Below are 72089 nucleotides of genomic sequence, written 5' to 3'. Positions count from 1 at the left end.
CATTCAGCCACATTTAAGTACATAAAATTTCAAATCGTGCTAAATAGAATAAAATCGTCTAAAAAAATTAAAAATATTCAATTTTCAAACCGTGTTATATCAAAACCGTGTACAAAAAGACCGTGTAAAAACAGACTTAGGTGTATAGCGACTTTGGTGCACCATTTACATGAAATCGGACGAAACTATATATGGGAGCTATAAAGAAATCTGAACCGATTTTCTCAAAACTTGGCAGACATAACTCTAGGCTCAATTCAGTACGTTTTGCCAAATTTCGTGCAAATCGAAGGATATTTAGGGACTTTGGTGCACCATTTACATGAAATCGGACGAAACTACATATCGGAGCTATATCTTAATCTGGACCAATTTTCACGGAACTTGGCAGACATAATTCTAGGCTCACTTCAGTTCGCTATGCGAAATTTGGTGCAAATCGAAGGATATATAGGGACTTTGGTGCACCATTTACATGAAATCGGACGAAACTATATATAGGAGCTATATCTACAATCCAAACTTGGCAGACACCATTCTAGACCTAAATGATTAGGCTGTACCAAATTTCGTGCAAATCGAAAGATATATAGGGACCGTTCACATTAAATCGGTTAAATATATATATGGGAGCTATATCTAAATCTGAACAGATTTTTCCCAATTTCAATAGGGTTCGTCCTTGGGCCGAATAAGTGACCTATGCCAAATTTCATCCAATTCAGATCATAAATGCGACCTGTACTTTGTTCACAATTTAACATGGACAGACGGACGGACGGACAGACGAGCAGACGGACATGCATAAATCGACTCAGAATGTGATTCTATGCATATTCTTAAAAGGAACCATGGGTCTAACTCGATTATTTTTGCTTGTTACAAACATATGCACAAAGACATAATACCCTGTACCACAGTTAGGTGAAGGGTATAAAAATTCAAATTTTAAATATGGTTCACCAAAATCCAAATTTAGTACCAACTAGTTCACATTAATATAAATTTTCATAACTACATACCTTAACACTCATAATTACGAATTTCCAAAACTTTCCACATACCCCTATATTGATCCCAAATTTCAATTAGTACAATCCAATGGAAATTTTATTATTATCATGATTCTAGCTTTTTTGGGTCACCTAAATTCAAATTGTATCAAATTTAGTACCACTTTGTACACATTACTACAAATTTTCATTACTACCTTCATTATAGAATCCAGATATTTATTTACCACAATTCTAAGCTCCTACGGTAATATTAATTCCAAATATTGAATATTCCAGCTTTATCGGTTCATATAAATCCAAAATGTATCAAATTGAGTACTTTTCGTACACATAAGTACAATTTTCCAAAATTACTGCTTCAGGATTCTAGCTCTATCGGTTCTCCAAAAATTCAAATTGTACCAAATTTAGTACACATAAGTACGAATTCACAAAACTACCTACATTCCTCAATTATACATTCCAACTATTCCAGTTCTAAATCCAAATTGTATCAAATTTAGTACCATTTAGTAAATATAAGTACAAATTTCCAAAACTACATTCATAAACCCACCACCTCCTTTTATCGATCCTACTTCTCAATCTCAATTCGCATTCCAAATGTCTAATCTACACTCCATTCAAATTTAGTACGTTTAGTGGAGTTCTAGTATGCATTCCTAAAAAAGTGACCCTCACCCAAAATTTCAAGATTCTAGATTCAGGCGTTTCGTTTGGGCGTTTATGAATCGTTAAGTCAGTCAGTCAGTCAATCACTTTATTTTTTTATTAGTATAGATAATGAAAGTTCTATCGTGATGAAGAATATAATTTGTGTATGGGGTCACCGAGAAATATTTCGAAATGCTGCTATCGAAATGATAAATTCAATATCCACTCCACCTGATAGTGAGTGCCTTCATGCGACATTGGACATTCTGGAGATTATACAATGAAATCCATTTTTCCGATTCGAAGCATTAATGAATATTTGTCTCAGTCAACTATTTGTATAAGTCCGTTTTGCACTTGTAAGCAATTTGCTACCTTAATTCCACACATCATCATCATCGCATAAAGATGTCACATGCAAATGCATTAAATGACTCAGAGTGTCAACAATAATATTTTGTTAAAAGTTTAAACTCTTTTTGTTTTTATGCAAAAGAAAAAAATATGAACAATATCTTTTTGTGACGCTAACTAAGTTTTATTGTCTTAACTAGGTGTGTGAGTTTGAAGTAAAGCACCATCCCGCTGAGGAAGAAGATATTTGCTTTGATTAAAATTTGCATTGTTTGTTATGCTGAGACGGCGACATTCAAATTTGCAAATTAGTGCCACGCTTTGTAGTTTCTTTTAGCAAATACAAAATAGCAAAAACAACAATGTGTTATATTATTATTATTATATTGTAGTGGTAGCAACATCGTTAAACCGAAACGACCTTATCAATTATAATCACAGCCGCAACCAGCAGACAATTAAAAAACAATGTAAAATTTATATCTGATGTGCAATTTTTGTCTTTTGTATGTTTGACACATATTTGATGGAAATCGAATGATAAGCTATGGGTAAAATTATTACGCTATGAAGGAGAAATGTATTTTGGATGGGTATTTTTGGTTATTTGTATTTAAAAATTCGTCCAAGAACTTGATTATATTAGTTTCGGAAAAATAAATTGACCGGCATGTTAATAGTCGTAACATCGCCCAGGAGCTAAAAATCGACCATGTCCTTTTTAAACATTAAAAAATGATTTATTTTTCCCCAAAGTAATATTTGCCCAGAAATACTCGAAAATTGTTCGTCGAGTAGCGAATGTAGATTATATTAGGTTGGGGAAAAAGAAATCCATTTTTTTTGTGTAAATGGTTTAAAATAATTATAGTAGATTTTTAGTTCCTGGGCGATTTTTCGACATTTACGACCACCGGCCTACCTGCGCATGGTGCATATTTAACATCAAAAATTCTTGAACGGAATTTGAATGGAATAATTAGCTGTTACATTATCGGAACCATAAACACCATTCACAATTTTAGCCGCTTGGCTTGCATTTTTTGTCAAAGAAAAACTGTAAAATGCACCGAATTTTCTCCTTGTTCACTTCCATTTTCAACGCCCTGTAACTCACAACTGAATGCACCGAACAAAAAACACTGCGAAATGTCACCCTTCCAACGAGCATAAATCTGAACTTGTTTGATCGATACTTTACGAGAAATCTATCAGTACAGCCATCTGCCGAAAAAAATAATGCATGTTTTCCCCCAACCTAATATATGACTATAAAAAGACTCAGTTAGGACTAGTAATAGATGAAAACATATTCAAACAAGACAATAAATAGAGTCACAAATTAATAAAAAGTTACTTGAGAAATATTTGAAACATGACATGACTCGAAAAATACCCTTAAAACATTCGAAAAAGGTCAACAATGACCCGAATCTAAAGCCGTCCGTCTTCCCACTTTTGTCAGGACAACTGAGTCAATTACAATCAGTATAATTAAAAAGACTCGAATGTTATTTAAAATTGCGAATGTGATTTGTGAACGCCAGGTTAGGCGTATTTAAAAACTGGAGTTCTTCGTCAATGTTTCGCATTAGCCCACATGTACAGGGCTATCCATTTCGTGGTTTCAAAAGTATGGAACTGGAATTTGACATCAGTCAAACTAAGTTGTTTAACCATATTTTTGATTGCTTAACCATATCACTGGAGCGGTTATAAATATTGTAATGCCAGTGCATAATAGTTTCGCTGAAAATATTGCTGCTGTAAGTTCTACATTTACATCCATATAAAGTACAGATAACGCAAAAAATGAAACCAACTGACATTTACAAAGTCGTAGATACGTGAAATAGGTGCTTGAACATCCGACGGAGGACGGTAATTTTTCAAAGAAAATGTTCTTCGGCGATTAAGTAAATTTCTTACTCCGTGGGTATATATATTTTTTGGGGTTTTGAAAATCCTAAAGTAATTGATGAAAGAGCTTTACATCCACAAAAAGTCACCGTTTGTGCGCTCTTTGGTCCGAAGGTGTAATTGAGTCTTACTTCTTCGAAAACGACTGTATTCGTCTGATCGGAGTGTTATGGTCATATGATAACCGACTTTTTTGCCTGCTATTGAAGAATTCGACTTGGAGAATGTGTGGTTTCAATAATATCTTGCAGCATGCCACACAACGTGAGCAAATATAGCTTTATTGCCAGAGACATTTTCTGACGGAGAGATTTCTCAACGTGGCGATATCAACCACTAGACCATTCGACTTTTGTTATGGGGATAGGCTAAAGACTGCGTTTATGCAGATAAACCTTCAACCCTTGAGCACTTAAGAACAAATATTCGGTATGGTTATGGCTAGGATGGCATTCAATATGTGTAAAAAATGGACGAAAATCACCTCAAAGGATCAATGCTTGTAACATTTCGCGAGGAAGCGATTTAAATGATGTAGTGTGTCAACGTTCACACATAATCTCAAACGTTCAAACTTTTTATAAAACCGTAAAAAAACTGGTAAAGAAATTTAAGAGAGCACAAAACAAAATGGCTTTCTCTTTGAAAACTTTTTACTCGAGAAATTTGGTCGGGAATGCCTACTTCTGATTGGCTGTTGTGTTGATTTTGAAGTATTGCCATCAATTTTGGCATAACACTTTGTGTATATTCAACAGAATTTTGCAAATTTACTATTAAAAAAGTACAGACTATATGAAATTTGTGTATATTCTGTGAAATCAGTGATCTCTATGTGTGAACCTATCTATGTGTGAACCGACTTACAGCCTGTTTTTGTAAAATTCTAAACGAACGAATACGTGTGACTTACGACCAAATAAATTACATATTTTTCAAAACCAAGAAGTTTGGTCGCATGTCACTCGAATTCATTCCTTTAGAATTTTACATATGTATACAAGCTGTTAAATCAATCCATACACATCTCAACCTGCATTTTTCATTCGGACAGATTTAGAGCCGTTTGTTTACTATGGGACAAAATTATGTAAATCTATTTAAAGCAAACCTCAATAAATAAATTGGTGCACAATTACTCTAATTAGCTCGGTCGATAATAATTATGGGAGCTTTGCTGTAATTGCACCGGTTTCTACAAAACTCAATAATGCCATCCTAGGCTCAATTTTAAACGTGTCAATTTCACAAATATGAGCGGTTTGGTGAACCATTTTTCCAAAATCCGAAGAAAATATCGATGGGAGATATATCTTGACACACGTTAGAATATACTAACGTTACCCAATTTCAATAGGGTTCGTACTTGGGCAAAATAAATGAAGTGTGCCCAATTTCATACAATTCGGATCATAAATGTGAATTACACTTTGTTTACAATTTAACGTGGACAGACGGACGGATATGCATAAATCGACTCAGAAAGTGATTCTCAAAAGGGTCCATGTGTCTATCTCGTTTCATTTTGCCTGTTACAAACATATGTACAAAGACATAATGCACATAAGACACATGTATAATATTTCTACGACCCGAAATTTCTAACCCGGTTATCTGTTATTTGGCCAATCTATATTGTTTCAATGGGTGGCGTAGGGGATGAAAGATACCAAGCAACGACTCTGATTGGCTTTAACAATGCGAAGTCCAGGCTTATCTTGGTCCCTCTTTCATCTCAATTGTGGACACTGTCCTCCCCGCAGTGTCACCTGCGATCTACTTTCATCGACCGTTGAAATAGTGATATGAAAGAGTTCACCCATAATAACTATATAAAATGGGTTCAGACGTCGGGTTAATTGCCAGCACTCGGAAAACCCCTCCTACTATGAAAAAGCAAAGAAAAAGAAAACAAAACGCCTAACTAATGTTGACGACCCCCGCAAACGTATAAATGGCCACGATCTGCGAATCTGCACTTGGAATGTGCGCACCTTGTACAGAACAGACGCAGTTTTCGCTTTGGCGGATGTACTCAAGAAGAACAAAGCCGATATTATTGCCTTACAGGAAATGCGATGGAAAGGAACAGACGTAAGTAAATCAGACGATTACGCACTGTATTATAGCTGCCATGAAAGGAAACATGAATTTGGCTGCGGATTTATGGTTAACAGGAGAATAAAATACCTCATCTCCAAATTCACTCCAGTATATGAGCAAATTGCTATAATCGGTATAAAAGCGAAGTTCTTCTACTCCAGTCTTATTTGCGCCCATGCTCCGGCCGAAGACAAAGATGAGCAGACCAAAGACCTATTTTATGGGGGCCTAGAAACAGCATATGATCGCTGCCCTGGCATTACAATTCAGCTAGGAGATTTTAATGCAAAAATCGGAAGGGAAAATATCTTTGGCCCCACCGTCGGAAAATTCAGCTTTCATGAAAAAACATAAGACAACGGTATGAGGTTGATTGACTTCGCGGCAGCAAAAAACATGGTAGTTAGCAGCACAAGATTCAACCTGCATTTCTTCTGATCAAGCAACGAGAAGTCAAATTTATCATGTAGTTATAGACGTTCGATCGATCAGAGGAGCCAATATCGATTCGGACCACTAGCACTCGTCTTAATGTTGCAGCAAAGGTGTGATCTAACACAACACGGAAACTCGACGTCGAAAAGCTACAAACACAACAGTTAGCCTAGGCCTACTCCGCTCAACTTACCCACATGCTTGACGAAAGCACTTCCTGTGGGCAAAGAATTGCCCACTCACTACATACTGCAGAAAAAGCAAAACTGGGGTACCAAAAACCAGCACCAAGAAACCAATGATACGATCAGGAGTGTCGCAATGCTACTGATCTCAAAAACGCAGCGGATAGAGCAACCCTGCAGACAGTAGCAACACGTAATGTGATGGAGAATTATCGGGAGAAAAGGAGAGAGGAGAAACGTGTTTTCAGAAAAAAGAAGAAAAAAAACAAAAACGTTAGCGTGAGCAAATCGAGATGTACATGACAGATACAGACAGCATGTTGAGGATCTGGAAGGAGCATTTTGAAAAGCTTCTGGTATCAAATAGTGGCGGTGAAGAAGATACATAAAAGCAATTAATCGGCTCAATAACAATAAAGGGTTACCAGCCGAACTATTCAAGACTGGTGGTCAGATGATGGTCAGGAGCATGCACCAACTGATTAGTAGAATTTGGCTAGAGGAATGCATGCCCAATGATTGGAACCTCAGCATCCTGTGTCCCGTGCACAAAAAAGGAGACAAGAGGATATATGCCAACTGTAGTGGCCTTAGCCTTCTTCCAATCGCATATAAAGTGCTATCCAGTGTGCTGTGTGAACGTTTGAAACCAATTGTCAATGACATTATTGGACCATAATAATGCGGCTTCAGACCTGGCAAATCCACCATTGACCAGATTTTCACTCTGCGCCAAATCCTGGAAAAGGCCCACGAAAAACACATCGACACATACCAGCTATTTGTCGACTATGAAGCCGCATTCGACAGCCCTATCCATTCAGAGGTGTTTATAGCCTTGTCTACGTTCGGCATTCCTGCAAAATTAATACGGCTATGCAGGATAACTTTAAGTGGCACAAGGTCAGCAGTTAAAGTCGGAAAGGACCTATCGCAGTCCTTCAATACCGAACGAGGATTTGGACAAGGTGTCAGTTTGTCGTGTGATCTTTTTAACATCCTTCTGGAAAAAATCATACGAGACGCAAAGGTGAACTGAAATGGCACTCTGTACACCAAACAACAAATGCTACTCGCCTACGCCGATGACATCAATATGGGTCGCACATTGCCACCTTTGAACAAATTGAGAAGGAGTCTGCCAAAGTGGGTCTGGCAGTAAACGGCAAGAAGACCAAGCTGATGGTATCAACGCGCAAGACGTCCAGTAGACTCGAACCAACTGTGGAACATGAGAACTACAGGTTCGAGGTAGTTAAAGATTTTATATACCTTGGTACCGCCATAAATAAATCGAATGACATCAGTTTTGAAATTCGGAGAATGATTGTGATGCTACTATGGTCTAAGTAAGCAGTTTAGAAACAAGGTCACCTTCCACCAGGCCAAACTCACGCTTTACAAGACGCTGATACTATATGGATCTGAAGCATGGATACTTGCGGAAGCAGATGAGCCAGCTCTTGGGGTGTTTGAAAGAAAGATGGAAAGGCTTAGTAGAAAACAACATCTTGGAACGTGGTCTTTCAAATTGGAAGAGGTGCGCACAAGACCGACGCGCTTGGAAATCTTTTTTAAGCTCGGTCTATGGAACAACCGTTCTGTAACAAGCCAGCTAAGTAAGTAAGTAATATTGACATAAAGTATAGAATTTGATTAGAATATTGAAATTAAGGAGAGAGTAACGATGGTGTATGAGGCTTAGAACAGAATGACAAACGGCAAATAAAATCCAGTACATGCATCAGCAAATGAATATGAAATTATGTTGCAGGATAAAATCATCTAATTTAAAAATACGGTTTTATAATATCTGGAAAGGCAGAGTATGTGTGTGCGTGTGTATTGTACAATATGAAAATATATATTCACATCGTTAATGTATAATACAACCGGACAGGTTAACATATGGATGAACAAGAGCTACCGCAAATGTGTTGCGAACACTTTACACAACCCCAACGAATGGTGAGCTACGTTTTTGAAACAAAACAAAAAATACAAATAATTAATTACATATTGCTAAATATATTTTGTGTGCGCTTATAAATAAGGCGAAAAATGGCGCTAATGTTTGTTGTTCATATTTATGAAACATGTATACGTATGTATATATGTATGTACATAAAAATGTATTTCATGTTAGTTGTTAATTTTTGAAATTAAAGTAACTCCAAGACAAGAAGCAGAGACGATGATAAAATAATAACCGTTGTATTATATATTTAATTGGCAGATTATTTACAATTTTTAAATACTTTTGAAAAAGTTGTTTTATTTTCTATTCAGATTCAAATATTCGAAAAGATCTACATCATCTAATAATATTTGAATATTTCCAAATATGGACTTGTACATTTTGATATAAAATATTTAATAAAAAAGCCTTATTATTGAATAATTACGAGTTTGGTATATAACCAGAAAATATAGTAACACCAGTAAATATAGATTTTAATTTCATAAGAGCGATAAATTTTGGCATTGTTAATTATTAGGGAAGCTAAATTCACTCGAGCGTATATTATTAATGAATTGAACAATTCTATAAATTACATTTAATTCCAAATTCAATTTGTTAAAATTTGCTAGCTAATGATGCAAGTGTATACATAAATGTGTATTTAATTTATTTCGGTTCGAAATATTTAATTTACTTTGGTTCGAAATAAGTCCATAGTTCAAATAAGGAAATACAATATATGGAATCAGAAATAGAATCGAGTTAATGCCAAATCGGTTGGACGACTTGCCCAACATACCTAATAATGGAGGATATTATATGAAAACTATCTCCAATATTGAAGACAAAAATTATTGGCGCTATACCAAAATGTGGACTAGTAGTATAAAAACAATGAATGTGCAAAATTCCCTCCCTTTCCATTGTTTACTCTTACGATGTGTAGTATTACCTAGGGAAAAATATCGAGACTTGCCATATATATAAATGATTCATCGTCGAACTTTAAAAACGACTTGAGACAAAACTGAAAACTATGTCATAAATCAGAAACGACGACTTTAATATTTTTATATTATGCCTTATTGAGATACATATATATATATATATATATATGTATGTAGGTTACTATGAATCCATCATTTTGACATGTTAAGGTTTAGAAATCAATATTTCATGCAAATCTTTTTTTTGGTTTCGAAGAAAATGATCTGCGATGGTTTCATTTGTTCATTTATTTCCATGTGCATTCGGCTATGGGCAGCTCTAAGAATAACCCCCATGGCTATGCTTCCGAGTAAAACGACAATTAATTGTAGCTCTGAACATTTAGCTTTCGGAAATGTTAATGGCAGGTAAAAGCGAAAATATAAACTAATTAGTCAAATATTAATTTATGCAAATTCCAAACGAGTGGAAAAAGTAACAACGAAAATGTTGGACAAGTTAAAGCTTTTAGGGGCCGATGCGAACGAAATTCACGTGCTTCTGCAACAAATTCGCAAAATTGCCGAAGGGATGTAAATTTGTTACGTAATATGATTTTAGGAAGGTGTAGTGACCCTCAAAATTAATAATAGTTTGATTTCGCATATCATGTAAGGGATTATGGGATTGTATGATTAATCATCTAAAAGATTAAGAATTTTTGAAAATAGCACACTTACACGAAATTTTTAAAAATTTGTCGCACATTCTACTTTTTCTACGTGTAGATGTCGTTACCTCTTAACCACTTCTAATTGAATATATTTTGAATCTTTGATACTGTTCTTCTATTCAATTATCTTCTTACAACTTGGCAACAAATTCGTATTGGCGTTTGGCCATTTGACTTTTGTTTGTTGTTTGTTGTTTACACACACAAATGAATTGAATTCTTGGCGGATGAGGTTTTCCTCTGTTTTGCCAACAGAAATTTTGTTGTTGTTTTGGCGTAGCTATAAAGTGAAATTTAATTGAATTAGGAAAAAGAATGTTAAAACAAAGTGTGGGATTGTTTTTATTCAAAGAATGGAGAATATACATACAATGTGCACATATTTGTAATTTTGTTAATTTCTTAAAACAGAGTGGATAGAAGCAAATAATGGTGTATATTATATGTAATTTAGAGGCCGAAAGAAAAAAGGCAATATGGCACGATATATTTTACAGAAAATATTGAATTATATAGGTAAGGATGGAAAGAGTTGCGGTCTATGTTTTGTCTTCTTTTCAGAAGAAGAAAACATACTGGGATTGGTCTCTCTATATTTTTAAATAATTCTGAGTTCTTACCGAACTGAAGGTTTTTATATTATTTTGGTAGTGAATAGAATCATTTCCCGAAAATTGGGTTGGAAGTTTTGCAAAAGCATAGAAAACATTCTATCCAATTTTGTGTAAATGTGCCTGCAGACGGAGATATCCTGTAAGAATACCTGTCGGTCCATGTTATGCATTAATATTTGCTTAGTCTTATCTAACGAGCAGGTTGGCTATCTCATTGTCTATGATTCCTGTGTGACCCGGTACCCAAATTATTCGCATAAGACCGTGTCGCGAAAAATGTATGGTTTTTATTAGAGAGTATTGCTTTTATAGTTTGTTTCTGTCAGTACATTTGTTGTACTTCGTTCAGACTTTGAACATATCCTGAATTCTTATATTTGATCTGGCAAATGAAGTGGAATGTCAGTCCCCGGTTATTATATAAAAAGTCTCAGTTTTGTCCTTCCAATCAACAAGAGCCATTTGTGTAACAACAGTTGCCAGAGCGCATTTGTAGAGATGGTATTTAGCGGGTAGTTAAATACCGGTTAAACACCCATTTGCTGGTATTTATTTGGGTATTTTCTATATTGAATGACTAATACAACATCTTACACCCTATTTTTCTGTTATCACATCTAGTTGCCAAAATTTGGCTCACATGTTTTAAATGTCAAAAAGAAAAAAAAAACTGGTAAGGAAAATGGGGTCTCTTGGTCCAAGTTTTGATATAGCATCCATATCACCGTACCTCCCTATTTAAGGTAATTTTTATTTATTGACAATATTTTACAAATTGGCACCGGAGAGTTATCTATGGGTACCAAATGTCCATGCAAAAATGTATCGACGTAGGTCCATGTTTTCTGGAAGCCCAACATATAAGGTACCCTTTTTAAGTATTTATCCAAATATTGGGTATAAACTCACTTACTGGCGAACCACTTGATGTAGGTTGTCATAATTTGGCTCACATATTCTTTATATCAACTTTTGGTATGACAAATGGTGTAGTTCGGTCCATTTTTTTATATAGCTCCCATATAACCATACCTCCCGATTCAAGGTATTTTTTATCTATTATCCAATATTTCAAAATAAAACTGTCTATAATTTAGCTGAGTTCTTATTTTGAACAAAATGTTCATGCAAACAGCGTCCGCGTAGGTTTACGTTTTGTAAAAAAAGTGTTTATACCGAAAATGTAGAAAAATAACCAAAATCGGAACCTTTATAGGTGGCTAACAGAAAACGTAAAAGTCGAAAAATTTTTGCGTGGATATTTGGTACCCATTGAGAACTCTCAGTGTCAAATTACAGCTAATTTGTAAAATGGGGCTAATATATAACAATTACCTTAAATCAGGAGGTACGGTTATACCAGTAGACGTTTTGTTATTAAAACCTTGTGAGCCAAATTTTAGCAGCCTACGCCAAGTGGTTTGGCAATTAAATAGTTTATACCCACGTGTTTAAAGTATTTTAACACCATTCAATTTGAATGGATTGGATAACACAAACCCAGAAGTAGGGTGTAAGATGCTGTATTAGTGATTCAACATAGAATATACCCACAAATGGGCATTTACCCAATTTACCGGGTATTTACACATTGGGTATTTGCCCACTGTACATCTTTAGGCATATGCAGTGTTGCCAATTTAGCACTTTTAGTGCTAGATTTAGCACTTTTTGAACTCGTTTAGCACCAAAAAAATTGATCTAGCACCTAGCACATTTTTTAGCATTTTTTAATTTCTTAGGATTTTTTTTATAAAATTTTGGTTTCAACCCAAAAAATCCCGTTTATCGATTTCATATTGACGCATTGAATTTTCGCTATGTTTCGCGCGATGAATTAGATTTTCCAATGGTCGGGTACTTCATGTGGTGACTATGACATTGTCTGTTGGTAGATTGTTTATTTGGGAAAATGAAAAATCTAATTAAGTTGTACATTTGAGAGCAATATAAAAATAATGAACATGAATTATGTTGGAACTTTCTGAAAACAAGTATTTTATTCAGCGGGAATCCCGAATGCTAAGTTATAACCACTTTAGATTACCGATAAGGCGTGCGTACCCCTTTATATTGGAATTGTGCCAGAATAAGGACCAAAATAGAACGATTCCTGCAAACATATTTTTTATACCCTCCACCATAGTATGAAGGGTATATTAATTTTGTTTTTCCGTTTGTAACTCATCCGACCCTATAAATTATATATATTCTTGATCAGCGTAAAATTCTATGACGATATAGCCATGTCCGTCTGTCTGTTGTAATCATTCTAGCGTCTAACAGAATTAAGATAGATCGCCAAAATGTTGCATAGGGTCGTCTTTTGTCTACAGGCAGGTCAAGTTCGAAGATGAGCTTTATCGGTCCACGTTTAGGCATAGCTCCCATATAAGGGTTCCCCCCAATGCTGCAATTTGGTATTTTGTAGTCGCATATGGTAACAAATCTCCCTACCAAAAAGTATTAATATTTGCCCCCCTTTTTGAGGTAGTCCCCATATAACCCCCTTTTTTATATTAAAATAGTAATCTGATTTGTTCCGCGTTTTGAATTTGGTTCTGAGACTCTTTGTAATCATTTCACCTGCGGAGGAAAGCGAGATACAAAATTAGATCGTAAGGTTCGATAATGAACTATATCCGCATTTAGACCTAGCCCCTGTGTGGAGGTTCCAGAGGTAGTGGACTGATATTAACCATTTTCAAATTTGAACTAAGTTTGGAAGAAATAATAAGATGGGCAAAGTTTTGATGAAATCTAAATTTTCGGAAACGGATTTGGTCCAAAGAAACATGAGTCTAGAACCAATATTTCGATGAGGCACATTTTCACCGTCTTAAAGTGTATACACCCTCATTAGCCATTAGGCTGAGGGTACAATTATCCATTAAAAAATTCTGGAATTTGTATTATGGTTAACATAATGGTTTACATAATCCGTTTTTAGAAATGTCGGAATAGGTCCACTTTTTGGTATGTTCCCTATATTTTCATTTATAGTACCTATCAGTATATCTATGGTGGAGGGTATTCAAAGTTCGGCCCGGCCGAACTTAACGCTTTTTCACTTGTTTTATATTAAAGTCGCTGTTGGGAATGAGATTATACACCCTTAAAAGTACGCAAATGGGACGAAAATTGATAATTGTCTTCATATTTATAGTTATTTACCTTTGGACATTATTAGTATTTATATTTTAGTAGGTAGATTTCAAACACCATCAAAACAAAAAGTAGAAAAAATTGAGTCAATTCGGTTGCGTGTCCGACGTCCCCAAAATGTCGAATAATGGGGAGGGTATCGCTCTCTGGGGGCTACCCCTAAATATGGACCCATATTAATAATTTTTGATAAGGAGATTTTTTACTCAACAAAATTTAAACAATCAAATTAAAACCAATTCAATTGATGAGGGTTACCCTTAAAAGTGGACCAATATTAATAAGTTATAGTAAGAAGACTATATATCCAGGTAGAACACAATATACAAATAAACAGCAATTTAAGTTGAAAAATGTGCCTAAAAGATTAAAAAAAAATATTGGGGGATGGTGTACCCTAAAACGACCGATATATTCCATTTCCAATATCAAATCTCATAGGAGTAGTACCAACGTATGTGCAAAATTCCAAAGCTCTGTCTTCAATATTGCGACCTCAATCGGACGGACATGACTAAATCGACAACGAATTGTCGTTAAGAATAAATGGGGTTTCTGATTAATATTTCATAGTTAAATATTAACAATTTTGTTCTAGAAATTTTTAGCACTTTTCTCTGGCACTTTTTTAAAATTTTTAGCACTTTCTAGCATTTTTTTCAACAAAATCCAGCATTTTTCCTCAACAAAGTTTTGGCAACACTGGGCATATGTGATACGGTTCCGTGAGCATGAATTTCTGTCAGGTATCTGAGTTTCACACAGAGATTGTCCGTCGGAAATAGTGACGTAAGAATATGTAAGAATATGTGCTTTAACGAAAACTGTATCGAATTTCAACATTTTCTGATCAAAATAGTTTACTATTTTGTCAGGACTATTAGGAAAATGTGTAAAAATATGTTTTATTCTTTAAAAATTTAATCCTATCCCTCACAAATCCTTCAAATCCCCCAGAAAAATGTTCTTTAAAAAATCCACACTTCTCTCCTTAAGCAGAAAGAACTGGAAATTTTTCGGTGAACAGATAGCGTAAACGACGCAAAGGTAATAAGGCTGGAACAATTCAAGGAAGCTAAGATTGATGAATACGATTTTTTTTTAGAAAACTGTACAGAACTTGTTTTTATTAAAAAATATATAATAAAGGGAATCTTACAAAATGAAAATCCAAAAATTCAGTAATGTATTTCTTTTTAGAATTTATATATAATTTGTTTCCATAATAGCATATTACTTGCTAACAATTCCTTCTTCAATACATGAATTATTAAGATCATTATTACTAGATTCTCCGGAATTAACGGCAACATTGGCCACGTATAGAGCAGGGTCAATGACTTTAGGTATGGGTTTGATTTCAGTTCCAAGTTCTTTTTCTATTCGGTGTAGGTCAAACCTATCCTCATACGTTATTAAATTGATAGCAATACCTAAATGTCCAAAGCGTCCAGATCGACCAATTCGGTGCAAATATGTTTCAGCCATTCGAGGGAAATCAAAATTAATAACAACATTAACTGCTTGTACATCTATACCACGTGTGAATAAATCCGAACATACAAGGTTGCGACACAATCCTTGTCGGAAATCATGAAAAACTCGATTTCTGTGCGCCTGTGCCATTTTTGCGTGAATGTAATAACAGCAATAGCCGAGTTCCATAATTTTCTTTGCTAAAAGCTCCACACGTTGTGTAGAGTTGCAAAATATTATTGACTGATTTATTTGGAGTTTGGAGAACAACGTGTTTAGACAATGTACTTTTTGGCGTTCTTGAACGAATGCGTAATATTGAGTAACACCCTTTAATGTAAGTTCCTCCATCAAATTTATTTCGTAAGGTTCGCGTAAATGTTTCTCCATAAAATTCTTAACAGTTAGTGGAAAAGTTGCCGAAAACAAAAGAATTTGAGGATCCTTCGGTAATTTTAAAATAATCCTTCGGTAATAAAAATAATTTAAAATAATGCCTTGAAAATCGAGCGATAATAGTTTGTCGGCTTCATCCAGAACAAGAATTTTGCAATGCGACATATCAGCAACTCTTTTATCCATTAAATCGAGAATTCGTCCTGGTGTAGCGATAATAAGTTGAACCTTTTGATACAAACGAAGTATATCATCCTTCTCTTCGTTTAATATGGACTATCTATCACCATGCATAGCTTTACTCTTTAACGCATGTATAAGGTTCGTGTGCACTCTGAGTACCTGGCAACCAAACCAGCGTAGTCTTTATACCTAAGACCGCAAATTGACACAATGATAACGGGCAACATATCCAATGATACTCTAAAATATTAAATAGGTGTACTACATTATGCGAACTTACTCTTTACTTTAGCTGTATGCATTGATATCGAGGGAGAGTTCAACAATGTTGACACTGAACGCTTATTAAATGCTTATAAGCCTTTTGAGTTGACCAGTCAATCATAGACTGGGCGAGCAATATTCTAAGGAATAGATGGATAAGCTGTAGCCTTGAAGATATAGCTATCAGGGATAAAGTACCGCAGGGAGAGATTCTGTCAGCACTCCTGTTGGTCTCTCAAGAACTTTAACTTATGAGGGATTTGAACCAGTCTGTTTGTAGGCGATGTTATAATACTTCTAAGGCGAAAGAATTCTAACATACTATGCAGAAAGAATGAAATAGCGTTAAACGACGCCTTTAAATGGTGAATTGGCAATAATTACCAATTGTGTTGCATATCTGTGAATGAAAAAAAAAAAATGAAACAAAAGAGACAGTATCAGAGCAACTATCCTTTTACACCTTTATCAGCTCGGAAGGATGGTAGTCGAAAGTCTGGCATGACCATCTTCCCGTATGCTATTTATTTGCCCCTTTTTAAATGTAATGAAGTTGTCTCATAGAATAATGGCACAAACAAAAATATACTATAAGGCTGATAATATAAACAAATTTTATCAATGTGACACACAAACTCATACATACACATATGCGCAAGTACCAAATGTTAATGTGAAAATAATTTGTTATGACCCCGAATAGATTTTATGATCTGCATAACAATTTTGCTTTCGCTCGTTTGCAGTTCATTTTTTTGCTGTGACATCCCTGAACGAATTAAGTCTTCATTTAATATCATACATAAACGTCCAAAATTAAATTTTATTTTTACCGTTGTTGTTATGCAAAAATAAATATTTGACTAAATTCAAGCTCTCGCCACCATAACGCATCTGCAGTTTCGGGTGTGTTATATAAATAATAACCATAATAACCAATTAAAATAAATAAAAACCCCTCAAAAACCCAAGAGCCGAAAAACGAAAGAAAAGAAAATTTAAGTGGAAACACTAAACAACTAACTAAACTAAAATACACAACAGTTTATGAGGTAAAAGTTGAACAAAACACGAAAAGCGGAATTCCAATGCAAGACAAATGCGGTAAACATCCAAAATTCGGTCACATCACAAGCAGTGGATGGTAAATCAACTATCCACGATTCTTCTAGCCGGAAATGTACTAGACGCGTTTTAACTATAAATTCTTGAATAGAAATTTGCCAAAGTTGTTCATCTGGCCAGGTCATGACAGCCTAGAACACACACACACACTGGGTTGAGATCAACACATTGAATTAAGGTTTTGGGGGTCTGCAACAGAAATTAGTCTCATTGTTGCCGCTTCATCAAGTTGTCTAGTTTTACCTGTTTGTTGATGCAGTTGTTGTACAATAAACACATACATACTTGTTAGTTTCACACAACATTTTCTTGTTGTAACCGAATTAATACTTCATGTATTGTTCGGGAAAAAAAGGGGGTAACATTTTCTAGTCGTTGTAATAACTGTAACTCGGTAACATGACTTGTAATAAAATAAAATGTCAAATTCAAGGAAAAATCATAATTGTATTAACAATGTAAATGGTACATATAATTGTCTTGTTATTCGTTTGGATATGTTTGCTGTCAATTAAACTGTAGGGTTGTAATATTTTGATATGACTCTCGGTAAGAAAGAGTCAACAGTTGAAAATTGAAATAAAAATATAAATCGGTGATTTTTTAAAAAATATATGTACATACGTATATACTATTAGTATGCAGTTTCCAAAACCAAAATCACTCCATGTATAGTTAAACTCTCGAAATTATAAATAGTTTGAAGTGGTTGGACACTTTGTCAACATAAATGGTCCATAGTCTTATTCAGCGTCTATTACGTGATGCCAAAATCTAGATATATAATGTAAATTGTATCCTAGGAGGTGTTCTAGGAATACGAAAATATCGAAACGAAAATGTCGAGCGGATCGCTTTATATACATGATGAAATGGACCAAAAACTTTATTTTTGTCTAGCTTTCTAGTCGCTCTAGATGCTGCACTTATAACATCATAAAATTTCCAAGGGAAAGTCAATTTGACCAACTAATTCGAATGGCTGAAAGGTCAATATTTAGTCAACTGAAACAGAACTTTTTTGTGTAATATTACAACATTTTGGATTGGAAGCTAAGCATACTGTGGATGTGCTAACTATAGAGGAATAAGTTTCCTTACCATCGCAAATAAAGTGCTATTCAGCGTGCTATGTGAAGGATTGAAGCCAATGGTCAATGACATAATTAGACCATACCAATGCAGCTTCAGACCTGGCAAATCCACCATAGACCAGATTTTCACACTGCGCTTAATTCTGGAGAAGACCCACGAAAAGCACATCAATACATTCCACCTATTCGACATCCCAATCCGCTCAGAGGTGTTTAAATTCATTCGACATTCCTGCAAAATTAATACAGCTGGCAGAAATGGCACCAAAAATCACAGGTTATTCGCCGACGCCGATGACATCGTCATTATGGGTCGAACATTGCGATTTGGAACGTTGGGCAAAAATTCGTCCCAATCTGACAAATTTTACTTATTTGGTACACCATTTAGATGAAATCGGATGAAATATCTACGGAAGCTATATCTAAACCTTAATCGGTTTTAATCCAATACGTTATGCAATATTTTATGCCAGGCGCAAAAACATGGGCTCCTTAAAATCGGATGAAAACATATATGGGAGAGATATCTTAATCTTAACCGATTTAAACAAAACTCAACACACGTCATTCTGGATTCAATTCAAAATGCTAAACCATATCGTGCAAAACGAAAAGGATGTAATAAAATCGCACGAAAGTATATATGGGAGCTATATCTAAATCTGAACCGATTTTTATAAAACTTAAAACATATAATACCATTCACTATCTTGTGCCAAATTCCGTATAAATCGAAAAAACAGACTCTTTGGAGCACCGTTTACGTTAAGTCGGACGAAATCATGATCTAATTCATTAAGCTGTCCAAAATGTTGTCAAATATTGGAAGTTTGGTGCACCATTTACATTAAATCGGACGAAAATATATCTGAGTGCTATATATAAATCTGAACGGATTTTCGCCAATTTCAATAGGGCTCGTCCTTGCGTCAAATAAGTGACCAGTGCCGATTCGGATCATAAATGCAACATATACTTTGCTCACAAAAATACATGGACATGCATAAATCGACGCAAAAATTGTTACTATGCATATTCTCCAAAGGAACCAGGGTCAACCTTGATTTCTTTTACCTGTTACAAATATATACACAAAGACATAATACCCTGTACCACAGAGTGGTTAAAGGTACAATTATAGTTATTTCCACTATCCGATCAATCAATACAATGGTTTATAATTTTGAGAGGTTTGAAAAAATCTCTCAACGAATTGATTTCTGTGATATTTAAACCTCTAATGAGAAGGTTTTTGTTTTTTGTCTACGTTTCATATTTCTTTCATATATCGAGCGGCCAAAGGAAACAATACATTGACTAACCGATTTCCGCATTTTAAAGGCTTGCAAGAGATAACTTAAATGTGATGGATGCAGATTCAATAACAACGTAATTTAAAGTAAACTAGCATGTAGAACAACTCCGTGTAAATAAACATTCAAAATGTCAATAAGAAATCCTGAAAAAATGTAATAATTTTTATGCGAGCCTATCAAATCCATTGTTTAACAAAATAAAACGATAATAATAAGTTCCTGTTCAATTTGGGACCATTTTATATTGGATTGACTCAAGCTAGCCATTAAAATGTGCAATCAAAATTTAATAATAAAAATAAAAACGCCGTTTTAATTGTTCTTCGTATTTTATTTCTTGCAATACTTTTATTAAAATACATTTTTTGTTTGTTTATGAAATGAGAATAGGTGCTGTTCATGCTTTGGTGACCTTATATTTGGCCCTTGGGTAAAAAAAACAGGTTTTACTCTTTCAACATTACCACGTGCACTTAAAATGTAGAAAAAATACTCCATTTTTTTTATTTTTTTATTTTAATTGTTGTAAGAAAATTTTAAAGCGTAGCCTGTTTTTTTGTGTCTAAGAGCGATATTAAAAATTTTAATGGCAATTGCGTTTTTACCTCAGCTTCCGTTTCTGTTAATATCCAATGGATGTAGATTTTTTTTATTTAATTATGACCTAATTATTAAATCGGTTGATTTGTGAATCCGCGGAGTAGAAAATAATGAATTTTAAATAAACCAGACATTTCGAAAATTGAAAAATATCCACATTAAAAATTTGCATATGTGTACATTAATTAGTATAGGTCCAAATAAGCATTTAGGCAAAATTTTTGTAATTTTTATTCTTAAGATAATTGTTTATATGCATCGGCTCAAAATAACATGGAGGACTATATATATATATATTTAAAAAGTAGTATTGTATATGTTGATACGAAAACGTTTCCATACTAAATAATATAAGAATACTAATATAACTACCATTCAACTATTTATTTCAACCCTAGACACTAACGTTATATTTTTGGACATTTCCGAAACCATATTCTCATCTCATGATAAGAATAATCTACTTGTTATTCTAAATATATTTATTTTTATTTAAATTACTAAAATTTGGTATGGTGGTCACCATTATGTGGGGATCAGATATTGGATTTAGAATTAGAACATATCTGATCCCCACAGAATGGTGACCACCATACCAAATTTTAGTAATTTAGCCTAGTATAACGTATATTGTCAGGCCCATTCGTTACAGCGATAAAATCGTTACATCGCGAAGTCTCATATTTCAGTGCATTTCTAACAAAAAATATAATAATTTACATTATAACAACGTATTATTTCCATTCCATTTCGTAAGTAGTTCGTGTAAAAATTTTTAAGGCAGTATTATTAAAATGCAATTTATTATATAATGTTTTTAGAAGATTGATAGAAAAAACAAAAAAAAAGTATAGAAAGTACCTTCGGGGTACCATTTAAAATTTTCGTATACTGAACTTACCACATACCTAATTTCAAAATTTAATATCTATGCATCGCCCCACTTTATATTGTACTAAATTTAGTTCCATTTAAAACTTTTCGAATACTTTAGTACACAACCACCTCCTATTATAAACATCAAGAATAACCAAAAAAAAAATAAATAAATAAACTGTAATCTCCATTCCAAATCTCAGCCTTATTAACTAATAATCCAATCCATTCCACATTTTAACTCTTTATTCTGTACATTCATAGCTATCGTATGAACTAGGATAATTGTAATCGATCAAGATTTTCCTAATTTTCTAACTTGGTTTGTAGTCAAAACGGGGAATTTTCCAAAAAAAACAATTTCTTAGCTTAGTCATTTTGTTAGATCATACCAGAGCCATACATTTACTATTTCGTATGCCGTTGCATTTTTTGAATTCGGACGTTCCAGTGGTCGGAAATCATGCTCGCCGTCAAAAGAATGACTTTTCTTTAGTTACAAAAAACAACAACATAATTTTGTCAACTAATTTTCTTATCCTTTAAGTCTTCAAATACATATATGCAAAGTTACAAGTCTTCAATATAAAGCACGTTCAGTTGCCAGCCTTTCTGTCTGTATAGAGGACGATTGAAAGTAAATAGCTACCATAGGTCTGTAGAAAGTCCACTGGTCTATATAGAAACCACATGTATGTATAGAGACCAATTGGTCTGTATATAGAATACAGGATTTTATATAGTCGAATTGGTCTGCTGACAGACCATTGGTCTGTGTAGGCCAATTAGTCTGTATAGAGAAAACTGGGGATTATAACTAACAATTGGGGTCCGAACGTTTAGTGGTTATGGGGACCAAGTTGTTGCAAACGGAACGAAACAAATTAATATACACTCCACCCTGTGGTCGAGTTTATAAAAATGCCCAGGTTTTGGCCTTATGGCAACGGAAATACTGAGGAAACTTACATACAACTGCTGTAAGAAATTGAATATATCTAAAGTGGTGCAGAGGATCATATACTTTACTTCCTTAGTGGTTTTCATTCAAAATTTTGCTCGGCATCTAAGATAGATAATTGATTGTTTTTTCTTACTCACCACATAAGTGTAAATATTACATTTTAATAAACAATTGTCTTTTGCTTTGTTTTTGTCTTTTTTTATTTATTTATTTAGTTTATTAACAGAGCCTTAAATTAAAAATAATAAAGATAAGAAAGAAACATTTTAATATTTTGTGTAAATATAAAAATTAAAATTGTTTTGACCATTCTGTGGTTGCCTGCAGTTGCTCGCCATGCTATGACTAATTCAAGAAGCCATAACTTTGGAAAGTAATCGCCTGGAACTCACCGCAAACTGGTTGACTTGACTTTCTTGCTGCAAGAATTTTTTAAAATTTAACTTTTGTTAAATTTCTACAAAAAAGTGAGCGAAAAAAAGCAGTTCAATAAAGTTTGCTGCTGTTGTCGCTGTTATTGTTGTTGCATTTTACTTTGTAGTTGTGAGAAGGCACACAGATACAGATTGGCATTTCTTTTGCCGTTATGTTTTTTCTTGTTGTCGTTGTTTTCGGTTTTAATTTCGTTGCGAAATCATCTAAGTTCACTTAAAAACTAATAAATTTCTCTAACAAGACCATGAAGAGGATAGATAGACGATGCTGGTGGTGCTGATGATGGTGATGACGGTGCCGTTGACAGCTGAACTAAAACTTAATCAAACCGAACGAGAAAAAATGCAAGAAAATAAAACAAGTTTTAAAGTCACTGACTGACACGTTATGAAAATAGACGCTTGTTAGTCTGTCTATCACCATAGTTGCAAAAAGAAAAAAGGATGCTGTGAACTTATATCCGAATTCTACATGACCAACTTGTCTTGTCAAGGCAACAGATTTCACATGGGTTCCCTCGAATATTTGTTGGTCATATTGGATTTGAATTGGTGCAATGGAAATCAAAGCAAACAAAAAAATGCGTAACATTTTCAGTTCGAAAAGAACGATTGAGATGGATTCCAAAGCTGTTTTCCATTTCAAATAAATATAAATTGTAGTGTACTATAAAAAAAATATTATAAAACTTATATTATGAGCCTTTCAAGATATTCGTAGTTGGCATATCACTGAGTGATTATTAATTAATCCCCCATAACTTTAAACATGTCCTTGTTTTTGCATTGAGCATTTGTATTTCATGCAAATTTCTCCATGGCACACAGTTGTTTCCATGTGTGAGCGTTTGGTTGTGGTTGATTTTTAGCCGTAGCAGATGCTGCTGATGATTGCCTTTTGGTGGTGATGATGACGACAATGATGATGGTTTGATGGTCTTATTTGAGTTGCACCAACACCATGAAATATGTGACAACGGCACCCAGGACCTAGAAGGGAGGCAACAAAAAATTACTGATTAAAAAAAAAATCTTGCATTGAAATTTTAAAATGGTTTAAGTCCCTTTTAAGTTCTAATACACTTCTTGGTTTCCCGACCAAAAATATTGAAACAAATAAAATCCAATCATTTAAATATCCAAATATAACAAAAATGGACTTAAAACACTTTAAAAATAAACGACTCAAATGTAAGTATTTGTTTATTTAAATCGTTATCTAAAAATATAACAGTTTCATAATGAAGGATAGAAAATTTAAGCATTTTGTCTATATGAGCGTGGCAAAAATGTTAGTTTACGTAGATAGACGTTATGAAAATTAACTTTTCTTTGGCAGTCTCAAAATGAGTCATCTTCGAAGCCATTAAGTTTCATTTACACATACATGATTATGTGGTGAATTAATTTAAAATCATTTTTTATGAATGATATTAGAAAACAATTTTAATTTGTCTGTATTAAATATATTAGTTAACATTACATACTCACCGATGCAAACAAATCCAATGAAACTGTAAAGAATTTTGCTCCCGATATAGACATGGCCTTCTGACATTGCTGACAAACGATTTGCACAAAAGTTTTAGCCTCCTCCGAACCGTCATACCAATGACAAGAATAAGCAGCTTCCATAACCGATGAGCTCTAAATGAAAATGGGAAAATAAATGGAGTTATTTTTGGATTAGACAGTGAAACACATAGGCTTGATTCTCGTAGCATCGTTACTTGCTGGAGCTCATGGCGATAATATGACCAATTATTTGCATCATCAATGAATCTAAATCTGAGCCGAACTTGGTACGTTTTTTTTCTATACCTAGTTTGATTGTATGACTGACTTACTGATTCACTGCTGACTGATTTAACGATTCATCACCGCCCAGACGGTGAAACGGCTGAAGCTAGAAATTTCGTGTGAGGGTCACTCTTGGTCGAAAGGTGTCAGATAAGGCAGGGTTTTTGGAAATTCATATTACAACGACACGAAAAGTACTAAATGTGATACCATTTGTATTTGGCTAGACCTCTTAAATTTGAAATGAGGGTCATTGATGACATTTGAACTATAAGTATCCGAAAAGTACTAAATTTGGAACAATTTTGTAAATTTGGTATAATTAACATAAAATCTGGAATACAAATTAAGGTTGAGAAGTAGGGCCGATATCAGGAGCTGATTTTGGATGTGTGTATTCATGTACACGAAAAGTACTAAACAGGAATAAATTTGGTACAATTTTAATTTGGAGGAACGGATGGAGCTGGAATACTTAAATTTGATTGAGATATGTAGGTTGTTTTGGATATTTGTACTTATGAGTAGAAAAGTGCTAAATGGTACTATATTTGCTACAATTTGGATATGTGTGCACCCATAGAGCTGCAAAACTAAAGTTTTCAAATAAGACTACTACTGCATTGTAGAATTGAGGTATGTTAGTAGTTTGGAAAATTCGTCCATAAGTGTATTAAATTTGGTACATTTTGAATTTTGGGTGAACCAATAGAGCTAGAATCATGAAATTTGGAAATAGGATCACTGTTGGGAAATAGGGTGTAAAATTGGGGTACGTAGGAGGTTTTGGAAATTTCTTCTAATGTGTACTGAATGGTACTAAATTTGGATTTATGTGAACCGGTAGTGCTGAAACACTAACATTTGGAAATAAGATTATTGTTGGAGAGTAGAATTGGTGGTATGGATGTAATTTTGGATATTTGTACTTATGGGTACTAAATGGTACTTTTTTCGACGTTCCCACGCCTCTCATTCCCACCCCTGCCGACCGAGGGGGCGACCTCCCCTTACGTAGGGATCGCGTACACACCATGATCCGTATCATGATGGGATTTGAGAGTGGAATAGAAAAACCAGCTACAGAATCTACTTCAACAGCCACTTTGTTATTAAGTTTTACTACTCATTTAAAAATTCCATAATATTAGATTTTATTTGTTCTACGCTCAAGCAAAAATCTACATTTGAGTATACAGAGTTAAAGTCAATACACATTTTACTAAGATGATCTCCCTTAGAGTAATTCGTGCGGTGGAAGTCTACATATAAAACGTTGATAGTGTCTACTTAATCGGACAGGCACATTTATTCTAATAGAAGAAATTAGGAAATCCGAAGGTATATTACCATTTAATATTTTTAGTACCATCATAGTATTCAAACTAATACGTCTACTTTTCAATGTAGGCAAACGAATTAATTTTAACCTGCTAGTATAAGATGGCAACAGAAAACTAATATTCCAATGTAATCATCTCAGTGCAAAAAAACTGTTTCTGCACGGATTCGATTTTATCAGAATATATTGCATATTGGGGATCCCATACAACAGAACCATATTCTAAAATAGGTCTAACAAGAGACGTAACTAGTTGTTTCGTTAAATATGGATCCGAGAATTCTTTGGCTCACCGTTTTATAAATCCTAAGACACCATAGGCTTTATTTACAATAGATATCACATGATTGTTAAAATTTAATTTTGGATCCATTAGAAAACCAAGATCAACGAAAGAATCTAAAGTTGATAAAACCGAACCATTGATATAGTAATGTCTTATCGAAGAAGAATTTCTAGAAAAACACATATGTTTACAAAATTCAAGTCCATACAATTTAAGCTGCACCATTGAAATAGGCTAATTAAATCATGCTGGAGTAAATCAGCTTGCTTTTTAGAATAATGGGTAATGAACAACTTCACATCATCTGCATACATTAGCAATTTGGAATGCGATACAGAATTTGGCAAATCGTTTACAAACAATAGAAACAGAATCGGGTCTAGGTGACTTCCTTGCGGAACACCTGATGGAACATTAATCGATTTTGAAAGACATCCCTCAAACAAAACTAGTTGTGTCCTATTTTGTAAGTAAGATGAAATCCAATTTACCAAATTTATACTAAAGCCAATATGATTTAATTTATAAAGTAAAAGTTCATGGTTAACCCTATCAAAAGCATTACTAAAGTCTGTATAAATTGTATCGGTTTGTTTACGCTGAACAAATCCCTTTATCACAGTAGAAGTAAAGTGTATAAGATTGGTAATAGTTGAAAGACCACTACGAAAACCATGTTGATATGGACTTAACAAGGGTTGAATTTTGTGTGAAATTACAGTAGTAATTTGGAATGGAAATTTTGGAATGGCACTTAATTTAGCAATCTAATTAAATGTTAGACTACCAGATTTGTGTAAGGGTATTATATAAGACTTACTACTTTGATAAAATTTGAATTTGGTGTGTAGAATTGGGGTATGTAGGTAGTTTTGTGAATTGGTACTTGTGTTTACTAAATTTGGTGCAATTTGGAATTTTGAGAGAACCGATAGAGAATCCAGTAATTTGGAGTCAGGATTCCTGTTGGGGTGTAGGATTGGGATATTTAGATAGTTTTGGAAATTTGTACTTATGTGTACGAATAGTACTTATGTGTACCGATAGAGCTGGAATACCAAATAATTGAAATTAATATTACTGTTGTAGTATTGAGGTATGTAAATAGCTTTGGAAATTCGTACTTATGTGTACTAAATTTTGTACAATTTGGATTTAGGGTAACCGATAGGTCTGGAATCCTGAAATTGGGAAATAAAATTTATATTGGATGTTGTAGGTAGTAATGGAAGTTGGTACTTATGTGTACTAAATGGTAATAAATTTGGTACAATTTCGATTTAGGTGATCTGATAGAACTGGAATCCTGAAATTTGAATTTAAAATTACTGTTGAAGTGTATAATTGGGACATGGAGATTTGGAAATTTGTGATTATGGGTACTAAATTTGATACAATGTGAATTCAGGTGAACCAACAGATCTGGAATACTGAAATTTGAAATTAAGATTACTTTTGGAGTGTAGAATTGTGGTATGTGCGTAGTTTTGGAAATTAGTACTGTGTATGTGCACTAAATTTAGTACAATTTTAATTTTAGATAAACCGATGGACCTAGTATCTTAAAATTTGGAGGTGTGTAGGATTGGGGTAAGTAGAAAATTTTGGAAATTTCTAGTAATGAGTACTAAATGCCACTAAATTTGGTACAATTTGGATTAAGAGTTAACCAATAAAGCTGGAATCCTGAAGTTGGGCAATAAGATTTTCCATTGGATTGCATGATGTAGGCAGTAATGGAAATTTGTAATTATGTGAAGTTTTAGAAATTCGTACCTATGATTGTTAAGGTACGAATTTGCTAGTTTTAGATAAATAACCTAATTTTGTCAAAGTTTAAGGTTGTTCGGCACACAACATGTAAACTTTGGTATATATATATATATATATGTATATTCGTCCCACTGCAATTAATACCAATTTAACATTGACAATTTCTGTAATATTGACAGATCGAATAGAAAATAAAGTTTCTGGACCATTTGATCCCCTAAATACCATCATTACCAAAGGCTGTATGTATCGTTTTTGAACAAAACCAGATCTACACAAATTATATGGACAGACGGAAGGACGCATAAGGTAACTATACTGAGCCGAATTTAATCAAACTAGATACATGTTCTTCAATACCCATTTTTAATGGTTGTGTAAAACTTCGTATCGATCGTAGCATCGAACAACCCACACACTTCTTTCGATCGTCCATAAACTATAATATCCAAAACAACTACAACTTGTTATTTATATTTCCAAGAAAAAGAATTAATAATATAATATAATTTATTTTTTTTTGCAAACATATTGAAAATTCTCCCTTAATCAAATTATCCGAAATTCGATTCTTGAAATAAAAATATTTCAATTCACAAAGTAGTAGAAGAAACAACAACAACAACATCTTCTTTTGGGCAAAGTAAACCAAAATTTTTTGCTTATTATTTACCCAAAATCTATAGAAAATGCCACTCACAAAGCAACAGCATGATTCCCCAGGAAAGTTTGCCCAAGCAGCCCTGATAGGAAGGGAAAGAGGGAGGTGGCACTATCAAAGTTTGCTATTATAAAAGCTTTTGAGTGCATTTCCGGCTTACGAATTTTTGGGATGATGTTGAGTACCTAACATGACATGAGAGTGCACTTCAGGCGGATGTTGGTCATGGTTGAGTCTGTCCTTTGTGTTTTCGTTGTGCTTTTCATGGTCAGTTGTTGTCCTGTCGAGGTCTTTTCAAACATTTCGACCAAATGCAAGATAAACTAGCAAGACGACAACAAAGAAAAAGAAGAAGCAGTAGCAGAAAACACCCAAAGCAACAGAATGTAGACTTGCACTTTTGTTGTGTTCATGGTGCGGAAGTTCTTTGGGGTACATTGGCCAATGGATAGTTGTTTGTGTGTGTGAGTGCGGGGGGTAAGTGTGCAGATCAAAGTAAAGTTGCATTTCCTAGTTTGAAGCTTCTGTACTGAAAACCAACCAACAGTTAGGCAGCCAGTCAGCTAAATTGTATTTTTTCATGTCGAAACGAAATGAAACGAATTGAATTTACTTTCTGCCGTTTGTTTAATGTGATTTGCTTTCGTTTGTTATTTTCTGCAGGGTATTATTGTTAGTTTAATAGTAGTAATGTAGCACCAGGCTGTGGTGGGAGTGACGGCGGTGGGTGGATGGGTGTTTGGATAGACAGACAGTCTACTTACCTCCTCAATTAAACGATTGCCAAAAATACAGAAGTGAAATACTTGGGCCAGTGCATAGCCCAAGTAACCGATCACAGTGAAAGCGTAAACATTTACACCCGTGATTTTGGTTGCCTGGTACGCCAACAGCGTTAATTTAATGGTCGATGTCAACATGTGAAGCAACAGGGCGGCACCGTATGTATCACCAATAGCAGCTACCAATCTACAAACAAACAACAGCAAAAAAATAAATACATATGTATGTACAAAAATATACAAACAAATATTGTGACACTTTAGACATTTTCAAATAAACATATGTAGATATATGTACATGTATACATGTAGTAAGGACATTGTAAAATAGAGGGTTTGTATACTTTAAGGATTTTTGCACAGTCAACTATGGGTAGTTGTAGTATGAAGTGTAGCAAATATACATACATATGTTTTCGACACAATTTAACAAATAGATTACTTTAAATCGAATGTGTACGATGTCGAATTGCAGCAATTAAAAATTCTTATTTCGATTTCTTTAATGATATAGAAAAAATTTCCGATACCATATATAAAAGTTGAAAGGGATATTAATTAATATACTTATATTTACATTCGTTTGTAAATTATGTAACCGCAAAACTATAGAAGAGAATGTCACCGGAGCATAAAAATAGCCAATCGCCATGGTAAATTTTTGAGATAACACGCACATTTACTACAACAAATAAAAAGGTCTTTATACCTTCATCATGAGCACTATAAAAATATATAATATTTTTAAAGTTATTAACGTTAAAGTTAACGTTTAATTTGAAAATCATATTGCTACGATCAACAAGTAAGCAACCTATATGCAGTTGCAATATATAATAATTTTAATTTTAAAATTATATGCTCGCATTAACTTTACAAAAATGAGTAAAATTTCCATGTGTTATCCTGCCTTCCTGATTGGTAACTGATACTGATATTAGTTACTGACTTGTTCCCAATATTTGACCTTCACTTCCTTCCTCCCTATTCACAATTGGCTTATCCTATGGATATATCCCTCATATTGCATTTGCATATTTTATTTATGGCTGTTTTGTGTATTTTTTTCGGTTTTTACACCCTCCACCATAGTATGGAGGGTATATTCAGTTTGTTTTTCTGTTTGTAACTCATCGAAATAATAATTTCCGTCCCTATAAAGTATATATATCCTTGATCAGCGTAAAATCCAATGGTGATTTAGGCATGTCCGTGTGTCTGTTGTAATCGCTCTAGCGTCTAAACGAATTGGGATAGATCGCGAATTGTAATTTTGCATAGAGTCTTTTGTCTGCAGGCAAGTCAAGTTCGAAGATGGACTATATCGGTCCACGTTTAGGCATAGCTCCTATATAAGGGTAACCCCAATTTTCGGTATTTTGGGGGTTCTTGAGCGCCTTTTTCAAGCGAATTCGCTAAAATTTGACACCATTGGTTTGTTATTAGGTACCAAATTTCTCGTAAAAAAGTGTCTGTCGGCGTTGCCAACAGATATATACCCTCAATCTATGGTTTGCGTAACATCTTGTGCAAAATTTGGTTCAAATCGGGTATTCCATTCGCCTAATATTGGATTTATAAATATTGAAAATGTTGACCACTTGTGTGGGAGGTACTAGATGGAGTGGACCAAACGGTCCAATCTTCATACTTGATCTAGGTTTGGTAAAGATAATAGGTTGAATAAAGTTTCGTTAAAAATAGGTTGAATAAAGTTTCGTTCCCACATAGCCGTATTATTATAAAATTAATTTTTAGCACAATTTTGACCATTTTGTGGGGGAGGTACCAGAAGGAGTGGACCAAGGGGTCCCATCTTTAAACATGATCTAGTCTTGGTAAAGGTAATAGTTTGTGCAAAGTTTGGTTAAAATCGGACATTTCATTAGCCTGATATTGGATATATAAATATTGAAAATATTTACCCTCTGGGGGGGGAGGTTCCATAAGTAGTGAATCAATGGACCCCATATTCCTTCTTCATCTAGACTTGGTAATGATAATAAGTTGAACAAAGCTTCTTTAAAATCGGATAGTCTGTTTGCATATTATTATAAATTCAATTTTTAGCACAAATTTTGACCATTTTGTGAGTGAGGTACCAGAAGGAGTGGACCGATATTCCCCATCTTCGAACTTAAACTAAATTTGGAATAAATATTAATATTAAAGTCTGGATGAAATCGATTATATAACCCCCTTTTTATATTAAAATAGTTGTTACGCGTTTTAGGTTGTTCCCACATAGCCGTATTCCACCATATTGCCATACAAAGTATGGGATTCCTCAATTCGGCATAGCCCATCACATTATGATATCCACGAATATTCTCCAATTCCTACACAATGTAGTCAATCAATATGCCCAATCTGCAGAGGGCATATTCTGCACATCATGAATTGCAGTATTTTGAGGATTTTATACACATTTTGCACCCAACCATGTGTTATCAACATCGATTCACGTTTTGAGGTTTTCAGATTTTAGGAAAAATCTCCATTAAATTTGCTAATACTTTTCACAAACAAAAATTTTTATCAAGTTTACAGAATATCTATTTCGTTATATGATGTACGGGGTGAGATCAAAAAACTGCAAACAACCTCAGACTGCAGTCGTTTCTAAGCCACTCGTCCGACAGCTTTTAAAATTATTCCAGTGACAGCACATTTTATTGTTTACAAGCGTACAAAAGCATTTTGGTGACAATATTTTCTCCGATGAAAAATAATTCGTTGTCTAGCAGTTTGTAAACAAACAAAATGATCGTGTTTACTTGCCAAAGAGGTCAGCTGATAATGTGCACCTTCGGTTGGCCACCAGAACTCAAGCGCCGGCTATGGTGATGGTGTGGGCCGCTATAGCAGCCGATAGTATTAATCGTATACGATTAATACCATGATGCCACGGTCGATAGTGCTGCACCATCACTTTCAACACGCGCCACCCAAGAATTATTACAAAAAGAGGTTCAAGAGGCAAGGTTGGCACTAAAAATTCCAAAGTGTCGATCACCTCAAGCAAGCGCTTCCCCGGGGAATGGGACAAAATACCGAAGAGCAATATTCGGGCAGCGTGTGACGGTTTCATTGGCCGTTTGAAGGCCATAATTCGTGCCAAAGGTGACCAATTCAAACAAATCTAAACTTATTCTAAAATGATGCTATTGATGCTATTTCCGACATTTTTGCTTTCACTCAATAAAATCAAAAACCAGTAAGGATAGTAGTAAAGTCGGACTGGGCCGACTATATGATACCCTTCACCACTTTTTGTATATTGTACATATGTATCCTAACAATTTCATGTCAATGTTCCCTCTGCAACCTATGCTAAATTTAATTTCAATTTGGCAGATTAAGAACCGTTAGTGTACAATGGGACAAATTTATGGAAATTGATTCATAGAAAACTTGATACACGCTACTCAGTATGCCGCACTGTTAAAAATATAGTTCCAGTTTAAATATATATGGTACCATAATTTAGTACGCTATCAAACTATTTACATAAAATCGGACGAAACTATATATGGGAGCTATATCTAAATCGGAACCGATTTTCACGAAACTTAACATATGTAATTCTAGACTCAGTTCAATGCGCTATACCAAATTGCGTGCAAATCGAAACATGTATATTGGACGAAAATATATATGGGAGCTATATCTATATCCGAACCGATTTTCACGAAACTTAGCACACATCGTTCGGGATTTAATTCAGCACCCTACGCAAAATTTAGTAAGTATCGAAGAATATATAGGGACTTTGGTGCCCAATTTACCTTAAATCGGACAAACCTATATATGGCAGCTATATCTAAATCTGAACCGATTTTCACGAAACTTGGCACACATCATTCTGGACATAAATCAGTACGCTATGCCAAATTGCAAACCGGAAGATATATAGGGACTTTGGTGCCAATATCGGACGAAAATATATATGGGAGCTATATCTAAATCTGAACCGATTTCACCAATTTCATCCAAATCGGATCATAAATGCGACGTGTACTTCGTCTACAATTTAACATCTACAGACGGACGGACGGACGGACATGCATAAATCGACTCAGAAAGTGATTCTATGCATATTCTCAAAAGCAACCATGTTTCTATCTCGTTTCCTTTTATCTGTTACAAACATATGCACAAAAACATAATACCCTGTACCACAGTGTGGTGAAGGGTATAAAAATAATGTAAAAAAATTATGGCGTTTTTTATCTCACCCTGTATGTACGTGCATAAAAATGAACTGGTTGTTATTGTCAGTACAGAAATTGGCACTTGTGGGAACCCCCTCTATTCTCGATTTTAAATTTTCAAGATTTTCAATGGGCTAAATTAAAAAATGAGGAAGATTTTCACTGATTGGATTTGTCCTAGTTCATACGATAGCTATATACTCACAAATTCATAAAACACTGTTCCGAGAAAAGGCGGAATCACTCTTGCCGCTAAGTGATGCTAACACAATAAATCGGCTTTATCTTTAAAAATCGTTGAGATTTTCACTTGGAATTTTATAGGGACATTCTTGAATTAGTGTATGTTCGAATTGTCCCCTTAATAGAACAAATAAATATTTTGCATATTTGAGTGACGATCACCTCTATCTGTTATCTCTTCCACAAAATGTTTTTTTTAAAGAATGTTTATAACAGGCGGAAGGAAACGAGATGGGCCATAATAATGATAATGTAATTTGGCTTTGCGAAATATATACGTCCCAATCTGAGAATGTCATGTCAATGCCAGAATGTCATCTTATTCGGATAAGAAGTGCAAACTGCACTTTGTTTACAAAAATACAAAAAGTGTTTAATTGTGTATGATATAAGCCTGCATGTTATATCAAATTTTATTTTATTTTTTTCCTAAAAGAGTTGTATATATTTAGGAAAAATATGTCCTTGACCCCGCAATGCAGCATTTGTCTTTTGAAATTCTCCATCTCCGATATTGAAAATAAGTATTAATCCTGCCGTTTTAAATTTTAACCAATTAGGAAAAGGTATGCCATTTGTATGTCCTTTTTTTGTTTTTATACACATTCAGAAGCCTGTCCCATAGTAATAATAAAAGTAAACACGTAAAAGGGATGTCGGCATTATCACGCTATATTTATATCTTTCTTAAATCACGTAAACAAAAAAGTGACATATTTACGCACCAAACATAACACATTACATATATTTTTTCGTAGTTTGTTTTAACTTTAGTTATAGAAATGTGTTGGGACAATATTTTTGTGAAACACACATTTATTTATTATTCCTCTGACAGTTATCCAATGACAAATATTAATATGTCGTTGTTCAACCCCATAATGCTGTGCTAACATAAGTATATATGTATGTACATATGTATACATTGCTGTTTTGCGGCATTGAAACAAAATTTCTTATTTTCGATAACACCACCATTCATTTGTCCTTGGGTGGCAGATTTATGTTTATTACATTCAATAAATCAATAACGGATGTTGTTGTTGTTGCTGCTGCTGATGTTGGTTTCTGATTTGACCTTCTGTAGTTGTTGAATTTTCTTATACGACCTAACAATTTTGAAAAATTATTCCCTAAAAAGAGTGAGGGTAATGGGTATGGCTTGGTATGCCTTATTGATTAAAATGGTATTAAAATCTTCTAGCCTATGTATGTCTAGTTAGCAATAGATGTGAAATGAGTTATGTGCTGTTTGTAACAGCATTTGTAACAGCATTTGGAACATATGATGATCTTATAATTCTGTTAAGTTGGTGAACGGCATTATCGACAATGCTAAAAAACTGTCATCCAAAAAGTATGCTACAATTTTATGCCACTAAGTTTTGTAATTAACCCTTATATCATCGACAACGTTTTGTACGACGCCATAACCCCGCCAGACACAGCTTAGAGTAACTTCTGGTAATGTGGACCATGCGTCAAATGTGGACCACCCCCCATATCTAAGAAAATGCTTGAAATATGTCAATGCCACCTTGATAAATATTTTCCTAATTAGTGAAAACAAAAATCAAACTTGGTTTTTAATAAATAATTGCAATGTTGAAAATGTAGTAGTAGAAGATGTAGCTCTGATTGTAAAAGTGTGATTTGAAAATTTTTTAGCGCAATAGTCGAACGATTTTGTAAAATAGTCGAACATTTTGTTTTTCCCGAATATAAAGAGGTTATGTGGTTTTCTTGTTTTCTTTAACAAAAATACACGTTTATCTGTAATTACTTTCGGTTATTTTTAAATTTTTATTCATTTTTGAAGCCGATAATTATTTTTAAATAAAAATATTCAATGTCGGGTAATGTGGACACTATAAAGAAGTGGGACATTTTCATGAGGACGAGTTCGAAACAAGGACGCATTTAATATGCGAGGAGGTATTCTATCCTCCGAAAACTCAATATCCGAAATTATAGTGCCTCGGTTGGATAATGAAGCAAGGACCTTCAAAATACCGCAAATGGGGTGGTACCCTTAATGGGGGCTATTCCAAAACATGGACCCCTATATTTTTGCATTCATTGTTACCCAAGAGTGCAATAAATTGAAATTTATCACAATTAATCCACAACCTACCTTTAACTTACTGATCCTCATTACCCACACATACTGGTCCACATTACCCGCCAAGTTATTTTTACTCGCAGTTTAGAGTTTTTTGAAATATAATGCAATAAAATTTTTATGGACAAATATATATAATTTTTGACCTGGAATATAATTAGCCAACAAATCTACCATGTTGTGAAAACAATTTTTTTTATATTTTACCGTTGTTACGCCCACAATATCAAAAAAAGAAAATGGTGGTCCACATTACCCGAAGTTACTCTAATCAATTGTGTGACTTGACAATTTTTAAATAAACATTTGTATCGAAATGTTATTAATTTTTATTGCTTTGTTATCCCTTTAGTACATAGAAAATAGAGAAAAAACTTGGAAGGAACGTAACAAGTGGTACCTGTTCCATTTTTTCACAAATACATCACACAAATTTTTAATGTCGTTGTGTTTGAAAGGGATAAACACTAAAACGATGCGATGTTCGAAATACTAAATTCGATAATAAATTCAAAATTCTAACAAAAAAAGAAAATGGTATTTAGGGAATGCTAATTGTATTTTTATATGGGGATAATGTAAAACGTGGACCGATATTAAAAATTTTTGGTAAGAAGGTATTTTTATTGAAACCAAAATACAGTGCTACAGCTACTACTATTGGGAAATGTGTCCAAGTCCGGAATTAACCGTTATATGAATACTATACTTAATCATGGTCCGATGTTGAGGAACCAACAATACCATTAACCTCCATTTACATTGAAAAATGTGCCTAAAGCCTTTATAATAAGTTTTTGTACCAATTAAAAAAATACGGATACTTCTATTTAATAATGTAGGGTAGTTTTATATGGAAGCTCTACCCAAATGTGGGTCTGCTCGTCATAGGGTTGATTCAAACGACCGTTAGATCATATCACCCGCTTTACCAATTAAAAATTACGGATACTTCTATTTAATAATGTAGGGTAGTTTTATATGGAAGCTCTACCCAAATGTGGGTCTGCTCGTCATAGGGTTGATTCAAACGACCGTTAGATCATATCACCCGCTTTAGAGTCACTTAAGATTGTCACAGGGCCGATAGGTCAGCTCGCATTGACACCTGATCTTCTAACGTTAATAGACCTGTCTGTGTTGTTAGTCGTCGAGGCCAATAAGTCTATTAATCCGAATTGTTTTTAAACATTGGGAATAAGATTTAGGTCGTCTAAGATATTAACCAAATTATTGTGGAAACGCATAAGGCTGGTCTTTGGTCCAAGTGAATACTTCTCCAACTGCAGAAGCAGATTCTTGGTATAGAATCATGGATTTGAATTTAATATTATAAACCCATAAAGAAAAGAACAAAATCGGGCCACTTTTATGGATATATGGAATATCTGATAAAAGAATTTGTAATATAACTATTGATTAAATTTATACAAAGTAATATGTATATCTCAACCAATTCGAATAGAACTTATCACATGTTATACCCTCAGTCTTCAGACTAAAAAGGGCATTACTTTTTACACCCTCAACCTAATACCTAATGAGGATATATACACTTTGATACGGAAAAAATGTGCCTTATTGAAATATTGGTTTTAGACCCCATGTTTCTTTGGACCGAATCCGTTTCAGACAATTTGGAGCCGATTTTCAAATGTCCGTCTGTCTGGCTGGCTGATGCGCACGATAACTCTCGAAGGGAGTAACCGATTTCTACCAAACTTTGTAAATTTTCTTTCAAACTTAGTTCAAGTTCGAAGATGGGGAATATCAGTCCACTCCTTCTTGTACCTCCCCCACAAAATGTTCAAAATTGTACAAAAAATAAATTTTATAGGATCATGCTAACGTACTATCCGATTTCAACCAAACATTGTACAAACTATTATCTTTACCAAGCCTAGACCAATTAGGAAGATGGGACCCATTGGTGCATTCCTTCTAGTACCTCCCCCACAAAGGGTCAAAATGTTCAATATTTATAAATCCTATTTCAAGCGATCCTATTATCTTTACAAGTCCCAGATCAAGTCCTTTCCCAGAAAGCGTCAATATTTTATAAAATTGTAAATTTTATTAAATTGAATAACCGATTTTATCAATTTTCAGATTGAATGTTGATAAAACCCATCTCTGCTGATTGTGCACAAATTCGTCCCAGTCGAAAAGAAAATGTTTCAGTCGGACCTTCGAGTTTGGGGTACCATTTACATAAAGTCGGCCAAAAATATATATGCAAGTTATATGTGAATCTGAACCGATTTCAACAAAACTTCGTATACATCAGTTAGGATCTAATTGAATACCTTGTGCAAAATGTTTTCGCAATCGGACTCATCTTGCAGTTTAGTGTACGATTTACATACACTCGGACGGAAATATATATGGGAGCTATATCCAAATCTGAACCGATTTCTCCGATAGGGTTCGTCCTGTGCCAAATGTCATCAAATTTGGTTCATAAATACGTACAGGTCGCATTTATGTTCACAAAAACACATGGATGGACGGACTACTACTTTAAGGCTAATAAGAGTATATGCACTTTTATACGACAAAAGTCGGCTCCTTCTTCCCTCACAAAATTGCGAAGAGAAACAAATATTTTATATCATAAGAAAATATTGTCCAAATTGGTTTAAACTTCGGACTTCGTTAGTATTCCTATTCCTTCGTTAGTATTTACTAGCTATGCCTAGATTCATAGTTTTGTGTACGATGATAGATGTAGACCAAGTATTTCAAGATGTTTTTAATTCAATTAATATAAAAACTAATGTATGGTAAACCCACAAAAACCCTTGTGTAGGATATAAATATTCAATCTGTAGATGGACATAATGTAGAACATTTGACCTCATTGCAACATTGACACATACAATTAAATAACGCAATGTTATGAAAATGACTTTTTTATTTACCCCATAAATTTTGAAGTGTTTTTTAATTTACCATTTAAATTCCTCAAGGATATTATGAAATGGGTATTGGACTTGAGACACTCCTTCCCTATCGACATATCGATTGTTGTTTTAAGTAATTAAAATATTTACTTTTTATCCGTAGAAGACAAACCGAAACAAATAAACTTGAATAGGATGGGGACAAAAAAACCATGACAAATAATGCAGAAAAAACACAAGCCTTCAACGTTTATGACGATGATACAATGATGATGACTTCGCCTTTCAGCAGTGCTATCCTGCCCCCACTCCAAGTGCAAATACAAGCAAAAATAAATATGCCAAAAGTGAAAACCAAATGTAACCAAAGCTGTTGATAGCGTTGGGCATTTTGTTGTCCTTTCACTGAATAAATAACCCTCTACCAACACAAACAAATCAACAACCCAATTATCGATAGGACGAACGACGACGACAATGATGATGATGACAAAATAAACGCTGATGAAGATGACAGCAACAGCAACGGTGTTAGTAAACGCTAACTGACTTGTCTGGGAAACAACACAAGTTGTGTCAGTTTTCATTTTATTGATTCCTTACTACCACTTGTCTGTCTGTCTGTCGTCTGCCACTCGACAAAACGACTATGCCAGATGTATTTGAAAGTTAAACGGTTTTTGTTGCTGCTGCCGTTTTGTTTGTAATTAAAATTTGAATTTCCGTCAACAGAAACTGTTTCCTTCCGCCCAACAACACCAGACCATAAGGTAAATTTACACAAAACACACACACACATACATACATTGATACTTTGTCGATTATATTGTCAATGGCAAATGAAATTATTATTGATTTAGAAGGAATTATACAAGTGTATTTCAAATATTTATAAGCAAATGCATATTACTTTAGAAAGTGTAATTATTTTTGTAATTACTGTTTTATGGATTAATTATTCGCAATAAGTTTTTATGAAACATATTCAAGATTAAAAGAAAAAAATTGCAATTTTCAGGCCTCTACACAATTATTTGTGGAGTTTTGTAAATTTTCATTTGGCTCAGAAGGTCATACGGTTTATCTAAGACCAAATTGTTGATATAGCCAGGTTTGTCTGTCTTGCTGGCTTGAGACAGGACATTTGTTGCATACGCCGAGTTTAAAAAAAGATTTCCGGGCTCTTGGGTCTTTTGCGCAGCTTATCCAATTTAAAAGATCATGAGATGTTGTCTTCCACTTGATCTTTTCATCGAATTCGTGGCCTTCCCCTTCTGTCTGAACCATCAGTTGGCTCGCTTTGATATGCCTTTTGAGCGGGGACATCATCATCCATTCTCACAACATGACCAAGTCAACGTAGTCGCTGCAGCTCGATACGTCTGACTATGTCGATGTCCGAAAATAGATGGTACAGCTCATTGTTCATTCGATGGCGATATTTACTGTCGATGCAGATCGGCCCATAGATCTTTCTGAGAAATTTTCTCTCAAATACTCCAAGATCCATACAACAGCACGGATAGTAGAGTAACTTGGGGTACTGTGGACCATGCGTCAAATGTGGACCACCCCCATATCTAAGAAAATGCTTGAAATATGTCAATGCCGCCTTGATAAATATTTTCCTTATTAGTGAAAACAAACATCAAAATTGGTTTTTAATAAATAATTGCAATGTTGAAAATGTAGTAGTAGAAGATGTAGCTCTGACTGTAAAAGTGTGATTTGAATATTTTTTAGCACAATAGTCGAACGTGTCTGCAAAATAGTCGAATACTTTGTTTATCTGGAATATAAAGAAGTTATGTGGTTTTCTTGTTTCCTTTAACAAAAATATACGTTTAGCTGTAATTACAATCGGCGATTTTTAAGTTTTATTCATTTTTGAAGCCGATAATTATTTCTAAATAAAAATATTCAATGTCTGGTAATGTGGACCACTATAAAAAAGTGGGTCCTTTTCATGAGGGCGAGTTCGAAACGTGGGTGAATTTAATATGCGATGAGATATTCTATCCTCTGAAAACTCGATATGCGAAATTACAGGTGCTTCGGTTGGACAAACCGCAAATGGGGCGGTACCCTTAAATGGGGCTATTCCAAAACATGAACCCATATATTTTTGCATTCATTGTTACCCAAGAGTGTAATAAATTTAAATTTATCACAACCAAACCACAACCTACCTGACTTACTGATACTCATTACCCACACATACTGGTCCACATTACACGCCAAGTTATTTTTTTTTTTTTTGCAGCTTATAATTTTTGACCTGGAATATATTTAGCCAACAAATCTACTATGTTGTGAAAACAATTTGTTTTCAGTTTTTACCGTTGGTACGCCCACAATATCAAAAAAAGAAAATGGTGGTCCACATTACCGGAAGTTACTCTATAAGCATCTTGTACAGTGTGAATTGTTTACTCAGACCATAGTAGTATCTGTTTGCCAACACTATTCTTCTCCTAGGTATATAACATCTTTCACTACCTCGAAGCTGTAGTTTTAAAGTTGGTCGTGTCAACTGTACGTCTTGCGCGTTGGTACCATCAGCTTGGTCTTCTTGCCATTTACTGCCAGTCCAACTTTAAATACTCGTTCGGTATTGAAGAGCTCCGATAGGTCCTTTCGGACTTTAACTGCTGACCGTGTGCCAGTAAAAGTTATCCTGCATAGCCGAACCCAATCTGAGCAGATTGGGCTGTCGAATGTCGGCTTTATAGTCGATGAATAGGTGGAATGTGTCGATGTGTTTTTCGTGGGTCTTTTCACTCTGAGCGGATTGGGCTGTCGAATGTCGGCTTTATCGTCGATGAATAGGTGGAATGTGTCGATGTGTTTTTCGTTGGTCTTTTCCAAGATTTGGCGCAGTCTGGTCTATGGTGGATTCACCAGATCTGAAGCCGCATTGCTAGTTGGTATATAATCTATACCATCATCGCTTATTAGGTATCTGGGAAGTCTTCTGCACCGTTACTATTTGATACTAGAAGCTTTGCAAAATGCTCCTTCCAGATCCTCAACACGCTGTCCGTATCTGTCACCAGGTTTCATACTTCATCTCTACGGGATGATGTGTCTGCATCAAAGCCGTCGGTTTGGTGTTTTACTCGCTAGTAAAATTTCCGGACTTCATTCTGACTCCTGTATATCTCGATTTGCTCACGCTCTCGTTTTTCTTGTCCTTTCTTTTGAGAATACGTTTCTCCTCTCTCCTAATAAAATAGTGCATCCGATTGAGATGAAACTTTGGACAGCACGCTGTACTACGCCATATAGCTCCCATAATTAATATTGCTCAATTTTATGCAAACAAAGACCCACGTCAATGGTCTTCCAAAGTGGTGAAGGCTATCCGTCTAATTCCTTCCGATGATACCCACCTCACTTGTTGGTATTGAATATGAGAAAAAGCGGTCCATGTTTTATCCTCCTTATTTTCCAACCGATGTGGCTATAATTTGTCAATCCGAGTTCTTGGTGTTTTGATATAGTCCCCAAGACTGTAAGGCACGTCCCCATCTTTGGTGTTTTGATTATTTCCAATAGTAGACCTTTTCAACCTAAGTCGTAGTAGTTTAGCATTCCAGGGGTTTGGAAAATTTTTCAGAAACAATTCAATATAAGTCCATTTATATTGGTGGTCTAACCGAAATTTTCATTCGATGTAATTGAAATTTGCGCTGGCTCAACCCATTTTTGTTATTTCCAATGTTTTATGCATACTGTCTGTCCGAGATGTAAATGGAAAAACGGAAATTTGTATTTCTGTTTCCAATTCCCACATTTTCTGTTTACTTGTAAAATATTTAATAACAAAAACTCTTCTTCTTACCTGACAACATGCTTGTGACGTTCAACCCAATATTTGATGGCACTGCGTACCATCATTTCCTGTTTCTTTGTCAGGCCATTGGGATTGGCGCCGTTTATGCCATTGAAGGTCTGCAGAGTTGACGGAGCACGAAACTGGGCACCCCAATCCGCCTTTGTACTGTATATGCCCGACATATCCAAATCATTGACAGGTTCTTTTTCTGCAAAGACAAATCAAAGGACAACAGCATAAAATAGGACAACAAATGGTGCGCTTGCCACTAGCCGCCTTACTAACCTTCATTTTGAATTAATTCAGATTTCGAATTAGCCGACAACGAACGAAACAATGCTGCCGAATTAGGTCGATAGGTATCCAACGATGCTGACAACTCCATCAATGGTTTCATTATGCCCTTCAGATGCTGCAGCTGTTCACAGGCGAATATCAACCAGGAACAGAAAAGGACATCGCACAAATTCGAATGGACCATAGAGAAGAGCAAGTAGTAGGCCTGATAGCCAAAGGATATCATATAGAACATGCCACTACTTGCATCCCAGGGATAGAATGATTTAATGGGCAGCCGTGGAATGGGTACGGTAATGGTAGAGTTGGTTTCCTTATCAGTGGCGAACTTGACACTCTCGCCAAAGAATGTAATGGTAATCCATGCTATAAAGGAATCGAAGAAGAAAAAGAAGAAGAAAATTAATTAATGACCACTCAGTCTATTAACTGGGAATCTTACCAACGGCCGAGGCCACAGTCGTCAACATTACCAAGAAGAACAACTTTCGCATTTTAGCCAAAGCAATTGAATGATAGCGAGCATCCGACTCCGCAAACAGAGGGTGGGAGTTTGGCTGATTCCAAATGTTAAGTGTTCTAGAAATTCACCCACCAACCAGTCGACCAACAACGACAGCGGGGCAATATTAAAAGTGGCAGCCATGCAAAGCGAACATCAGCATCGACACCAGGACGGAATGTGTAATTAAAAATAAATTGTTCGATTAATTGATGCATCTTGGACAGAGGAGGACACACAGAGAAACTGTCAATGGACGGCACAATACATTTAATATACGCTTGATGGAAATCTCCATCTCCTTGGGCATAAACAAGTTCTTCGGGGCACAACAGTCACCCATCAGATGGTAAGAGATGCTTGGCTCCCAGCCTCTGGCGGCACACACACACTCACTTACCTGTAAAAGTTCTTTTGATTCACTGCCAGATAAACGAATTTCGTAATGCAATGCGTAAAGAATAGTGCCGTAATTGTATTGCCGGACAATTCATTAACCTCGTCGGCATTCAGGGCCATGTTGACAAGGATGAAGATGAACTGCAGCACTATCAGCACCAAGTGTATGGATGAGTAGACATTTTTCAGCAATGCAGAGCCTCCGGTGAATGCATGCATAAACAAGCCCGAATATTTCATCAACTTGATGTTGGGCATCAGATCGGCCACAAGGCCGGTATACTTCGTTGGCTGCAGATTGGCTTGCATCTGTTGGAGGTTAAGGATAAAGAAAAGGGACAATTAATGTAAATTGTTGAGAACAAGATATTTAGTCGTGTAGATGGATATCATCATAACATCGATATTTGAATTTAAATGTAATCAAAGGACTGTCCGTACCGAGCCTACACCAAGTGTTCGCAAAAACTAAAATATTTTTATCGTTAGTGTTCCGGTACACAAACAAACAAAAGTGTTACTGTTCCGGAGCACAACGAAACGTTGGATACCGCTGGCGAAACTTGTAGTGCTATGCAGATATAAATGAAAAATTTCTTCTTTCATATCTGGTTGAATAAACCAAATTTTTTTAGACCTAAATATTAAAATTAATCTAGAAGGAATAGCATTTACAATTATTTAATGTATAATATCATTTTTTACTAAAATTAGTACTAAAAATGAGCAAGGACCAAACCCAGATGAAGCCAACTATATGATACCCAAACCATCTTTTGGTAAGGTTAAGTTATTAGTGACTGACTGATCATCAACGCCCAACGAAACGGCTAAAGCTAGAAACTTAAAATATTGTTTTTGAAAAATCGTATTAAAAAGTACTAAGAACATTATTACGCGGGAACGGTTAGATGAAGAGCTCTGAAATTTGGTATGCAGTTTTGCCTACATAAGAGGTACTAAATATTATATCTGAATGGTAGAGTTAGATATCTGAAACTTGGCATGTAGCTTAAGCTATTACAAATTAGTACTAAAATTGTACAGAAAAGTACTAAAAACTGCATTTCGCCGCATCGGTTGGAAGTAGAACTCTTAAATTTGGTATGCAGCATTCTCAATGATAAGCGAAGGGGAATGTGTGGACAAATTTGGGAAATTAGTAGCACCTTCGGCACTTTTTTTAGAGCTTTATATCTCAGCACTTATTCAACATATATAACAACTTAATTTTATAATTAATTATAAAAAAATAGTACCAAAAAGATATAAAAAATAGTATTAGTTAAAATATTTTACAGTTTAAAAAAAAAGTCAAATTCGCCGAATGTGCCCAACCCGGGGTAGCTTCGGCATTTGATGGGGCACAGTCGGCACCATAGTCATAGCCGGGTAATTGTCATTGCTATCAGTCGGGTTGAAATTCTGATCCTCTAAAGGCTCTATTTGGTTTAAATACGCCACACAATGTTTGAATTATAGGAATTTATTTTCTAGCGGCGGACGTTTACATCTCAAGTTCGCACACACCATCAGAAATAGGGGTTTTCTATCGCATTTTCGTCAATACAAGCGATTTCGTCAATACATTCGTCAATACATGCAATTTCGAGCCATATTAAAGGATTAGTTTTAAAGACAAACTCAAAAATATTTTAAGGAAATAATATTGCACAATCTGTATATGGCCGAATGTGCCCCACTTTAAAATGCTTTAAAATTTGTACATAAAATTTATTGATAATTTTGTGAATTGTAAAAAAAAACTTCCGATGTAGTGAAAAACGGGAGGGACTTCATAGACAAATAAGTGAAACTATGCAAACAAGCTGTAAAATTCCTATCACAACAGTACTGCCATTTATTTACAACTCCTATACTACCGCGACTTCCGATGTATTGAATAATGAGGATTTTTAACACGCAACGCACCAGAAATACTAAATTTCTCCAACTTTTAATCGAAATCTTCCTTATATAAGCAGAACTCTATTAAAGCCAATATGTCGATGTAATTATAATTAATGATGTACCGGGCAAGTTTTATTTCACAATTTCACAATTTTTATATTTAAATGAGATCACTTTAAGTACATCATTCAACTCAGACTTATTTTGGATGGAATTTCTCATACAACATTATTTTATAATGAGTATTATTTTGCAATGAGTATTTATAATTTATTTTGTTGAGACTGATCACATTTTGTATTGAGTGATAATTATCTCTTGTGCTCTCGCATAACATTTCATTGTAATGATATATTGTAATATATCTACTCTCTTTTGTAACGTTTGAGTGATTGTTTCCATTCCACTTGTGAGTGATATTGTTTTTGTGATTGTTTTGTTTTAACTCAATCACTCTCTATTCTGTATTCTTTATCTCGGTCATCTCTATTTTACATTCTATATAATAAGACGCAAAGACGAAAAATTGTCAACACCGGAGTTTTATTTAATTAGCCCATAGAGAGGACGGAATTGGACTCCTGCTGTCTGGATTGGACTCCTCTATCAAATAATATTTTATTAAAAGGGAATAAAAACGTTACTGGACGGAAACGTCTGTAACGTTATATTTCTAAAAATAAAATATTATTTAATATAACACTGTGCAACACAAAAAATAATTACCGGGAAATTCCAACAGATTATGAAAGAGGGGCTAAAAGAAGAAGACACGTGTATCGGCGTTTGGAAAGTTTACGTCGGGAGGTAACCTAAAAAGGGGGCACAATATTCACCCTTTTCTAGAATTTTTATAATTTTCGAATTATGATTTCATGAAATCCTTGCATTTTAGGTATATAGTGTCTTCGGCAATATTACTGATAAAATATCGGGGAATATTTTGCTATACAACTTTAACCCTCAACCGACTCATTAATGGGGTCTTTTCGGTCTCCTTTTCCAGGAGTGATTGAAAACTCATTCAAAACGGGGTTAAAGCTGCTCAGAATATTCTACAGAAATGTTTGCTATAAAGTTTTACTATAAGTCTCAGAATAGATTAAAACTCAAATTATATATAATTATATATAATAACAACAATTTTTTTGCAGACTTTAGTTAATTTTATAATTAAAAACTGTTGAATATAAATATATAGTTTATTCTGAGACTTGAAGTGGATTTTGACGCAGAATATTTTATTCTTTGACATTATATACCTAAAATTAAGTTTTATGTTACTTTAATGCACTTAGTCGAAAAAAATACTGGGAAATGTCTTCGTAAAAAAATACAAGAACATTTTGAATTTTTGGTTCAAAATGTATGACTATATATTCGGTATTTACAATATATATACAGATTTTTCTTGTTCAGTGACTTATGCTTAAAATTGATGGAGAATATTTTTGTCCCTTATACTATCGTTCTAAAACGACATCTTGTGGGGAAAATGGGTAAAAACTAGTAATAAGCACGATATTAACCCTAAAATGAGTTTTTGTTTTTTTTTTAAGATTTTTGACATTTAGGCTGATTTTTGAGTTTTAGACTATTCTGAGACTTATAGTAAAACTTTATGGCGAACATTTCTGTAGAATATTCTGAGCAGCTTTAACCCCGTTTTGAATGAGTTTTCAATCACTCCTGGAAAAGGAGACCGAAAAGACCCCATTAATGAGTCGGTTGAGGGTTAAAGTTGTATAGCAAAATATTCCCCGATATTTTATCAGTAATATTGCCGAAGACACTATATACCTAAAACGCAAGGATTTCATGAAAGCATAATTCGAAAATTATAAAAATTCTAGAAAAGGGTGAATATTGTCCCCCCTTTTTTAGGTTACCTCCCGACGTAAACTTTAAAAACACCGATACACGTGTCTTCTTTTTTTAGCCCCTCTTTCATAACCTGTTGGAATTTCCCGGTAATTATCAAAAAAAAAAAAAAAAAGAATCAAATTTGTCGCACAGTGTAATTTAATAAAAACACCAAAGTCTTAAATCTAGGGACTAGTGGACTTCCCACGAAACCTACAATACATATTTTTCCATTGGTACTAAACTATCGAAAGGGGAAAAAATTAATACCAAAAACGAGTAAGGAAAGTAGTAAAATCGGACAAGGACGACTATATGATACCCTTCATCACTTAGGATATTTTCAACAGATGTATCCTAACAGACGTCTAATTTTTGAAGGAACATTGACATGAAATTGGATGAAATTAAATAAATATGAACCGAGTAAAATTAATTCAAACATATGCCATTCTGTAAACAATGGTAAATGGTAAATCGCAAGTTTGTACAATGGGACAAACTTATGTACATTGATTTGCAAAATTTACCATATTAGCATGTTCCACAATGTGATGAATGGTATAATTATCAATATGTAATATTTTTTTGGTATTTTAAGAATTTCGGTATGTTCAAGGTAATAGTTCAATTTTCCACCCTTAGATTTCATAGCTTACAATAGTTTTTCCTGACAGAAATTTACCATGACACCCATATAAATGCCCCTCATGGTGGTTCTTTAATTGTTTTCCCATTTTTAAATTTGATATATCATTCTGCTATATAAAATATTTTTTTGTAAAGTGAATATAAAAAGAAATCAGAAATTCAAATTCGATGCTTGTGGTGGTATTATATTACTAAATATCACAATATAGGGGTTTTAATGGCCTATTAAAGTTTTAACCCGATTTTATACCGATATCTGTGTATTTGAATAGATTCAGTATAAACTATACGTTATCTGATTCACCTGAATTATTTGCCATAGATGGATCTAATCATGCCGAAGACGTTAATAGCATATTTTCTTGGAGGAGCTGTCAGGTCCAATGATTTTTTTAACTATAAAGCCAAATAATTAAACCGACTCTTGAACTTATTTAGTTAAATCGATAAACGTTGTATGAATTAGAAATTGTATGAAATAAATTTACTGTATACAATTGGCAACAACGATAACATTGTTTACTATTCTATGATGTAAAAATTATTCCAGACACAATTCTTTCTTTAACGTGAAATTCTGACTATCTTAATGCGAAATCTACAGTTTTTGGTAATTATCGGTTAATGTTAGCGATAAAATAGACCAACAACATTATTTACGACAGTTTTTCTAAGCTCTCTTGACTACAATTATGATCCGAACGCCGTTTTTCTTTTTGAAGAAGGTGATTTGTTATGATGTTCTGTTACTTTCCGGGAAGACATAATATGTTATGTCCGGGAAGACATATTATGTTATGTTATTACCGATAGACGCAAAAACCGCCGAACATATATTAATGAGTTTTACAGTAACATAGACTAGATACAATTCAATAATTCCGTGTGGATGCAGAGTTATAGCATCAATAGTATATATACCTCAAAATTTCGTAACATATATCTTAAAAACGGTTACCGATACCTTACCTCTTCAAAATTTATCTTAATAATGTTGGTTTAAATCTACATCATACATACAAAAATGGGCGTGGTACGGTAAGGGATAAACGCACTCCGCGTTGCACTTAAATAATCTACACGTAGGAAATGAAAAATGTTTCGTTTCTTGACTCAAAAACTGTTAAAGTTAAAAAGTTATGACATCGAAAGTAATTATACCCCAGAATTTTATTGTGTTTATATCTTAAGAAGGGTTACAGATTGTCTGAGTAATCTGAGTAATCGTAGATTTTTTCATTTTCGAATGTTAAAATTATCATCATAATTTTCAATATTTTTAATATTACACACGCCTTTTCCATCCAAAGTTGCTAACACTTCGCGTTCTTCTTCGCAGTGTTTATATCCTCCACCATAAGGTGAAGTGTATATAACATTTGTCATTTCGTTGGCAAAACCTAGAAATATTATCCGGATACCCCATAAAGTATATATACATTATTGATCAACATTTAATAGAGCTCGCAATATTGATGATAGAACCTTGAACTTTGCACATACATTATTACTACTCATAGGATGTTTGGTATTGAAAAAATGATATATTGGTCCACGTTTTGGTACCGCCAAATTTTCAATACAGAATTGGCTGTATAATGCGTGTTCATTATTTGGCAAGTCTTCCAAGAGTTATCATTATTCATCCATGTTTTATTCATCCAAATTTTGGGCCCGAAATCAGAATTTGCAATTTTGTATTTTGAATTCAAAAAAGATAGCAAATCTCCCTACAAAAATTTATCGATAATCGTTTACTTTTTATAATATTACGGTACCGGTATTTATTTTGTATTTTGAGGATTATAGGCCCGTTTTTACGCGAAGTGGCTGTACTTTCTACCTACCAAAAATTTACTATGGCACAAACCATGATATAAACAGTTTGGCCCGGTCAAACCCAACGACGTTTTCACTTGATATATATATAACAAGCACTTCTTCACTATTTTAGGTATCGCATTGTAGTCATTTCGGGTTTCAGAGGATAAAATACCTATTAAAAGAATATTGTTTTAGGTAATTTAAACGGTTCCGACTTACTTTTGGTTTAATATGTACTAGAACCAATGTTTGAAATTTTAATAATCTGAACCTGAATTTTAACTTTGAGATACATCTTAAGCAAGCAAACTCATCGATAAGTTCGGCCGCGACAAACTTTTTATACCCTCCAATAAAACGCCTAAATTAGGTCGGTGTCCTAAATTAATATTTTCTAACAATAAGTATTTATTCTCTGAAACCCCAAAATTCATATTTATAGCAACATTGGGCTCTGTGAAGAAGTTCTTATTCTATGTATGAAAAACATGGCTAAAACCTTCAAAATACCTAAAATATACTATGATACTAGTATATGAAAACATAAACCCATATTTAACATTTTCTGTGAAGATGTGTTTTACCCTCTCCATTAAATTGCAAGCCACCTCAATTGAAAAATGGACCCACATTTAAAAATTTCGAACTTTTTGGAACTTAACTGAAACATGGACCGATATATCCATTTTCAATATCCAACTTCCTAGGAGTATTATCGATGTATGAATATGTGTAGTTTCAAAGCTCTATCTTCATTAATTGAGCTGTATCGAAGTCTGTCGGAAAGGGAAAATCGAAAAAGAATTTCACGCAGTGTTTAACGCTAGTTTTCATTTTTTCAATTTAAAAAGTCCACTTTATTGTTTTATTTTTAGTACATTGGTAAAAAAATTTAAACATTGAATCTGTTCCATATTTAATTCTGGTTTACGTGCACAAATATTTTGGAGGTTTACACCTAAAAAATACATTTATTTATAAATTTTTCAATACGGTCCATCAATAAACATGCAATTAGAGGCTCACACTATTTTTGGGATAAATCGGATACAACTCTCTTTCGGTTCTATGAGATGCAGATCAAATTTCAAAATATCATATATAAGAGAAATAATCCTTATTTAGTAAACTTCTATTTTTACTTTCACTCTGAAGACTGTTAAATGTGTGGTTCAGACACAAATCGAAAGAAAACATAAAGACACAATTTTTAGCCTTGAAGATCAATATTTTGTCAGATTATAAAGTCTTTAATAACAACATAATTCGATTAAGTAATTGCAATTTAATTTTCCATATAACCTTAACACTTGATCTTGGTGCATAACGTAAACCATTCGACTTGGTCAATCGTATCACCGCTTTTCCTTTTTATTACAAAATTATGAATTTTTTTTATAGAATAACGTTTAAGTTCGTCAGACACAAAAGTATATTAATGTTGTAAATAGAAAATTCTAGAGTTTTTAAATCATTTTTATTGTTTTTTTTTAATTTCTCTATTTATGTATTATATTTTCGGCATTCACATCCAAAATTAGTTTATTTTTAAATATATATTGCACAACTAAATTCTGCATTGGATACTATATTTGTTTACAGAATTATAATAGTTTAAAGAACATTTTTTCTCAATTTTTATTTCTATTTATTATTCACTTTTTAATTTTTATACCTTTATTTTTTTGTAACACAAATTATTTTTTCAAGTTTAAGTTTAATTATATGTTATCAATAAAGTTTTTTAAAAATATTTGCACAACTAAGTATTTATTTGAAACATTTTGAATATATACGATTAGAGCACAACATAATGGGAATTATTTGATTTCAATAATTTTTTATCACTTTTGTTGAAAAATATTTATAACGATTAGATTTGAATATTCGTTCCGTTTTTTATCGAGACCGTTCTAAACTTGTTGAGGTACTGTAACACAATGAATCTATAGTAATTCTTGTATTTGGAACCAACGTGGCCCAAAGGATTTCAATTTGAAATTCTCACGCTTGCCTACGCCCGCGTCGGTCACCAGCGGACAGATGTACTGAAAAAAGAAACACACACACAAACACACACATGAAGTAAGAAAAGAAACAACTGAAGTTCATTTTTAATTCAGTTTCATTTTTTTCATTTATTAAAAATCAATGTCCATTAAATACCAAGTCGCGCTCTTGAGAAGGGGGTCTAGGGTAAACATCTACTGCTACTGATGTGGCTATAGGTTGGATGTTTCCATGGACATTAACATTGATATTGAAAATATTTCGGTCAGACAGTAATGCACGAAGTGGCACTAGTCTCGGCGGTGAAAGGAGGTCATGGGAAAGGGAGGCAACACTCTTTTCTACGGCCTCAGCTCACTTTCCTTCGTAAATGATAATTAAGAAAATATACGTTTTTAAATATTCTAAACGTCTGTTTTAAATTTCCAAAATTCCCACAATTATAACTAGATATTAACCGTCAGTTAGATATGTGCGTGTATTGGTATCGAACTGTGAACTCTTTGTGAAACTCACATACACACAAAAACTTTTTATAAATATGTACCTTATTTAAGTCAGGGGTTGTTAAAAAACTCTTCAAATAAATTAAAAGTTTTATACGTTCAAAAGTGCTGGATTTGATGTGAGACCCACCATAAATAATTGAAGAAATATGTTATTAATATTTGTCATTTATGTTAACAATGTTTTACATGGATTCCAAGGATATATTTCTATGCGTGCTCAATTGTTTCATATGCCATTTTTGAGTTTTCGAGATATTTGTAAATACTTTCTATGGTTTCGAGTATGTAATTGGAGAAATATTGTCAAATAATAAAGACTTTAAATTAGCTTGCGACGAACTTTTTATACCCTTTACCTTAAGGAAAAAACAAATGTGGAAAGTTGGTAGGATGCTACATTATATGAATATAACCAACCCAACTAAAATATCGGTTTAATTTTTTTCCGACCCAAAATTATTTTTTATATGGCAATCTTATTATTTGCTGTTTGCATTCCAACAATCATTTCCAACATAATTAATATATATGAACTAAGGTGTTAGCTTTGAACATGTTCAACTGTGCCTCTGACGAAGGTTTTGAATGAAATCGAAATATTGAAAACAAACTTTAAGAAAGTCGTGTTTAGATTGAAATTAAATGTTAAGTTAAAGGTTACATCATTACTTATTAGTTAAAATGCAATGCAAATGCAAAGGGCAATAATTACAATGTGCGTCACGAAAATTATTCACGGGTTCTAATGTACCAATTCTGTTTAGTTGGAGTCCCTGGAATACCTTTGGTTTTTCTGGGCCACTTTGAAAATTATTTTATAACGGTAAATGTGGTTTCATAAATTTTCAGTTTGAAACTCGAATAACTTCTTTTATTTCTAACGGATTTATTTTTTCTTTCGAAGAATAGAATTTTTCCTTTCAAACAAGATATATATTTGGCAAATCGGTTGAGAATTGGCTGAGTTACAGTGATTTAATTTACCGTTATAAAATTAATTTTAGAATTGACCCAGAAAAACCAAAGGTATTTTCGTGGCCCAGGGACTCCAACTAAACAGAGTTGGTACATTATAACCCCTGAATATTTTTTTTGTTGTTTTGTAGCACAGAGTTATTAAATAAAAAAATAATGGGCTTGTAATATAATTTTAAATACATTTTCAAATTTTAACGTAACAATAGTGTACAGTACTTAACATCATATCTTAACATCCGTCCATCAAACAGATAGCGATAATTAAACACTGCTCTGCTCTGATTGCCTTACAGCTGTAAGAGGTTTACTTACTCTAGTTAATCGTGATTATCAATCTTTTCTATCAATCCACCAATCAACAAAGACCTCGAAATTCTTTAGTGAGAAGTAAAAATTTCTAATAGAACTAAAATCCTTTCAAACCCACGTGCAAAGTTATTACTTAAAATTCTTTAAGTATAATACTTTAAATATAAATTCTAACTTAACAAAAAAAATCGACAGGCAAATATTTCCTATTATGTGCAAAGTGCAAAATTAGAGTGTAATATTTAATTGACAGAAAATATACCTCAGAGCCGCCACGCGGTTCCCTCGATTTTTCCAAAAAATACCCAACCATAAAAGGTTAGAAATTCTACCCGTAATCAAGAACAAAGCCCTGATAAATATTGTAAAGGAAAAATTTGATGTACTACATTTTAGAAAGTGCTAGTGCTTAGAAAGCTTTGTTCTCCTTTACAGGCCATAAACCAGTGCGTTATACAGTGTTGGAGGCTCTATCGGAGCCCCGACCTAACCTCCATTCTGTCAGTACCAGACCTACATACGCGAATTGCATGCTTTTCAATATTGATCATTTTTATGTATTGTAAGTGCAATATATTTAATCATTTTTAACGTCGAAACTCTTATCAGATGAATCTACCGATATTTAACAATCACGCAATAGAATTTGCAGAAGAAAGCGTCATATATTTTAGAAGATTAAGGCAAAACCGAATTCCCGTAACCACACTAAAAAAAATGAAAATTCAAAAAAAGTTCTGTCTTAATTAAAAAATTAATTTATTTTATTTTCAGATATCCTTATGCTTCTTCTTGTTTTTTCGCGAATATTGTACAGTATTTCAATGTGATTTGACAAGTATGCAAAGAAAACAAATGTGTTTATCCATTTGTGAAGAAATTCATTCCATTTAATATATATTTGAAATACAAGATTTAAAACCGCTATAACTTTTGTGCGCAGCATCCGAATTTGTGAACGCGAACAGATTTCGAAATCATAAATATGCTCGCAAAAAAATTTTTCAAATTTTTTTTAATGGAATTTTAAAAGAATTTTGTAATTTCCCATATATTTTTTGTTTTTTTTTTCTTTTTTTGAGTTACCTAAAAACTCTGAGAGTTTTCTTACAAGGTGTAATCGCAAAGTGACTTAACTGCTCATATAGGGATTTTAGCTACAAAAAATTTGCAAAGCTATTATCATAGGTCGGGAGGGTATTGAGCACAGGACACCAGCTTGCCATTTTGTCAGCCAGCCATTTGTTGTCAGCTTTTGATGTTGTGGTCAATCCATAGTATTCTTTTTTAGAAACTTAGGAAGTCTATAATAAATGTTCTGGTATGGACCACAATTTTGTAGGAAGTTGAAAAGAAAGAACCTCCCCAACCAGGCTGCTAGCTAGCCCCATTAATGGCTCCCGTCTATTCTCAACCCCAATGAACAAAATCAATTGTTATCTTTATGATCAATCTGAAGTGGTATCATTACAGTCTTGACATGAAAAAGTGCCCAAAGGCGACCCTCCCCTATTCAAAATTTATGCTGATCACCACTAATCTGTATGAAGTTACAGTTTTACAAACATTTATAGAAAAAACATTATGAGCCGCTAAGGCAAGTTGGAGTTGTCCATTCTTCGTATGTTTTTGAAATCATTTTATTTCCCATACCCATTTCTACATCGACGGCTGCGTCAATTTATTGTTGTGAAGCCTCTTCGGTTTGGTACGATTTATCATATGTACGGTAAATACATTGCACAATGGAGGAATCTATCTATACTAATAAAACGATTCATCAATGCCCAGACGAAACGGCTGAAGCTAGAATCTTTAAATTTTGGGTGAGGGTCACCCTTGGTCCAAAGGTGACAGATAAGGCTGGGTTTTTGGAAATTCGTACTAGAACGGTACGAAAAGTACTAAATGTGTGATACCATTTGTATTTGGCGAACCGGTGGAGCTAGAACTCTGAAACTTGGTTTGGTGGTCGTTGATGGAGTGTAGGATAGATTTACCAAAGGGTTTTTGGAAATTCGAACTATAAATAACCGAAAAGTACGAAAATGTACTAAATTTGGTACAATTCTGTAGCATGGGAACGGGTAGCTATTGGAGTGTGAATTAAGGTTGAGATGTAGGGTCCATTTAAGGAGATGGTTTTTGAATGCGCTTACTCATGTGTACGAAAGGTACTATATGATACTATATTTGGTACAAATTTAATTTATGCTAATAAAAGAGTAAAGTGATTGACTGACTGATTTAACGATTCATCAACGCACAGACGAAACGGCTGAAGCTAGAATCTTGAAATTTTGGGTGAGTGTCACTCTTGGTCCAAAGGTGACAGATAAGGCTGGGTTTTTCGAAATTCGTACTAGAACAGTACGAAAAGTACTAAATATGGTATCATTTGTATTTGGCGAACCAGTAGAGCTAGAAATCTGAAATTTGGACTGAGAGTCACTGATGGAGTGTAGAATAGATTTAGCAAAGGACTTTTTGAAAATTTGAACTATAAGTATCGGAAAAGTACTGAAATGTACTAAAATTGGTACAATTTCGTAGCATGTGAATGGATTGAGCTAAAAACTTGAAATTTGGAATGCAAAATAAGGTTGAGAATTAGGGTCGATATGAGGAGAGTTTGGAAAGCGTGTACTCATGTGTACGAAAAGTACTATATGGTACTATATTTGTTACAAATTTGATTTAGAGGTACAAATCGAGCTGGAATCCTGGAACCGTCGGAGTGTAGGATTGGGACATAAACGTAGTTTTGGAAATTTGTTGCTTATGTGTACGAAAAGTACCAAATCGTACTATAATCGGTACAGTTTGAATATGGGTGATCCAATAGAGTGGGATCACTGTAGGGGTGTAAGATTGAGATATGTAGGAAGTTTTAGAACTTTGTACCAATGTGTACTAAATTTGGTACAATTTGCATTGTGTGTGAACGGATAGAGCTTGAAACCTGAAACTTGGATTTGGGATCACTGTGGGTGTGTAGGGTTGGGGTATGTAGGAAGTTTTGGAAATTGGAACTAATGTGTACCAAATTTGGTACAATTTGAATTGTAGTTGAACCGGTAAAGTTTGAATCCTGAAACTTAGATTTAGGATCACTGTGGGGAGTTGGTTTGGGTTAAGTATGAATTTTTGGAAATTCGTACTACTGTGTACTAAATTTGGTACAATTTGGATTGTGGGTCAACCGATAAAGTTGGAATCCTGAAACTTCGATTTAGGATCACTGTGGGGGTGTAGGATTGGGGTATGTAGGAAGTTTTGGAAATTGGTTCAACTATGTACTAAATATGGTAGAATTTGAATTATAGGCGAATCAATAGTGGGTGAGTGAATTTTGGCACTGCTGTGTATAAAATTTGGTATAATTTGAATTGTGGGTGGACCGATAGAATTGGAATCCTGAAACTTATTTTTTGGATCACTGTGGTGGTGTAGGTTTGGGGTATGTAATAGCCTAGACAGACGACAGCCTTAATTTGCATTAACAGCCTTAATTCAAATTAACTTGTACATTATCCTCATTTTTATTTGTTGTTAATGCACAAAATCAAACTGAATTTATACTGAATTAAGCAATTTCAGTATGGCAATGCTGTAGAAAATAAATTGATTGTTGTCAAATTTGTTTACGTTTACGAAAATAAAAATTAAAAATAAAGGCAAAATTCAACATTTCTTCAAATTTGGAGCTGTTTTATCTTCATTATAGCTGTTAGTTTTCCTTCCTGCCATGTATCAAGATGTAATCAAAAAGATGTAATCCTAAAAAATATTGTAAAGAAATGTCAATATTTTCTTCCTACACACAGACAAACAATAGTTTTGAAACAAAAAACTGGTTCATAAATGCAGAAACTCTCGTCTGTCAGGGGTAAATTTTAATTCAAATTAAGAACTTTTTAATGCAAATTAAGACTGGCGTCTGTCTATGGTATAAGAGGTTTTTGGAAATTCATACTACTGTGTATTAAATTTGGTACAATTTGAATTGTGGGTGAACCTATGGAGTTGGAATCCTGAAACTTGGATTTAAAATCACTGTCGGGGTGTAGGTTTGGGTTAAGTAGGAAGTGTTAGAAATTCTACTACTAAATTCGGTACAATTTCAATTGTGGGTGAATTAATAGAGTTGGAATCCAGAAATTTGAAATTGGGATCATTGGTTGAGGAGGGTATTTATGGAAATAATGTGTGCTAAATGGAAAATTTGTTAAAATTTGGATTTGGGCAAACCTTTAGAGCTCGAACCATTAAATTTGGTACTAAATGGTACTCAAATTTAATTTAGGGTCGATATTAATGTGTGGATTGTTTTTTTCAGACATATGCAGTTTTATCTAAAAATAAAATTTTAAGTGATTATTTATACTCTTTCGAGTCGAGAATATATTATACTCTTTCGAGTCGAGCTTGATGATCTAAGTTTTGCAATGAAAAGGAAAGCCAGGAGAATAACCTACGCACCCACCATTATGCGACGCGTTTCGCTGTTGGTTAAGCGGCTCATCAGGCATATTGGGTTATGTGGCTTTACAAATGTCGTACGTTGATACCTTGTATTTATTCCGCCCTGATGCGAAACTTGCATATGCGAATTAAATTCAAATTTGTCAAAGTTCGACATTTGTCTTCATTCTAGGAACAGTCCTTTTCAAAGCAGATTTTTGTTGTAGCGATGGATAATTAATCCACAACGGTTGCGCAAAAACATGTGTATACCATGGAAGCAATTGTAGGTGTGTGGATTAATTATCCATCGCTACAACAAAAATCTGCTTTGAAAAGGACTGTTCCTACAATGAAGACAAATGTCGAACTTTGACAAATTTGAGTTTAATTCGCATATGCAAATTTCGCATCAGGGCGGAATAAATACAAGGTATCAACGTACGACATTTGTCTTCATTCTAGGAACAGTTCTTTTCAAAGCCACATAGCCCAATATGCCTGATGAACCGCTTAACCAACGGCGAAACGCGTCGCATAATGGTGGGTGCGTAGGTTCTTCTCCTGGCTTTCCTTTTCATTGCAAAACTTATATCATCAAGCTCGACTCGAAAGAGTATAATATATTCTCGACTCGAAAGAGTATAAATAATCACTTAAAATTACTTTCAAATGATCACTGCCCTTACAAGGCAAAATTCAAGTAACAAAAATAAAATAATATTTTAATACATTATTAAATATTTCCTACATTCGCTAACGAAGTTGCGGGCATATGCTAGTAATTAATAGTTTTTAATGGTCGGAGTTTGATGGTATTGATCTGAACAAAGTTTACTTTCAGCAAGACGGCTCTAAACGCCACACAAGCATCAAAACCATAACTCCTTTCCGGGAAGGTCAATTGGTCATTGGGATCATGTGATGCAACACCTGTTGAGATAAAGTCTACTTCAGAATTCACCTAACTATCGAGGATATAGGGCAGTAATTTTGCGAGTTTGTTATGTAGAGCATACGAGGTCTGATTAAAAAATAGTTATGTGTTCATCCTGTTATCTTGTCCCCACTATAAGCAAGGAATCCAACTATTTTGGCAAAAAGTCAATTTCAGATGAAACAATATATATTTGAAATCTGGGGACTTTGAGCTTTACACCAGTAAAATTGAAAAAATGATATCAGGTCAAAGTCAAAATTGCATATTTTTCCAAATCTAATTTATATTTGAAAAATGTTATACACTGCGTATCATCAATTGGTATGATAGTTGACAAAAAAAAATGGACCCATTAAGTTATGGTTCACAAAAAAACGATCAAAAACACATATTATTCAACAAAAATAATTAATTTATTCTTTATGGTTTCGCCGAATTCTGCACTTTCAAAATTTCTGGTGTTGCTTAAATTAAGAAATATCGTGATTCCGTCCGTAGATCTCTCCAATAACAACTAAAACCATCTGGGGCATCAAGATTGAATTTATTCTCGTCCGAAAAAATTATCTAAGAAAACATATCAAAGAGATCTACGGACGGAATCACGATATTTCTTAAAACGATATTTCGGTGGATAAAATTTTTGAACTTATTCAAAATAAAATGATATATAGGGACTTTGGTGCACCATTTACATGACATCGGACGAATCTATATATTGGTGCTATATCTAAATCAGGTCCGATTTTTACGAAACTTGGCAGACATCATTCTAGGCTCAATTCACTACGTTATGCCAAATTTCGTGCAAATCGAACGATATATAGGGACTTTGGTGCACCAAACGAAACTATATATGGGAGCTATATCTAAATCTGGACCGATTTTCTCGAAACTTGGCAGACATCATCTGAACAGATTTTTCCCAATTTCAATAGGGTTCGTCCTTGGGCCGAATAAGTGACCTATGCCAAATTTCATCCAAATCGGATCATAAATGGGACCTGTACTTTGTTTACAATTTAACATGGACAGACAGATAGACGGACGGACGGACATGCATAAATCGACTTAGAAAGTGATTCTATGCATATTCTCAAAAGGAATCATGTGTCTATCTCGTTTCCTTTTGCCTGTTACAAACATATGCACAAAGACATAATACCCTGTACCACAGTGTGGTGAAGGGTATAAAAATAATCTACATTTTGTTGACAACTGAAAAAGCTAGCCATAGTTGTTCACGCTACTAGAGAACAAAATTGCACTATAAAAAATTGGTTGCGGGTCGAAAATAATTTATACCGAGATTTTATGAGCGCTGTTCAAAAGTGCCCTTCTCTCCCCTAATGATGGTTGTGACTTTGTGGGCTATACTAAAACTTAAGCCAATATTGATAATTTTTCATAGGAAGATTTTCAACTTAATAAAATTCAAAATTAGGAATTGGAGACAATTCAGTTGAAAACACATGTCCTAAACCTCTAAAATAGCGAATAATGATATAATTCAAACTGGATGTTCGATTCGATGGTGATTTCCAAGGTCGGACAGACTGACATGGCTAAATCAACATAGAATTTTATTCTTCTATTCCCTCCGTCTTTATATTTTTATTTAAAAAAGTCGGCACTTTTATATGTAGACAATGTCATTGTAAATGAATATTGGGCGGGATCTTTATAGGAGGGTTATGCCAAACCAGGCTACGTCGATACACAAATTGTATTAATGAATTTCTGCAACATTTTTTGTAAAACTGGTATGCCAAATGACATCCACGCGAATTTTTGCAAGCATTGACTCTTTTGAGGTATCTCAGCTATAACTTGATAAATGTTGGTTTTTAAGTGCTTTAACTGGTTTATGTGTATATACACGGTCTTTTGCGTTGCCCATAAAAAGTCTAATTGCGTCAAATCGCATGATCTTGGTGGCCAGTTGATATCGCAGGAAATGTCTCTTGCCATAAAGTGATATTCGCTCGAGTTGTGTGGCAGCATCTTACTGAAACTAAATATTCCCCAAGTGATATTCTTCAATAGCAGGCAAAACAATGTCGGTTATGATATGACCATAACGCTCCGAATTGATGCAGACTGTCGATGCGTCGTCGTTTTTAAACAAGTAAGTTCCAAATCTAAAAAATCTTCTCTTTGTTCTTTGAAGGGCTTTAGCGAATTGGGACATGTTATTAATGATTTTTGTACAGCCTGCATTTACTTATATACTTATTTACTATTCGACAAATGGAAATCCTGAGGACATTATGTTCTTTAGACATCTCTTTTAGGGCCATTCTAATCGAATAATCAATAACAATGTGTTTTAATAATTGCCTATAATGCGTTTTTTTAAACCTACTCCCAATTTCCTTGTTATTTGTAAACGTATATTGCATTTTTGTGTATTTTAATTATTAAAATGACTTTCCAACACTCAAGAATACTAAAACTTTGCAAAAATATAAAATATGATGAGACATGCTACCTATAATAATGTTAACTTTTAAATTAGGAGCGTTGTATTTATTTTGGCCAAGCGAATATCTTGGATCAATAAATTTTGTTACATATTTTGGAAAAAAATTAACAAATTTTTTAAATTGAAATAAAAAAAAATTAAGATATTTTGCATATGATATGGCCACCACTGTATATATATTTTCGAAGAATATCTAGAGGTGTTGCAGACGGAGAAACAAATTACTTCTTATAGTGTAGCATTTCAAATGGAAAATATGTATTAAAACAAAAAAATATTTGTATTATTCTACGGAGATATATGTGTCCAATTTTAAATTCAACCAAATTGGTGATATAAATATTATATAGTCATTTGCGGTTTATTGTTTGTTTTATTATTCAGTATTAGCTTCTAATAATACTACCATTCTTGTCAACCTTGCTATTGTTGTTTTTCGTTTTCAATTATAAATAATTGCATGGTTTGTATTCTAAACATCTGCAGGTTTTAAAATGACATCACTTTCGAACAGCCATCGATTATGAGTGGTATTAACAAATTTTACGGGCTATGATGGCATGGTCTGCTTCACATCGTTTTACAGTGTGTATGGCCATGTACGCTCCCATTACAAAAACCACATCCTCTAAGCCAATATTGTGTGCCGTTGAAAAAGTTTGTCAGATACAACAAAAAACGACCTTGACGTCGTCATCCTCACACTTATCCCTTGTACTCTTAACCTGCTAATGGTGTGAATAAGCGATGTTCATACATTTGGTCTGCAATTTACAAAAAAGGACTCAACAAGGGTGCATTAATAAATGATAAATATAATTTGCATAAAATCCATTGACATTTTTTCGGATTTTTCCCTTAAAATGTTTATGAATATTTGAATTTCACATCATCGCAACGATTTTGGATAACATAACTGGAACTAAAATTTCAATATTAATATATAATAATATATTAATATATAATATTATTTGGGTTTAAATCAATTTGCATAAATTTAAGAATTTGACGTCAGTTAAAAGCTATCTTAAAAAAACTTCTGAACACATAAGTAATCTGAATTTTTGTTTTAAATTTTGCTGCACACTGCTAATGGATGTTTTCTTTGATTTCTTTAGTAGAAAAACTTCCAATCGGAAAGAAGATGACAGTTGACAAATCAAAACTGATCAATTAAAAAGTTTTCAAAAAACACATTATTGTGCCCATTTCCACTTTTAGTTTGTTTTTCCATTGCATTCAATTATCCTTAAATGCAGTTAATTGAATTCAACACAGAAATCCTGTCTCGTTTTCGATAGTCAATTAACTCTGAGTCAGTAGAAATCGAACAGACAGAGAAAGAGAGTGAGTGAGAGATTGAGGAATGAGAAATGAATGAGTTTTTATTCAATGCGGTCATTAATGAAATAAGAATCCTTTCACTGACTAATGATGTAAAAATGATTATGTGCGCAAGGTAAGTGTGTGTGTTAGTGCGTGTGTATGTGTATATGGGAGCTAAGTAAACACAATCAGCCTGTGTAATTTTTTCAATTGAACATAGTTGTTTTTTTCTCATTTCTCACTCATAGAACTAATGAGTCTTCATAATTTATTTAAAATCATGTGACAATGGCCCTTTTAAAAAAGTTTTTAAATTTTATAATGGCGTTGAGACAGGTGGTCATTAGAAACATTTCAGTATTAATTATATTTGCGTTTCAACTAAAAATATTCGAGTGTGGCGCCAATCAATGCAAAATCAATTATTAATACTTGTAAAAGTTAGGAAAGGCTACAAAAGGCCAAAGAGGAACGTTTTTAGAAATTAGCAAGTAAAAAAGTGCCAGTCGCTGTTGCCGACAAATACGAGGGCGGTTCGGAAACTTCTTACCCTATCAATGAAAGAGAATAGTTAGTTTTTCAAAAATATTTTTATTTTTCAATATAATCTCTTGAAACTTCAATACACTTAGTCCAACGCTTTTTTTTAGCAATTCTATTCCTTGATTAAAATAGTTTTCCTCAAGGTCTTCAAAATAGTTTTTTACAACTGTAATTGCATCTTCATTTGAGGTAAAACGCTTGCAAGCAAGGAGTTTTTTTAGATTTGGGAACAAGTAAAAGTCACTGCGAGTTAAATTAGGAGAATAAGGTGGGTGGTCAAGCAACTCGTACTTTAATACGTTGATTTTAGTTACGAGATATGCACATGGTTCCTTTTGAGAATATGCATAGAATCACTTTCTGAGTCGATTTACGCATGTCCGTCGTCCGTCCATCCATGTATTTTCGTGAACAAAGTACAGGTCGCATTTATAATCCGATTTTGATGAAATTTGGCATAGATCACTTATTTGGCCCAAGGACATACCCTATTGAAATTGGGAAAAATCGGTTCAGATTAAGATATAGCTTCCATATATATTTTGGTCCTATTTAATGTAAATGATGCACCAAAGTCCCTATATATCTCTCAATTTGCACGAAATTTGGCACAGCTTAATGAATTAGGTCTAGAATGATGTGTGTTAAATTTCCTGAAAATCGGTTCAGATTTAGATATAGCTCCCATATATATTTTCGTCCGATTTAAGGTAATTGGTGTACCAAAGTCCCTTAATATATTTCGGTTTTCCCGAAATTTGGCACCGGGTAATGAATTTGGTCTAGAATGATGTGTGTTAAGTTTCCTGAAATCGGTTCAGATTTAGATATAGCTTCTATATCTGACCAAATGAAAAATTTAGTATCGGTTATATGTTGTGCAAAGTTTGGTTCAAATAGGACATTCCTTTCGCTTGATATTGGATTTATAAATGTTGAAAATTTGTGGGGGAGTGGATAAATGGGTCCCGTCATCAGACTTGATCTATGCTTGGTAAAGATTATAGGTTATACAAAGTTTGGTTCAAATCAGATAGTCCGTTCGCATGATATTATAACACAATTTTTACCACTTCGTGGGGTACCAGAAGAAGTGGACCGATATTCCCCATTATTGAACTTGAACTATGTTTGGAAGAAATATTGCGACGTGCAAAGTTGGATGAAATCGGTTACTCCCTTCGAGAGTTATCGTGCGCATCAGTGGGCCAGACAGACGGACATTTGTAAATCGACTCCAAATTGCTTGAAACGGATTTGGTCCAAAGAAACATGGGGTCTAAAGCCAGTATTTCGATAAGGCAAATGTTTGCCGTATTAACCATAACATATTTATATAATTTATTGGGGCACCGTTCTGTTGAAACCACATGTTGTCTAGGCTCATATCTTCAGTTCAGAAAAAAACAAATGATATTACAAATGATATACCTTCCACCATATGTAGTTTTCAACCCTACATGGAACTATATTACAACTAATCGCCGTTATATAGATGCTATACATTATTATGGACCGATACTGATAGGTTTTTGAGGAATTACAGTCAATTCGTTTGAAAAGCGCACTTAAAATATTCAAAGCTATATGGGGCTACATATAAAAGTGGGACGATATTGATCGTATTTGGTGGGTAGATTTGCCATTCAATGAGAGCCGAATCTATTAAATTACATACATCCAAACACTAAAAAATTGTACTTTTTGCATTTATTTGGTAAAATCTAAAAGAAATTAATCCAAAGTCATCATAAATTTGGTTTACATATTTTTTTTAATTTTATAACGCGTAAGTAACGACAGAATTCACACTTTTAAATATTTTAATTACAGTCTGAACAAGTTTTTTCAGAAGTAGTAGGTAGGAATATTTGTTAGCCTAATCGTATAATTAAATATTTTTAATTGCATACTGGCCATTACAATCGATCTGATAGTTATGCAATAATTATGTGTTAAGCTATATTTATATTTAGTTTTTAGACGTTTTATCTAATTATGTGGTACGATAATATTAAATATTTGTAAGACTGCGAGAAAAAAAGGATACACACTTTTTGAACAACAACAACAATAGATATGACACTTTTAAATGTTTCATAATTACACGCTTCAAATTATACACACACACATATGTCTTACAGAACAATTTAATTTTATGCAGCAGAAAGGGGTAAGAATGTTTGTTGGCCTTTTAATACTATAATTAAGCGATTTTAATTACATGCTTATTAGCTTAAATGGTGACACAGTTAATAAATAATTATACTTCAATTAAGCAGAAACCTATTTTTTATTTTATTTTTACGCCATTAAATCTTATAGAGGGAAGCAGATCAAGGCTATGCTATGATGATCGCACAACATTTCATACTACAGTGTTGTTGTTTACAACGGGAAGCCCACAATAATTCTCGATAATGCTTTAAATATTTTTCAATTTTCCAGACATCTGCTTGTCATGTTTATATTTTGTTCGCAAATATGCTCGGAGTGCAAACTTATTACATTTGACCTGTACTTTTGCTTACCAACCCTTCTTGGCCTGAAACTTTTACTTCTTAGAAAAAATCAAAATTAACTCTTACTATGTTCACACCGAGCCTTTTTACATCTTCTCAGTGTAAAACTTGCTTCATATAAGAACCAGTAAGGAAAGTAGTAAAGTCGAACTGGGCCGACTATATGATACCCTTCACCACTTTGGGTACATATGTATCCGAAAATCGTCGCCTTTTTGAAGGAATTTTGACATGAAATTGAACGAACTTAAATATGTGATTTTTATATCTTTCTGGAACCTATGCTAAATTTCATTTCATTTGGGCATGTTTAGAGTCGTTTGCGCACAGTGGGACAGATTTGTGTAAATCGATTTAAAGCAAACTTGACACACGCTATTCGGTATGCTGCACTATTTAAAATTTAATCTCAATAAATATAAATTTAATCTCAAAAATTATGTATGGAAGCTACGAGATATCTATATTTGAACCGATTTGAAGCAAACTTGACAGAGATTAATTTATACTAATTTCAATACGTTGTGTCAATCGGCCTAGCTGTGGATCTTTAGTGCACAATTTACTTAAAATGTGACGAAAATATATATAGGAGGTGTACACATCTTTCCAGACTTAATTAAATAATTCAAATATGCCAAAATTCGTGCAAATCAAATGATTTTCAGGGACTTTGGTACACCATTTACCTACAATCGGGCGAAACTATATATGGAAGCTATATCTAAATCGAACCGATTTTCACGAAACTTAGCACACGTCGTTCTAGACGTAATTCAATACGCTATGCCAAAATTCGTGCAAATTAAATGATTTTCAGGGACTTTGGTGCACCATTTACCTGAAATCGGACGAAAATATATATGGGAGCTATATCTAAATCTGAACCGATTTTCAGAAAACTTAGCACACATCATTCTAGACCTAATTCAGTAGGCTATACCAAATTTCATGCAAATCGAAAGATATATAGAGACTTTGGTACCTCATTTACCTTAAACCCGAGGAAAATATATATGGGAGCTATATCTAAATCTGAACCGATTTTCACGAAACTTAGCACACGTTATTCTAGACTTAATTAAATACGCTATGCCAAAATTCGTGTAAATCAAATGATTTTCCGGGACTTTGGTGCACCATTTACCTGAAATCGGACGAAAATATATATGGGAGCTATATCTAAATCTGAACCGATTTTCAGGAAACTTAGCACACATCATTCTAGGCCTAATTCAGTAGGCTATACCAAATTTCATGCAAATCGAAAGATATATAGGGACTTGGGTACCTCATTTACCTTAAATCCGACAAAAATATATATGGGAGCTATATCTAAATCTGGACCGATTTTTCCCAATTTCAATAGGTTCGTCCTTGGGCCAAACAAATGAGCTGTGCCAAATTTCATCCAATTCGGATCATAAATGCGACCTGTACTTTGTTTACAATTTAACATGGACAGACGGGCGGACATGCATAAATCGACTCAGAAAGTGATTCTATGCATATTCTCAAAAGGAACCATGGGTCTATCTTGATTATTTTTGCCTGTTACAAACATATGCACAAAAACATAATACCCTGTACCACAATGTGGTGAAGGGTATAAAAACACTGATACAAGAAATGTTTGTCAAACATCAAAACTGACAAAGGTATTTGAAAACGTTTCATATAAGAAATATTTAAGATTGTTGGCCACACTGAATATTTTTACACATTCAGTGCATGTATGTATGTGTTGTCAAAACGAGAATGGACGATAAAAACAAAAGAAATACAGTTTCAATAAAAACACAAATAAAAATACTGAAAGAAATTCAAAGTGTGTGTAAACTGTATCAAAAATTCCAAAAATATAGAAAATATTTTTTTTTGCATCGAAAAATTTAAACAAAAAGAGAGACAGAAAACGAAAATATGAAGCTCTAAACAAAGCAATGTCAATGTGGTTTGAGCAAATGATGCAGAAGGGGGCAATAGTGACTGGACCAGCACTTATGGAAAAGGCTCAACAATTTGCTGTAGATTTGGATGTCCCTGACTTCAAACCAAATCCTGGTTAGCTTCAGCGGTGGAAAAAAAAGGGAAAATATAAATTTTAAGAAAACGCCACGGCGAAGGTGCTTCTGCCGACACTGAGTCTGTCACAAATTTCCGGGAACATTTATAATGCGGACGAAACCGGGCTCTTCTATAAAGCACCGCCAAATGGATCGTATGTTAAAGTTAAAGGTGTCAAGACACCAAAAGACCGAATAACATTGGTTTTTATATGCAATGCAATTGGCTCCGATAAATTTGCTTACTCAATCGGCAAACCAAGGCGTTTTCGCGGAAGAACTGTGCCCATATCCTATACGTTTAACAAAAAGGCTTGGACGACCAGCAGTATATGGTGTAAAATCATTAAAGAGCTGGATGATAAACTTAAAAAAAGGAAAAAATTGCTGCTGATTGATAACGCTTCGTGCCACAAACTAGAGTTCACACCAAAAAGTGGTATCGGCATGTACCACAAGCATAATTCAAGCATTAGATCAAGGTATGTAGATATGTAAAGCATTTTAAATCCACATTGAAACACCACTTAATGTCGTTTATTTTATGTTTCATTTAAATTTATTTCAAGGTATTATTCAATCCTCTAAATGCCAATACAGAAAATGCCTAATTCGGGAACAACTATTAGCGATTGAACGTGATTATATGGAAAAATTCTTAAGAAGCATTTCAATTTTAAGGGCGTTGTATATCATTAAACGCTGTTGGTGGCTTGCAACACCACAAACGATACAGAATTGCTTCAAAAAGGCTGGGATTTTCAAGGATGATGAATCTAAAGAACCTGACATCACTGAAAATATCTTGGACGATGAATACAGCACCTTTTTTGAAGAAATGTCTGATTTGGAGAAACATGATTGCTTTGGTACCTTAAATGAAACTGAAATAGTAAGTGAAGTACAATGTCACAGTTCTGACGAAGAGAAAGTAGAGCTAGTGCCTGAGACGACATCTAAGCCAAGCCATTAAGGAGTTATAACTCCTTAGTGCAAAGAAAAATAAAAGAATTTTTTCATTCTATTTGAAAGAACATATGTATCTGTTGTTAGGCAAACTAAGAACTGATTGTAATTTTGCTATTATTGTTTATATTAACTTTTAGTTTTTAAGGTACTGAATTTTTTCTTGCCAAACTGTGATTTTAATTTCGTAACTTTGTATTTTTATATACTGAATTGTTTTGTTTATAAAATATTGTTCTTTAAAACATGCTTTTCATTTAAACATTTTACTTTAAGGAAACCCTGCCACATTCTGGGTGTCAAAATTTTTTCATTTAATTCTTATCTACTCTAATTCTAGAATGTCCCTACAAAATTTCAAGTGAAAATCTCAACAACTCTTGAAGATATAGCCGATTTATTGTGCTAGCATCAAGTGACGGCAAGAGGGCTTCTCAAACTTTAAACGCATTTTTCTCGAAACAGTTTTTACGAATGGCGGGAACGATAACTCAAAAACTAATAATCCAATCGGTTCCAAATTTTGACACGTTTCTCTGGGAGTGTATAGCTCTCGTATGAACGAGGATAAAGCCAATCGGTCTAGAGCTTCCTTATTTTTTAACATAGTTTGCGGTCAAAAATAGTCCCAAAAAAATTTAAAAATTCCGTCATTTTGTTAATTTTTAAGCGTTGGAATTTCCGGATTTCGATGTTCCAGTGATGAGTTATCATGCCCGCCATCAGAAATAAGGACTTTTCTTTAATCACCAAAAACAACAACAACTGAATTTTGCATTATTATTTTTCTTCTTTTTTAAATCTTCAATTATATATGTGTAAAGTTACAAACCATAACATACATTGGTATTCATTTACTAGCCCAATGAAAATCTTGAAAATTTAAAATCGAGAATGGGGGAGGTTCCCTTAAGAGAATATATTCATATAAGAAATAGATTTCTTATATGCGTATGTTCTCTTATAAGGAACAACTTTCATATGTCTGATAATTCCATATAAGAAAAAAAGGCATATAAGAAAGAAATCTCTGATTTTTTGAGTTTCTTATATCCGATATCTACTGTACCACAGAAATTTATTTAAAAATGACCTGCACTCGATTATATCTCCCTGACAAGTTAGACTCGCCGTCATATCCTTGACCTCTCAAAAATATTGTATCCAAACCCAACCTTATTATTTGTTTATTATGACTGTTGATAATTCTTTTCCTGTAAATCGTTCTACTGTCTGTTCCAGTTCTTTATTAATAGTAAATCTAGTATAAGGGAATAATGTTAAAATCACACTCAGAGTAAATGAATTCGAGAAGTTCGGGAACGGAAATCTAGTAAATATTTCAAAATTAGATGTCTTTACTTCCAAACAACAGTCCAGCAACGTACACAGGATTTAATTAGGGGGGGGGGGGGGCCGGTAGTACAAAATTAAAAAATTCGCTGTTGCAAACATAAATTTACTGTGAAAAAAATTCATTTCGGGTACGTCCCTGCAACAGTCTATCAAAAGTTAATATTTCTTGTTACCATTTTTACTCGCCCAAATTTTTCGAGTAAAAAGTTTACAAAGAGAACGCCATTTTGTTTTGTTCTCTCTTAAATTTGATTCAATGTTATACCACTTTTGTGGGTTCAGGAACGGGTTTCGAGTAAAAAGTTGCAAAACTTGTAAAAAAAAACTATTGATAGCTGTTCATTTTCAAAAAACAACATTTTTCACTTCTTTAACAATAGACTTCTGGATGCATTCTCCAATTAGTTCTGTATTCTGCGATTCAAGTATGTTGAATTTTTGGGCGTACTTTCCGTTTGTCCGTAAAATGTTGTATATGTTTTGACCTAATCATCGCATCTTTGTGGTATTCTTTTTTTCGATCAATAGCATCTTTTCAATTTGTAAGACAGACAGAAGTAATTTTGGGACTTGGTGGTTCCTCACCCTCATTTTTTTTGTTAAATAAGATGCCGACAGTACACAAATCAACTAAATCTGAATATGATATACAAGAAACCGGGGCCGGGCCGGGTATGGTTAAAACGAACAACAACTCAATTCAAACACATTGATTTTTATATTTTATCCACAATCTATGCTCTTCTTTACACTTTTAATGTGGTTTGGCATATTCTCCACCAATTATATAATGATTTCATCTGGAATTTTGTTTCATTCCTCTTGTGAATGTAGAAATTTTGATAAAAAACTTCAATTTTTCGACATAGCCTCCATATAAAGATCCCACAATATTTCTAACCTGCAAGTGGTTGGAAAATCATCAGGGCAAACAGAGCAATTTTGATTGCGCACCTTATGGTTGTAGAATCAATGATTGGACATATATAGAACTATCAGTTCCGCTAATTATACACTTTTCTCACTTTTTGAATTAAAGTGGCTTTTTTTACGTAAAATACCAATGCCAATTGTTAACATTCTTCTACCGATGACTTCTTCTATATAATAAACGGCATTTATTAGCTTATTTTTGTTCAATAAAATTTGATGATACTATTTCGACAATTTCATGTCAAGCGTTACCAATAAGAGGAAAACTAAAAACAACAACATATCCGAAAAAGGCATGAACGTCTACCAACTAGAAAAAATAAATGGAAAATCAAGCCAAAAGTCAATATCATCCACAACAGCTGTTTAAACCGAATTCAATGAATATTTCTATATTTGTTTATTAAAGCATATACAAGAATACTGGAAGTCCTTGAATTAAAATTGCGGGTCATGAAGACATGGAGGAGC

The 72089-nt window shown here is 33.9% G+C and overlaps 3 protein-coding genes across 3 annotated transcripts; 1 reads left to right on the top strand and 2 right to left on the bottom strand.

Moving 5' to 3' along the window:
• Nucleotides 1-15246: 15246 nt before the first annotated feature.
• Nucleotides 15247-18677, bottom strand: LOC133326955 (ATP-dependent RNA helicase me31b-like). Its single transcript, XM_061535565.1, has 2 exons — nucleotides 18615-18677; nucleotides 15247-16217 (listed from the first exon to the last, which is right to left on the bottom strand). The coding sequence occupies exons 1-2, from the start codon at nucleotides 18675-18677 to the stop codon at nucleotides 15303-15305; spliced, it is 978 nt and encodes a 325-aa protein (XP_061391549.1). The 3' UTR covers nucleotides 15247-15302.
• A 5052-nt stretch (nucleotides 18678-23729) lies between these two features.
• On the bottom strand, nucleotides 23730-44271 carry LOC133326949 (odorant receptor coreceptor). Its single transcript, XM_061535559.1, has 7 exons — nucleotides 43964-44271; nucleotides 43504-43640; nucleotides 43050-43427; nucleotides 42771-42972; nucleotides 29427-29631; nucleotides 24292-24447; nucleotides 23730-23790 (listed from the first exon to the last, which is right to left on the bottom strand). Exons 1-7 carry the CDS (start codon nucleotides 44269-44271, stop codon nucleotides 23740-23742), a joined length of 1437 nt encoding a protein of 478 aa, XP_061391543.1. The 3' UTR covers nucleotides 23730-23739.
• Nucleotides 44272-68240: 23969 nt separating this feature from the next.
• Nucleotides 68241-69255, top strand: LOC133326954 (tigger transposable element-derived protein 4-like; the record flags this gene model as incomplete). Its single annotated transcript, XM_061535563.1, has 3 exons — nucleotides 68241-68361; nucleotides 68503-68845; nucleotides 68964-69255. Coding segments are annotated over exons 1-3 (756 nt in total), but the record flags the coding sequence as incomplete, so codon positions are not given.
• Nucleotides 69256-72089: the final 2834 nt, after the last annotated feature.

The sequence above is a fragment of the Musca vetustissima genome, unplaced genomic scaffold, assembly GCF_032173495.1.
Source record: "Musca vetustissima isolate MV318-11 ecotype Yass unplaced genomic scaffold, APGP_CSIRO_Mvet_v1 utg6038, whole genome shotgun sequence".
NCBI classification, from domain to species: Eukaryota; Metazoa; Arthropoda; class Insecta; order Diptera; family Muscidae; genus Musca; species Musca vetustissima.
Note: the sequence above shows the minus strand (reverse complement) of the source record. Positions and strands in the feature narration are given on the sequence as shown.

Coding starts and splice junctions, on each gene's coding strand:
- LOC133326949 (XM_061535559.1), bottom strand. CDS start 44,271: ATGCAAGCCAATCTGCAGCCAACGAAGTATACCGGCCTTGTGGCCGAT. Junction 29,632..42,770: donor CGTCACAAGCATGTTGTCAG/GTAAGAAGAAGA, acceptor GTTTGTTTGTAG/ATTGGTAGCTGCTATTGGTG. Junction 23,791..24,291: donor CATTGGATTTGTTTGCATCG/GTGAGTATGTAA, acceptor CCTCCCTTCTAG/GTCCTGGGTGCCGTTGTCAC.
- LOC133326955 (XM_061535565.1), bottom strand. CDS start 18,677: ATGTCATTGACCATTGGCTTCAATCCTTCACATAGCACGCTGAATAGC. Junction 16,218..18,614: donor ATAGCACTTTATTTGCGATG/GTAAGGAAACTT, acceptor GGTGATAGATAG/TCCATATTAAACGAAGAGAA.